This window comes from Notamacropus eugenii, chromosome 1 (genome assembly GCF_028372415.1).
Source record: "Notamacropus eugenii isolate mMacEug1 chromosome 1, mMacEug1.pri_v2, whole genome shotgun sequence".
In the NCBI taxonomy this organism is placed as follows: domain Eukaryota; kingdom Metazoa; phylum Chordata; class Mammalia; order Diprotodontia; family Macropodidae; genus Notamacropus; species Notamacropus eugenii.
The window spans coordinates 736,439,960-736,500,907 of record NC_092872.1 but is presented as its reverse complement, the minus strand read 5'-3'; the positions used below and the strand labels follow the sequence as shown (position 1 = coordinate 736,500,907).

At 40.7% G+C, this 60,948-nt stretch overlaps 1 protein-coding gene and 1 pseudogene across 1 annotated transcript; both read right to left on the bottom strand.

Moving 5' to 3' along the window:
- Window positions 1-4,436: 4,436 nt before the first annotated feature.
- Window positions 4,437-8,089, bottom strand: LOC140528709 (H-2 class I histocompatibility antigen, alpha chain-like; annotated as a pseudogene).
- A 9,256-nt stretch (window positions 8,090-17,345) lies between these two features.
- On the bottom strand, window positions 17,346-22,532 carry LOC140528697 (H-2 class I histocompatibility antigen, alpha chain-like). The gene is made up of 5 exons (XM_072646770.1): window positions 22,448-22,532; window positions 19,872-20,132; window positions 19,178-19,444; window positions 17,866-18,144; window positions 17,346-17,739 (listed from the first exon to the last, which is right to left on the bottom strand). Exons 1-5 carry the CDS (start codon window positions 22,530-22,532, stop codon window positions 17,609-17,611), a joined length of 1,023 nt encoding a protein of 340 aa, XP_072502871.1. The 3' UTR covers window positions 17,346-17,608.
- Between the last annotated feature and the right edge of the window lie 38,416 nt (window positions 22,533-60,948).

Below are 60,948 nucleotides of genomic sequence, written 5' to 3'. Positions count from 1 at the left end.
AGAAGCTATCCCAGGTGTTCTGTTAGTGACTGTTAAGGTGCATAGACAAGTCAGTTCCCTCTTGGCAAACATAGTTTGAAATTCTGACAGCTCATGGTATCAGAGACTGAGATGAGATAGCAACTGTCAGAAGCTTGGAGAACTTTATATGTAAAAAGGCAAAGTTTTCCCAAGATACGAGGAGAAGGGGGAATACAGATGTTTCTCCAGGAGGAAATTCTTGGAAACCAGGAAAAAGAAGAGAAGACTATCTCCAGACATTTGCGCTTGTCTTCCATTTATAGCCCAGTGATCTCTGTGGTCTCTGGAACCTTGCCCATGTCTTTGTCCAGAAAAATAGCTGGAGATTGAGCCAAGGGATTCCCCCATGTCTCACTGTCTGTGGTCTGCCAAATGCCAGCCACAGTCAGGGAAGTAAAGAAAACCACTTATCTGGGGATTTCTGAAGGAGATTCAGGCCACAGGTTGGGAATTAGTGTGAAATCAGGACTCCAAAGAAGGAGGAACAAGTCATCTAGGTAAAGAGAGGAGAAATTTTAAAATTGTCAAGGAGCAAATTAATTTTCTCCCAACTCTTCAGACTTTTAAGACATAGTAATGGCAATCAAATTAAGATCTTTTTGCTGTTTTTGTTTATACCAAGAAATATAATGCCTCTGAATAATGTGATTAAGGAGGATTTTTCCCACCCATTGATGGGCCTGTCCATTGTGGGCAACTTGATTAGGGGAGTTGTTTTGTAGGAGGGTCCCAAGTATATTTTGGTTTTTTCTATTGAGGCACTGGGACAGAGGGTTATGCCCTCTGGCTCTAAAAAGTGTATAAATACTCTGAGGGTAAGGTTTTACTTTGAAGCTTAGTTTTTGTAAGAAGGTTTGAGTGCCAGAGAAGGACTTACTGAATGATGTATGTACTTGGGTAAAGGAGTGATACATGTGGTTGATTAAAGTGATTGTTAATCCCTTGAAAGTTGCTTTTCTTTTATGATTACAGATCTAAGAACCTGTGATAGCAAGTTCCCTGTGTATGTTGGGGTGCTTACTGTTACAGACATGTAGGTCTCAAATAAGTACTTGTCACACTCAATCACTCCCCCATCTAATCCATTGCTAAATCTTCTATTTCTTCCTTCAGAACATCTTTTGTATAGAGCCCCTTTACTCCACTTAAAGCTGTCAACCTAATCACTTCACTCTTGGAGCATTATCATAACCTTCTTTTTAGTTGCCTTGCCTCTAGTGTCTTCTCACACCAATCCATCCCCTACTCAGCTGCCAAAATGAATTTTCTAAAGTGCAGGTCTGACCAATACACACATATGTACATATATTTATGTACATATATGTATATGTACATATATACACACATGCACCTATGTACATATACATACCTACACATATATCATATATACATACATATATATCCATACCCACTTACATATGTATATTCCCTCTAACTACCCTAATACTGATAAAGGTCTCATGAGTTACAAATAACTTCTTTCCATGGAGGAATGTAAACAGTTCAACTTTAATGAGTTCCTTAAGGCTTCTCTTTCCTGTTTACATTTTCATGTCCCTCTTGTTTCTTGTATTTGAAAGTCAAATTTTCTATTCAATTCTGTTCTTTTCAACAAGAATGCTTGGAAGTCCTCTATTTCTCTGAAATTCCGTTTCCCCCCCTGGAGTATTATACTCAGTTTTGCTGGGTAGGTGATTCTTGGTTTTAATCCTATCTCCTTTGACCTCTGGAATATCATATTTGAAGTCCATTGATCACTTAGTGTAGAAGCTGCTAAATCCTGTGTTATCCTGATTGAATTTCCACAATACTTGAATTGTTTCTTTCTGGCTGCTTGTAATATTTTCTCCTTGACCTGTGAACTCTGGAACCTGGCTACAACATTCCTAGGAATTTTCCTTTCAGGATCTCTTTCAGGAGGTGAACAGAGAATTCTTTCCATTTCTTTGCTACCCTCTGGTTCTAGAATATCAGGGCAATTTTCCTTGATAATTTCTTGGAAGATGATGTCTAGGCTCTTTTGTTGATCATGGTTTTCAGGTAGACTAATAATTTTTAAGTTATCTGTCTTGGATCTATTTTCCAGGTCAGTTGTTTTTCTGATGAGGTATTTCACAGTCTTCTATTTTTTCATTCTTTTGATTTTGTTTTGTAATTTCTTGGTTTCTCATAAAGTCATTAACTTTCATTTGCTCCATTCTAATTTTAAAGAACAATTTTCTTCAGTGAGCTTTTGAACCTCCTCTTCCATTTGGCTTGTTCTCCTTTTTATAGCATTTGTCTACTCATTGGCTTTTTAGACCCCTTTTGCCATTTGGGTTAGTCTATTTTTAAAGGTGTTATTTTCTTGAGCATTTTGGGGTCTCCTTTAGCAAGCTTTGACTCACTTATGATTTTCTTGCATCTCTCTCATTTCTCTTCACAATTTTTCCTCCACCTCTCTTACTTGATTTTCAAAATCCTTTTCAAACTCTTCCATTGCCTGAGACCACTGGGTATTTTTTTGGAGGTTTTGTATGTACAGGCCTTGCCTTTGATGTCTTCCTCTGATGGTATGCTTTATTCTTCTTCATCTGAAAGGGTGGAAGAAAATACCTGCTCACCAAGAAAGTAAACTTCTATAGTCTTATTTTCCCTTTTGGGGGCATTTTCCCAGCCAATCACTTGACATTTGAGTCCTTTGTCAAGTGGAGGGTATAGTCTAGGGACCTGTAATTTCTCAGTTCCTCCAAAGTGGCACAGTACTCTGGTCTGTGAGCAACCACAAGCACTCTTTTATGCCCAAGATATGTGAGTAAGCTTCCCTCTCCATTGTAACCACCAGCTGTACCACACCAGTACTCCTCCTCACCTAGGACTGCTACTCAGGACTGAGACCAATATTGGCTGCTACATTCTCCCAGGGTTTTTAGGTAAAGGGCCTCAAAAGTGGATGCTACTGCTGTAGTGGCTGCTGCTGCCCTGGGGACAAAGGAAAAAGTAAAAGAACATCTATGTCCTAAAATATTTATAGTAGCTCTCTTTGTGGTGTCAAAAATCAGAAATAGAGGGATACCTGTCAGTTGTGGAATGGTTAAACAAGCCGTGTTGTATGACAGTGATGTAGCACTACTGTGCTGTAAGAATTGATGAGCTGGTTTATTTTAGAAAAAACATGGAAAAACTTCCATGAAATAATGAAGAGTGAAAAGAGAAGAACCCAGAGAGCGTTGTACATAGTAAAAAAATATTTAAAGAAGAGTTAGGAACAGCTAAGTTATTATGAATATTGTAAATAATCAAATCACCTCAAAAAACTTATGAAGGAAAATGCTATCTGCCTCCACAGAAAGAACTGAGGAATATAAATATATCTAGAATGGTTTTACATGTGTACACAATGTGCAAATATATCTGCATATATACACATATGTTACATACATACGTATATGTATATACAAAACTTATCGGTGTCAAATCATGGCATTCTCTAGTGCGGGGTGGTGAAAGAAGGAGGGAGATAGTTTGGGACTTAAAATGCAACAAAACTACTAATTTAATTTAAAAAGAAATACCTGAATGTTGGGAAAATTAAATGATGCCAATGTCCCAACAGAGAAGGACCTACTCTTGACTAGGTGAAAGGCCTTTCCCATGCAATGTAGATTTCGCAACAATGCACTGAAAACTAGACCAACCTTTGAATTTCTATATCACAAAGTGTTACATAAATTTTTAAAAAATGATGAAGCTCATTTAATTACAGTGGTACAAAATATTTTGTGCTATTAATATGAAAGTTTAAGATATCTATTTTTTCCTCTTTGAATTTTCATGATTATTTTAATAATTATTATAATGATTATCCATAGTAACTATGGCTATTTCCCACCCAGCCTGATGTCTTTGTTTTTCTTGACCCTATTAAAGGGAACATGCTCTGGCTATTTCTTAAGTAGGCCTATTCAATGAATGAGTGCTGCTTCACCCTAAGTGAATACCTGCAAAGACCTTGGCTTAAAGGGACCAAGGTCTCACAGTGCAACCTGGGCCATCTCCAGTCATCTTGACACATATAAACTCACTGGATTCAGATGGCTCTGGAGGAGAAGTGAGGCTGGTGACCTGCATAGCCTTCCTTCACTCCAAACATGGTCAAGTACAAGTCATGTCATCATATTACTGTGAGATAAGTGCTATTTTTATCCCCTTTTTCAGATGAGCAAACTGAAGCTTTGAGAAATTGATTTGTCCAGGTTGTCATTGAGGAGTTTTTTGACCAGGTATGGTTTAGACAACATAGTCTCTGTTTCTCTCTGTGACCCTGAGATTCTGGCCTTCTCTTCTCAAAACATTTTCCTACAACCAGTTATTGAGGTTGCTATAATAGCCCTATCTCTTGTGTCCTTGTGAGATCCACATCCAATACCTTTCTGTCACCTCTCTCTCATTGCATCCTTACCTGAATTCCTCTTTATCCATGCTATGAAGGACCCAGGATGGCTTATAGCAGTAGGATGCCAACCAATACAATGCCCAGTGCCATGGCCCAATATTACTTCCTTGTGGGCTTTTCCTGGACTATAGGGAGGAAGAGTAGAGTGTGACATATTTAATGAAGAAGGGGGAAGGGCATGGAACTACACTCTGCGACCTGGTCTCCTGGGGATGTGATGAGAGTGCCTGAATGAAGCACTAACCTGGATACATAGTAGGAGTCTCCAGCTCAATGTGTTTCACCATGTAGGTATAACCCATCCCTGACTCTTCTGGTGGCAGTTTTAAGGTAACTTGGAGATAGAAGGTGTTATCCATATTAGGCAGGATACCAGTGGAAGTCTCCTTTCCCCATACACCTAACTTCCCCTTCTTCTCCCAACTCAGTAGGATGGACTGAGGATAGAAGCCTGTGGCTGTGCAGGAGAGAATGATGTTGCCTTCTGGGTTGACATGGTGAGAGAAGGTCACGTTAGGGGGCACTGGGAGCAGAGATCAAGAAAGAAAGCCTCATGTCACTATCTCAGTGAATGTTAAATGCTTCCCTTGTCTCTACTTTCATTGATGTTCTCCTTCTCCTTAATGAAGCATCCCCTATCCTTTTGAATCCAACAGACCAGGTCATTGAGAGAAGCACGATACCTTATACCTCTTTGTATCTTCTTGCATACCTTGAATGTGCTACATAAACACTGGTTACACAGGCAACATCTGCTGGTCTTCTTCAACAGAATCTTTCTAAACAATATTCAAACAGTGTGGTCTGCAATGATCAGAACAGAATAAGAACAGAATCTTTTTCAACAAGTTAATTTTTGTATGATCATGATTTCATCAGTGGGGGTCTTTCTATTGATGAAAATTGCAGACCACCTATGTTTACGAGGATAGCCTGCATGTGTTTCTCTCATTGCCTTCCCCAAACCAACAAAATAAAAATTATACACTACCTGATAACCAAATTCCTTGTCATGATATTCTAAATTTGGCTAGATTTCTTGCTAGACAGCATCATTCTTGGGGCCGTACATAAATATTTTCAAGCTTGGAAGGATGCAGCAGAATATTATTCAGCTGTCATAGTGTTTGAGTTCATGCCTTGATGAGGCAGGAAGGAAGAGTTTAACTTAAGCAAAAGAAATGAAGTAAGATACAAGGAAAGAGAAAAAAGAAGGAAGGAAAGAGAAAACAGAAAGGAGGAGGGGGTGATGGGGAAACAAAAAGGACAGAGAGAAGGGAAGGAAAAGTAGAAAGACAGAAGACAGAAGGAAAAGACAAAAAGCAAAAGAAGGAAAGGAAGACAAGTAGGAAAGAAGAATGGCAAGTGAAAAAAGAAAAAAGAAATGACAAAAGAAAGGAAGGAGAAGTACAAAACAGAAAGAACCTCAACTTTTTCACATTCTCTGATTTCCCCATTGTAAGCTGGACCTATGGTCAGAAGTTATGGAACTTACATGTCTCTCTGGCCTCCTGTTAACATACAGAAGGATGGGGGTGTCCTGGACCTCCTGGGAGGAGGTGGAAAGAAGCAAACACTCACCATTATCCCTTAAGCTTGAATGCCCAACCATTTTCCTCATTCATGTAGTGTTTCCTCCGATCAGTCCAGAAGGGACTCTCCAGAACATCTTGGAATTTCATGACTTCAGGCTTAAAGCGCTCCCATTTCCCAACTTCTTCATCTATCCTGTAATATTCCTCTCCATTCCAAATTAAGTGGATATAACTCTGTAGTTTGATATCATTGTCTATTTCACAGTATGCAAGGAGCTGCCCTGTATAGTTTCCTGTGGAGGGACATTAAGGTGGGCTCTTCTGGGATGATGAAGAAAGGGAGATCAGTAACCAGGATCAACTTCAGCCCATCCTTAAACTTAGGAGCTAAACAAGGGCATAAAGCTGCCAGCCTCTGAATTCAGTTTTAATGATTAAGAAAGTTTGGAGTATAGTGAAAGTTCTAGGGATGGAGGCAGAGGTGTCTTAGAAGGATTATAGAAAGAGACGGTGACCCAGAATGTTAAACCAACTGGATGAAGCCTAAGGCTCAAGAAGGGATTCTTTAATGCTCTTTTTCCAGGTAAATAAATAACAATGGGCTGGGACAAGGGCATCCATTTCATTGGATGATCTACTGGGGATGGATCTATTGCACTTGGAAGAGAAAGAGACAAGGTGTGACCAAAAGAGGGAAAGGGGAGATAAATGAGTCTGATTTACTGTTAGGGTTAGTGTCATTCTTTGCTAAGTAGTGCAACATCCTGCTGACATGTCGCTCATGGTACATCAATAAGTTACGAATGTGGGTGATGTAATCGACTCCCACTACTTTGGAGACCCAGGGTATTTTGAAAATAATTTGCTTCTGTATATTGTTATAGGATGCCAGTTCAATATCATCAATGAAGCTAGTTAGAGTTAGTTCCAAGAGAGAGTGGGTTGTGCCCACTGCAATGAACTGACCCACGTGCTTGTAGTGAACTGAATTATTTAAAAAAAAAAAAAAAAGGAAAGAAGAGAACATGGTGTTTCAGGTTACCAGAGGACCAGTGCTTCCTCCAGTTCATTCCTTTGCCCTTCCTATTCCCTCCCCCACCATCAGTAAGGGTAACTATATAAATAACCCCCAAATCTAAATATCCAATTCACTGTCTCTCTCTCTCCTTTCCTCTCTCTCTCTCTCTCTCTCTCTCTCTCTCTCTCTCTCTCTCTCTCTCTCTCTCTCTCTCTCTCTCTTTCTCCCTTGTCCTCTCTCTTAGAGTAGGGACTTAACAAATGTTTTTTGAAAAAAAACACCTTTTCTTTTGGACATCTCCAATTAGTTTGCCTAAACGGAGTTGAAACACAACATGTCAAAAACAGAAGTCATTATCTTTCTCCCAAACTTATTTGTCTTCCTAACTTTTATTTTCTGTCAAGAACACCACTAATATTCCAATGATTCAGGTTTGTAATCTCAGATTCATCCTCCAATTTTCTCTCCCTCCCTCTTCCCCCAATATCTGACCAGTGGCCAAGTGCTACTGATTCCAACCCCACAACTTCTCTCAAATTCAATTCTTTCTCTCCATTTACTCAACCCCCACCCTAGTCCTAACTTTATCCCCTCTCACCTGAACTTTTGCAGTTTCCTTCTAATTGTCTTCCCTTCTTTGGATCATTCCCCTCTCCAATTAGTCCTCCCCAATTTTCCCACAGCTTTTCTCTCCAAAGTTACCTTTCATCTACTCTAGGTATCTACTTTCATCTGGGTATCTTTTAATTTGCTTGCTTTCTCCCCCATTAGACGGTGAGCTGCTTGGAGGCAGGAACCAGGTTTTATTTTATTTATTTTTTGGTAGTCTAGCACTTAGAACATTAGCCAGAGTATGCAAATTGTTCAGTACATGTTTGTTGACTGACTGCCTGGCTTTCCTGAGCCCCTTGAATACAGTGACTGAGTTTCCCCATCAGACCCAAGTCTCCATGGTCTCTCCCCTCTCTACCTAGTCTGTTTCCCCCTAGACTTACCTGCCTGGGTTTCCCTCAGAGCAAATACCCCCAGAATGAGAAGCCATGCTGGAGAAAACCGTCTCCACCTCCTCTGACACTCCATGATCTTCAGAAGCTGGCTACCCAACCACCTTGTCAACCACACTCCAGTTGGAGGTTTTAGACCCCACATCCTGTGTCCCAGGCACTGGCTAAAAAGGAACTGAGGTTTCCTATTATAAACCATGGCTTCCTCCCTCCATCCGCACTCAGGCTGGGGCTGGTTCTGCTGAGGCACTACCCTCCTCTCCTTGTCACCAATTGGGTGTGTTATGAGGTGAGAACTTTCCTTGCCTAGCAGGTATGAAAGAGAAAGTGAAACAGAGTCTGTGAGGAGAGCAGGGCCCCTCAGAGCACTGTCATCCCCAAGTGTTGTCTCAGAGGTCTTGTCATGGTTGTCCTTCGTTGCCAAAGAAGACCATGCCATCAGTGAAATGATGACATGCCATCAGAGAAATGAGGACATGACATGCATTTGATTTTGTTTTTGAGCGAAGGAGGGCTGTGCAGGTCACCACTCTCACTTCTCCTCCAGAGCCCTGCGTCCAGTGATCTGATATTCCTCAGGATGACTGGAGATGGCCGAGGATGCACTAGGAGACTTTGGGCCCTTTAGGCCAAGGTCCTTGCAGGTACTCACTTAGGGTGAGGCAACGCCCATTCATTGAATCGGCCTATTAAAGGAGTAGCCAGGGCATGGCCCCTTTAATGAGATCAAGGAAAGCAAAGACATCAGGAGGGGTGGGAAACAGCAACAGTTACTATTGATAATCACTATAAAACTAGGTGGGTCCAGGAGCCCTTGGCAAGGGCCCCTCTGAGTCCCAGTGTCAGAGTGTAGTAGGTTGATGGCTTTGGCAGAGGACAGGGGACAGGACAGGAGACAGGGTAGGAAAGGGAAGGGGAGGGGAGGGGAGGGGAAGGAAAGGGAAAGGAGGGGAAAGAGGCAGTAACACCCAGGTCAAGTGGGTAAATTTTGGCCATCCAAATTAACCTTTCTTTGGAGAGAAGAAGGCAGGGAATGGAGAGGTAGACAAGAGAGGAGATGGTGACGTACCCAGCTAGCATTCAGCCAGCTGCCTCTGCTCACAGGATCGTGTTCCTCCTTCTTTATACCAAAGAAGACCATGCATCAGAGAAAGGATAACATGACTTGCACTGGCCATTGTTTTGAGTGAAGGAGGGTTGTGCAGGTCAACAGCCTCACTTCTCCTCCAGAGCCATCTGAATGCTGTGACCTGATATTCCTCAGAATGACTGGAGATGGCCCAGGATGCACTGGGAGACCTTGTCCCCTTCAGGATAAGGTCTTTGCAGGTACTCACTTAGGGTGAAGCAATGCCCATTCATTGAATGGGCCTGTTTAAGAAGAAGCCAGGGCATGGCCCCTTTCATGAGGTCAAGGAAAGCAAAGATATCAGTCTGGGTGGGAAACAGCAACAGTTGCTATTGATAATCACTGTAAAGCTAGGGGGGTCTAGTAGCTCTTGGCAGGGGCCCCTTGGTCTCCCAGTTTCAGAATATAGTTATGGTTAATGTCATTCTTTGCTAAGTGGTGCATCATCCAGGGGACATGCTGCTCATGGTACACCAATAGATTACTCATCTGGGTGATGTAATCAACTCCCACCAATTTCGGGACCCAGGGTATCTTGACTAGAACTTGCTGGTGTGTATTGTTATAGGATGCCAGTTCAGTATCATCAATGAAGTTAATTCCATTTAGTTCCACGAGAGAGTTGCTTGTACCCACATACTTGTGGTGAGCTGAATTATTGGAATAAAAGAGAAGAAGAGAACATGGAGTTTCAGATTACCAGAGGAACAGTGTTTCCTCCAATTTATTTCTTTTCCCTTCCTCTCCCCCCGCATCAGTAAGGGTAACTCTACAAATAACCCCAAAATCTAAATATGCAACTCTCTCTCTCCCTCTCTCTCTCTCCTTCCCTTCTTCTTCTTCTTCTTCTTCTTCTTCTTCTTCTTTTCTCTCTCTCTCTCTCTCTGTATAACCTTGAGCAAGTTGCTTAAACTCTTCAGCTTATCCATTAAATTGGCAAAATTTTGACACCTGCCTCTCGGGGTTCTTGTGACGATTCAAATGAAACATCTGTAAAGCACTTACCACAATGCCTGGCACAGAGTAGGAGCTTAATAAATGCTTATTTGAAAAAAAAAGATGCTTTCTTTTGGACATCTCCAATTAGATTGTCTATTGGTAGCTGAAACACAAAATATCAAAGATGGAACTTAATATCTTTACTAATAAACCGACTTGTCTTCCTAACTTTCTATTCTATCGAGAACACTATTAATATTCTAATGACTCAGGTTTGTAATCTAAGATTCATCCTTCAATATCTGACCAGTGTCCAAGTCTTACTGATTCTACTTCCACAACTTCTCTCACATTCAATTCTTTCTCTGCATTTACTCATTCCCCACCCTCATCCTAACTCTTGTCCCTCTCTCCTGCACTTTTGCAGTTTCCTCCTAGTTGGTTTCCCTTTCTCTGATCTCTCCTCTCTCCAACCAGTCTTCCCAATCTTCCCATTTTCTATTCCTAAAGCTCATCACTCCCTTTTTCTAAATAACTCTAGTGGCCCCCTAAGGACTCTAGGATAAAATACAAACCTTTCCAACTAATTGCGTTTAACACCACTCGTTGCCTGGGTCTAGTTTGCCTTGGGAGATTTATCTTATGGAGTCCTCCCCTTAATGTATTCGTCATTTTGGCCAAAGTGGCCCACTTATCCAAAATTCCATTCTGTAGGTCTTTGCTGAGATTGTTTACCCAACCTAGAATGTGAACTCCCATCTCTTCCAGCCTCGAGAATGCCCAGCTTTCTCTAAACTACAGCTCCAGGTCCGCCTCCTACAAGATTTCCCCTAATTTCTGCAGCTGCTAGTGCCCTGCCCTAATCAGAAATTAATTTGCATTGATTTATGCACGTAATGATTATTTATTTTCAATCACACAAGTTCCATTCACACAGTGGGGAATTTATGTGAAATAGCACGAAGAGCATTGACTCTGGAATCAGAAGAACTAGATTTGAATCCCATTTCTAGTACTAAATGTGTGACTTTGGGAAAGTCACATAACTTCTCTGGGCCTCAGTTTCCAAATTTGTAAAATGACAAGTTTGGACTCTCTCACTTTTTGGGTCCCTTCTTGTTCTATGCATCCTTCACTACACATTTTTCACTCACATCGTGCTGACGCTAGTTTGAACCCTCTTATCTCTCACCTACAATGGCCTCCTCACTTATCTCTCCATCTCAAGCCTTTTCTCTCTTCCATCCACCTTCCCCTCAGCTGCTAACATGATTTTTCTAAAGTGTTACCCTATCTCACTGTCCTAGTATTATTATCTTTCTTTTTCAGAGGAGGAAACTGATGCTAAGAAAGATTAAATACCTTTCCCAAGGCAACACCACTGGTGAAAGTCTAAGGAAGAATTGACAGAGAGGTCACCTTGCCTTTGCTGACATTCTTGACAGCACTTCACACTGCCTTTCAAGGCTGATTAGTTGTGTTTCCTCTCCATGTGGCCTGCAGACCACTGGGTTCTATTCCAGGATTAGGGCACTGAATCTTAGCTGGAGCCTCCCACTTTTGTAGACTCACCGTATAGGTGTCAAGCTTCCTCCATGGTGTCTGTGGGGTGTGCCAGCCTGGCTCATCCCAACTCCAAGTCTTCACATCATCAGCATAGAGCATATCACTTATGACATAGTATGTGCTTATCACATACTTTTTGACTGAGGAAACATATATAGTTTAAAATCTCTGGAGTCATTGCTGATGCCTTATGGGCATTCAATGAAAAAGCCCATTACTGATGAGTGGAATAGGTTTAGTGAAGACTTCTCAGATTGTAATTCTTCTCCCGGGGGTGAGGTAAGACCAAGAGGCTCAAAGTTACAATATTTTTAGAGTGAAATAACTCCATATAAGGATATAAAACTGTGTGGTACATTAGGGTCTCAAGGATTGGATGAAACTTACATAATTCTTCGATGTCTTCATTTCAAAAGGGATTGGCTAGATTTCGTGTCTAGAATGGAAGATCATATTCTCAGCTAATGAGGATAATGGTCAGTGGGGAGGGAGAGACTTGCATTAGAGTCTATGTATATCATTGCTTCTCCTTTGTCTTCGGCTTTTCCTGCTCCAGGTGAACTGGTACAGGAACTGCTCCGCTTCTCAAGAATTGAATAAATAAATTTTCTGTCATCACTTTGAGAGGCCTCTGAGTAATTAATTAAGTAGGGATCCGAGCCATCCCACACACTGACTTTCCAAAGTCCCAGGCAAAACTAATTATTTTTCTCCCCAAACCCTCCCCTGTATTCACTCTCATTATTACTGCTGAAGGGACTTCCATTCTCCAAGGCCTCCAAGCTAGCAGCCTCCTCCCTGGCATTCACCACACATCTCCAATATGTTGTTAATACTGACCATTTCTACCTTCTCTATATTTCACATGAATCCTCTTCTCCCTTGTGTACACCCACAACTGTTAAGCTGTCCCTTATCACCTCTCACCAAGATCACTGCAATAGTCTTCTCATTGATCTTTCTGCCTTAAGTCTCACTGCACTGCATTCCATCCTTCACACAAGTTCTACTCACCCAATTCTGAGTAACTAGGAGTGAGGGGTAATGATCCCTTGTCCATGTGTCAATTTTGGGATTCTTCAAGTTTGTCTTTGTATAGGTGGTAATCGAGGCCCTGTACTGAGTCTGGGCAGTCCTATTTACAGCAGAGTAGTGCACTTGTGGAGGGCCTGGTATCTCTGGATATTCCTGGATGATTTCACCTATGAGTCTATATTGTGATCTTTTATTTTTTTAAGTCTCTAGGAAAGCCTTCTGAGCTAGTGCATACTCCATATTACCCGAGTTCTTCATCAGAGGATACCAATTGATCTAGAAGAGAGAGAATAAATGGCCAGGCTAGAGTGAGGGTTTTAACAGAGCCTTTGGAGCTCTTCCCTATATATTATCTGGGGCATGGCTTTGTCAGACAGAGGTCACAGGACCTTTCCATTATGAGATTGGAGTAGACTTTGTGTGCTGAAGTTGCTCTGGGTTAATTCTTTGAACTTTATAGGTAGCATCACAGTTTACCACGTAGTTATTTTAATCTTTTAAAAATTGTAAGTCATTTCTTTCCTTGCAGCTTCTCAAAGACAAAGGCTGAGCAGGTCTTGTCCTCTTGTATCCCTCACAGCAGCTAGCTTGGACCTGGGTGCACAATAAGTGCTCAAGAAATATTGGATTAATGTATGGTCACAACCCTCCTGTGTTGGGGGTGTAAGCTCAGTTCCATGTGGACAGTCTCGGGCGGGTAAAGGTGAGAACTTCTAAACCTTAGAGTTTCTCATGAGGCCCCCCAGGGAACAGCAGGGAATTGAGGTGTGAGACCGAGCTATCTCGTGCATTTCCGCCTCTTCCCGTGAGAAACGTGATGGGAGAGAGCATCCCTGCCCTCGAGATTGGCCCAGATCTGGGCACACCTATTGTTATCTAACAGGCATGGTATTGAGGTGCAAGCAATGCGGCAGGAGAGCTTAAGTAGGGTCAGGAAAGCCCAAAGGCACTCTTAGTGCTGAGGGGCCCTTACAGGACAGAAGGCCCCTCTTCCTTCTCTCCTCTCTTCGCTCTTCCCTCTCCCCTCTCTCCCCACTTCCACTTCTGCTTTCATTCTCTTACTGTAAGATCTTTGCCTCCTTGGGAGATTTCTCTCTCTCCTAAGGAAGAGTTCCCCCTGCACATGTAACCAAGACCCTGAATAAAGCCTAATCCTTGTTCGACTCCGGAAAGTCTTCTCTCATACGTTTATCCGGTTTGGCCAGCCGAAGACCTACGATAGGTAAGGTAAGACTCGGGTAGCCCTCAGGCCTCTAGGCCTGGCACTCCTGGAGAATCAGTGACATACTCCAAGAGTTAGATGCCATGCAGTTGGTTTCTATACTTCCCTAGAGGGAAATTTTCTCACCTCAAGTCACAAGCCCAGTATGACTTTGGGAAGAGTGGTGAATGCTTTATGCAAAGTGGGGGAAGAAAGAGAGATGGTTGGTGAGAGGGTGAGGAAGTACATCAGACCAAGGTTTCCTTCTATTACTATGCCTCTCCTCCCCCCACCCCCACCCCAGAACACATAGAAAAGTCCCTATGATCGCTGAAGAAAAGACTGTTCCTTCAATTTTTTTGTCAAGGGTCTCAATCTCAGAATCCATTCTCTGGACATTTGAGGTCATTTCTATTTCTAACTTCTTGGCCTTTGTATTCCCTGGAAGCCTGGTCACCTTCCCCCAGTGACGAAGTGGCCCCAGAGCTGGCCACAATATTTGAGACTCAACCAGTCCCCACTGTCATCATTGTTGGTGAACAAAGTCTTACATCAAGGAGGTGTCTGGGAGAGAATCTGTCCACAGAGTAAGGCTCAGTATGGGATTAAGGAACTTCAAGGAGGAAGAAGAGTTAGTTCATAAAATCCATGGAACAAACTTACCAGTTCCCCTACCTTCCTCCCACTTAGTTAAATGATATAGAATCTCTGTACAGCTGTGTTTCCAGTACCCAGTGCATGATATGTTGACCCAGCTCTAGAGCTGCACTTTCCTATCACTCATTTAGGTTGTCAGATGAAAAGAGCACCTGCTTTGGCATCAGAGGGCCTAGGTTCAAATTCCACTTCTTGTACTTACTGCCTGAGTAGACTTAGGGAAGTCATTTCAATTTTATGTGTCTCATTTTCCTTATTTGTAAAACCAGGGGGTTCACTTCAATTCAGTTAGCATTTATTAATTGTACTATGTGTCAGGCACTGTGTTAAGAGTTGGGGATACACAGAGAGGTAAAAGACAGTTCTTACCCTCAAAGAACTTAAAATCAAATGGGGAGACAACATGCAAACAAGTATATGCAAACCAGCTTTATATAGGATAAAAAGGAAACAAAAACACTGGAATTAGGAGGGCTTGCAAAAGGCTTTCCATAGAAGGTGGAATTTTAGTTGAGACTTAAAGGAAGGCAAGGAGGTCAGTAGAGTGGAAGAAAGAGTGCGTTTCAGAGTCAAAATGACCTCAAGAACCCCTTTAAGCTCTAGATCTTGAGTCCTCAGATCCATTCCTTAGTGAGCAGCTAAAACAAAGAATAAGAATAGCTTGATTAGCCACCTGGGCATCAGGACCCAGGATCCCAAGCAGGGGTGTGTTAGCTAATGTTTAACAATTGGCTCTCAAAAATTAAACACAAAATGTGAGCAGGACACACTTCTAAGTTTAATCTGAATTATTATAATTTTCTTCTTCGCTATAATGAGTCTAGGCAATCAACAAAGAATAAATCAAGCCCTGACTTCTAGTAATCTTTGAGGCGTAAATGTCACACTGAAAATTTAACAGTCAGCTGGTTTAAGCTGGTCCTTGGGAGGTGAAGGAGAGGACTATGGGGGTCACTAGTTTTCCAAAGGCTTTTTGAGTGTTCATAGTATGTTATAGGTCACAATCTATAGTCTCACCTTAACACTTCCTCTTGTAGAAAAGAAATTGTCAGCCAGATATTTTCAAGCAGCTATTTGGTTTGCATGAGCAGAAACAGAGACTCTTTCATCTCACAGGATGTTTGCTTCTCTCAGTGATATGAAAAGGCCATGCCACATTCTTACTCACTTGGGTAAGCAACAAAAAAATGAAGCACCTCAGGTTCCAACCCCACTCCTCCCAACCCCAGTGCCCTAGCTCTCTGCTTCTACAGCAGCAAAGCACAGGGAAGCTATTCACTTCAGGACAGAGAAAACTGGAATCCCATGTCCAGTGCTGCTGGCATTCCAGCCTCTGTCCAATTCACAATCACTCTGGCTTCTTCAAAAAGAGAAATGGGCCATGCCATGTTTACAAACACCAGGCCTGTTTTGGAAGATGCCTCAAGGAACCTTCTTCCTAATGATTGGCTATAGGGACAGAAGGGGAAGAAAAACAAGAACCTTGGAGGAGGCTTATATTATCTTGCTGAGGGCAGTGACGAGGATTTAGTCCCTTTCCACCATCTAGGCTGAAGTCTCTCTTCATCAGAGGCAGCCTCTCCCCTGAAAAATGTATCCTCCAACTCAATTCCCTCTTCCTGTCATTTGACCTAGCTCCTTCTTATATGTCCTATTCCCTACTGCTGATTATCTAGGTTCAACTGAAAAAACAATGTCTTTGGGGCCTGATTCTTTGCATTTCCTATGCTTCTGACCTCCTTTTACCAGACACCAGCTAATTTCCCTATGGGCAGCAATAGGATAGATCTTTCTAGGACTTCAACTATCAGCACAATTCTACTGAACACTACAAAGGCATAGAGTTCCTCCCTGTCTTCCCCCCTTTTTGGTCTACACTCGTGCTGTCCAGGGCATTGGAAAATCTCAGTGAGGAACTCCCTCTGCTAGTAAAGATTTGAACCCTTTGCAATTTAGTCTTAGAGAGTTGCCCGGGGCTCTGAGAATGACTTCTTCAGGGTCAGACAATCAATATATGTCATAGATGAGACTTGAATTCAGGTCTTCCTAACTTCAAGACAGGGTCTCTATTCACTGTAACATGCTACCTCTTACTTTGACCATAACAATTACCCAATAAACATTTGTTGTAGCAAATTGACTGTTTTGTGAGCATCTAGCAAGGGCGGTTTGATCACTAAGAGCTACCATGGTTTGTCATGTCTAGGATGAAGCTATGAGTTCATCATGTTTGGGGATGTCTCAAAGTCAGGAGGGATAGCTAAAACAGTGACCAAATCTCATCCCAAAAGAACATTAAAGGGCACAGCAATAGGCGGAATGTAATAAGATGACACTTCATAGAAGTTTTATAGGTTGTGTCACTCCAATAGAAAGCTCAATGAGAGTAGAGACTATTTTTTCTTTTTTCTTTGTATTAGGAGGGTCTAACAATACACAATTGGCCCTTGAAAAATGCTTATTAGATTGGATTGGACCAGATGAAATATAAGTAGTTGACTTTAAAATAGCAGTAAGTGAAAGACATATTAATACACACATAGATACATCAACCATGTTTTCGGTGGGAAAAGAAAGACTTAGGGATTTTAGAAGACTGAAAGGTTAATATAAGTCAACAATGTCACTTGGCCTTTGTAAAACAGAAGTAAAAGCCAAAGTAGTTTCCAATTGTATTAATAATGAATGATCAATAATAATAACCATATTTAAAAATAATTATTGACATTTACATATCACATCAAGTTTGGCTAGCACTTTACATGCAGCATATTTCTATGAGGTAAGTACTATTATTATTCCCCTTTTATAGATGAGCAAGTTGAAGCTTGAAGAAGTTGACTGGCCCAGGATGTTGTTGAGGAGTTTTTTGACCAGGTATGGTTTAGACTGCATAGCTTCTGTGTTCCACTTTCACCCTAAGATTTAGGAATTTTCTTCTCAAAAGATTTTCCTATAACCAGTTATTCAAGTTGTAACAGAAGCATCTATAATAGCAATATCTGTAATAGCAATATCTCCTGTCTCCTTTGGAGTTTCCCATCCGATACCTTTCTGTCATCTCTCTCTCATACATACATATCTGACTTATTCTTCTTCTTCCATACTATGAAGGCCCCAGCACAGCTTAGTAGTAGGATGACAGCCAACATAATGCCCAGTGCCAGGACCCAAGTCTCCACTGTGGGCTTTTCGGGGACTATGGAGGTAAAGGGTAGAATGTAAGTAGGTGTAAATTCAATGAAAGTAGGGGAAAGGAATAGAACAACACTGTGAGGCTTGACCTTCTGGGGATGTGATTAGAATGCCTGACTGAAGCACTGACCTGGATATACAGCAGGGGTCTTCAGCTGACTATGTTCCACCACACAGGTATAACCCATCCCTGAGTCCTCTGGTGGGAGCTCTAAGGTAAGATGGAGGTAGAAGGTGGCATCCACATTGGGCAGAGTGCCACTGGAAGTCTCCTTTCCCCATACACCCAGCTTCCCATTCTTCTCCCAACGCAGCAGGATGGAATGAGGGTAGAAGCCTGTGGCTGTGCAGGAGAGAATGATGCTGCCTTCTGGGTTGACATGGCGAGATACAGTCACCTCAGGGGGCACTGGGAGCAGAGATCAAGAAATAAGGCCTCACATTACAATCTTAGTGAATGTTTGATGCTCCCCTTGTCTCCACCTTTATTGGTGTTCCCAATATCCTTAAAGAAGTATCCTTTGTGCTGTTGGACCCAATAGTCCAAGCCATTGAGAGTAGCATGATAGCTTATACTCATTTGCATCTCCTTGGACACCTAGGAGAGTTAAAGGTAAACCCTCATTACAGAATCAACATCTGTTGGTGTTGATGACTCTTATCACCAGCTGTTTTCTAAACCATCTTCAAGCAGTTTGGTCTACTATGATAGATTAAGAATTGAATCTTTTTCAGTAGGTCAATTTTCTATATTTGATTCATGATTTCATGAGTGGAGGTCCTTCTAATGATGAATTCTGCAGACCCACTATGTTTATAGTAGTATCTTTCATGTGTCTCTGTCACTGCACCCCACTTCCAACAAAATAAAAGTTAAACATTATCTGGTGGCCAGTCTCTTGGTGATGTCTAAATTTGGTTCAATTGCTAACTAGGGAGCAGAAAGTTCTTCATTCTTGGGGATGTACATAAAGTTTTTGCAACGTGGTAACTTGGAAGAGTATGTATTCAGCTGTCATAGCCTTTGAACTCCTAGGGTCATCCCTATGTCTTGATGCAGAAGGCAGGAGTTTAACTTAAGCAGAAGAAATAAAGAAAGAATGAAGGAAAGAAAGAAAAAAAGAAGGAAAGAAGAAAAAGTAGAAAGAGCAAAAAGAAGGGACAAAAAGAGAAAAGGAAAGGACCATTCACAGGAAAGAAAGAAGGATGGAAAGTGAAAAAGAAGAGGTAAAGAAAGAAGGAAATGAGAAAAGAAAGGAAGAAAACAGTAAGAAAAAAAGAACCTCAACTTTTCTCATATTTCTCTGATTTTCCCATTGTAAGTTGGAGCAATATTCAGAATCCAGGGATTCTGTCTGTTTTTCAAGAGCTCCAGTTACTGCACAGAATCCTGGCGGTGACCTGGACCTCCTGGGAGGAAATGGGAAGAAGCAAACACTCACCATTATCCCTTACATTTTTGTACCCAACGATTTTCTTCATTAAGTCAACACAATATAGGTTCATGTAGCGTTTCCTTAGATCGGTCCAGAAGGGACTGTGGAGAACATGGTGGTATATCTGGCCTTCAGGCTTTAAGGTCTCCCAGTGTCCAACTTCTTCATCTATCCTGTAAATTTCCTCTCCATCCCAGATTAAATGGATGTGGCTCTTTACCTTGATGCCATTGTCTATTTCACAGTCTGCAAGGAGCTGTCCTGTGTGGTTTCCTGTGAAGGGACATTGCAGTTGGCTCTTCTTGAACTGGTGAAGAGAGAGATCAGTAACCAGGATCAACTGCAATCCATCCCCAAACTGAGGGCCTAAACAAGGGAATCGAGTCTCCAGCCTCTGAGTTCTGGTTTATTGATTTGGAAAGTTCGGAAAGTAATGAAAATATTTGGGCTGAAGGCAGAGGTGTCTTAGAAGGGTTATGGAAAATTGTGGTGACCCAGGATGTTGAACCAACTAGGTGAGGCCAAAGTCTCAGAGAGGAATTCTTTAAATCTCTTTCTATAGGTGAATAAATACTACTGGACTTGGATCAAGGACACACATTTCAGTGGTATGACTGGGGACAGATCTACTGAACTTGGCAGAGAAATAGACAAGGTATGATGAACAGAGGGATAGGGGAGATGAGTGGATCTGACTTACTGTTAGGGTTAGTTTCATTCTTTGCAAAGTAGTGCATCGCCCACCAGAAATGTTGCTCATGATCCACCAATAAATTACGCCTCTGGGTAATGTATTTGACTCCCAGTGCTTCAGAGATCCAGGATATCTTGATCATAATTTGCCGGTGTACTTTGTTATAGGATCCTATTTCAATATCATCCACGAAGCTAATTGCATTTAGTTCCAAGAGAGAATGGACTGTGCTCACTGCAGTGAACTGACCCACGTGCCTGTGATGTGCTAAATTAAAGGAAGGAAGGGAAGAAGAGAACACTGTGCTTCATATTCATGGTTACCAGAGGAACAGTGTTTCCTTTCATTCATTTCTTTGCCCTTCTTCTGCAACCCCCATCATGGTCCTCTTTGAAAATGAAGAGGAAACAACAATAACACAGCAACAACCACCAGTACGGACAATTATGCAAATGATTCCAAAGAAATCTAAATATCCACCTTTTAGTCTCTCTCTCTCCAAGCATCACCATTAGGTAGTGCAATAGAGTGTTGTGCTTGTAGTCAGGAAGACCTGAGTTCAAATCCAGCTTCAGCCACTTATGCTGTGTCACCCTAGGCAACGTACTTTGTTTCAGTTTCCTTATCCATAAAATTGACATAATAATGACACCTACCTCTCAGGGTTTGTGGGATGATCAAATGAAACATATAGTAGGAGTTTAATAAATGCTTATTCTCTTTTAGACGTCTCCAATTAAATTGCCTATAGGTGTCTGAAACTCAACATGTCTAAAACAAAACTCATTATCTTTCCCACTAAGCCTACTCCTCTTTACAATTTTCTGTTTCTGTCAAGAACATGACTAATAATTCATTGACTCAGGTTTGTAGTGTTGTATTGATCTTCCAATCTTCCCTCTCCCCCTCTTCGTCAATATCTGACCAGTGGCTAAGTTCTGCTGATTTCACCTTCACATCTTCATTCAAATTCATTTCTTTCTCTCCATTTACACATTCCCCCATCCTCATTCTAACCCTCACCTTCTCTTACCTGGACTTTGGCAATTTCCTCCTAATTGGTTTCCCTTCTTCAGATCTCTTCCCTGTCCAACCAGTCCTCCACAATCTTCCCATTTTCTATTCCTAAAGCTCACCACTCCCTTTCTCTAAATAACTCTAATAACCCCCTAAGGCCTCTAGGATAAAATACAAACTTTTCCAGCTAATGGCATTTAGCATCACTCATTGCCTTTGGAGAATTATTTTATAATTCTTCACTTAATGTATTCATCATTTCAGCCAAATTGACCCACTTATCATTCTTCACACCCAACATTCCATCCTACAGGTCTTTGCTGGGACTGTCTGCCCAGCCTGGACTGTTACCCTTTATCACTTCCAGAGAATGCCCAGTTTTCTCTAAACTACAACTCCAGGTACACTTCTCACAAGATTTCCCCTAATTCCTGTAGCTGCTAGTACCCTGCCCTAGTTAGAAATTAATTTGTATTGACATATACGAAATGATTACTTATGTCCAATCATATGCAAGTTCCTTAGGAGAAGGGAATGCTTACTATGACACCTGGCACATAGTTTTGAATTTATGTAAAGTGATGGAAAGAGCTTTGACTTTGGGATCAGAAAAATTAGACTTGAATCCCATTTTTAATACTAATTTTGGGGCTTGGAAAAATCACATAACCTCTCTAGTCCTGAGTTTCCAAATTTTAAGAAGACAAGGTTGGTCTGTATGACTTATCAGGTCCCCCATTGTTCTCTAAATGCCATCCTCTTCCCTCACACAGCCTTGACCCTAGTTTGGGCCCTCTTACCTCTCGCCTATAATATCCTCCTCATCCTCACCTCAAGCCTCTTTCCTCTTCCTTCCATTCTCTCCTCAGCTGACAATATGATTTTTCTACAGCATTGCTCTGTCTCACTCTCCCAATAATAAACTCCAACATCTCTGCCTTACCTCCAAGATAAAGCTCTTTGCTCAGCATTTAAAACCTTTTGGAGCATGGATGCTTTTAATCTTTCTAGTTGTCTTACCCTTAACTCCTCTTCTAGTTGTCTTACAATTAACGCCACTCATTCAACTACCCAATAGCAGCTTGCTACACCTGCACTCTGCCCTACCCCCAATACCCACCTTTTTCCTGACTGTTCCCCATGCCAAGGAACATTCTCCATCTTTACCTCCACCTCCTTACTTTCTGGAATTCCTTGAAGTTTCAGACAAGATGCTATCTTCAGGAAGCCTTTGCTGGTGCCCACAATTGCCAGAGCTTTTCCCTCCAAAGTCACCCTGCATTTACTCTGGATGAATCTTGCAGTTATATTTTTATTTATATGTTGTCTCCCTCATTAGAGTGTAAGCTCCTCGAAGGCAAGGATTAGGTTTTGTTTTGTTTGTTTTTTGTTATCTCTAGCACTTAGAACATTAGCTGGAATAAATACATTGTTCAGTAAATGCTTGTTGACTGACTACCTGAGTTACCTGAAACACCTTGAGTACAATGACTGAGTTTCCCCATCATACCTGAGTCTCCATGGTTTCTCCCCTCTCTACCTGTTCTCTTTTCCCCTAGACTTACCTGCCTGGGTCTCTCTCAAAGCAAATACCTCCAAAATGAGAAGCCATGATGAAGAGAACGGTCTCCACCTCCTCTGACACTCCATGATCTTCTGAAGGTGGCTACGTGGTTTCCTTGTCAACCACACCACAGCTGGGGGAGGTTTGAGATCCCAAGTTCTGTGTCCCAGGCAGTGCCTAAGTGAGAACTGAGGTCTCCTCTGTATATATCATGGCTCCTTACTTCTATCCCCACCCAGATGGGTGTTGACTCTGCTGAGGCCCTGCCCTCCTCTCATCATCACCTAAGATGTCTTGTGAGACTGAAACTTTCCCTACCTTGCTGGTATGAGAAAGGAAGTAAAATAGCCTACAGTGAGGGCATGGTGTCTCAGAGCACAGTCATCATCAGGTATTGTCTGGGAGGCTCAAACATGGGCTCGTTCAACGGCAACCACCCAGCTGTCTTTCCTTATTTTTATTGAACCTTGAAATTGCTAGATCTGAAAGGACAACCAGGGAAACTTCACTATGGAGAAGAGAAAAAGGGAAGAGATCTCCTTCCTACTTTTCTGACACTGCCCTCAGGAAGCCCTTGGTCTAATGGGAAGATAGAACCCCTGCCTTCAGGGAGCCTCTTGATAACTTGTAGTAGTCTTCTCACTAACCATTCTGCCTCAAGTCTCTCTGCACTACATTCCATCTTTCACAAAAGTTCTACTGACCCACTTCTGAGTAACTAGGAGTGAGAAGAGATGACCACTTTTCAGTGTATTATATTTGGAATTTTTCTTCAAGTTTGGATTGGACTAGGTGGTAATCAAGGCTCCTTTGAAATATGAAAGTCTATTCACATAGGCAAAAGAGGAAAGAGTTTGGAGAGTACTATTTACAGCAGAGCAGTGGATATTACTGGATGGTTTCCCCTATGGGTCTATATTGTGATCCTTTATTTTTTGGAAAGCCATAGGAAAGTCTCCTGAGCCATTACATGTTCCATGTTGCCTGAGTTCTTCATCAGAGGACACTGATTGGCCTAGAAAAGAGAGAATGACTCTAGTAAGGCTAGTTAGACTGAATGTTTTAACGGAGACTTTGGAGCTCTTCCCTATACATTATCTGGAGCATGTCTTTGTCAGACAGAGTTTGCTTAACTTTTCCATTCAGAGATCAGAGTAAGTAGACACTTTCTGTGCTGAAGAAATTGCCCTGGGTTAATTCTTTGAATTTTATAGCTAGTATCACAGTTTACTATGGAGTTATTTTTAACCATTTAAAAACTGTGAGTCATTTCTTTCCTTATAGCTTGCCAAAGGCAAAGTCCAGGTCTTCTCCTCCTCTTGCATACAGTAGCTAGCTTGAACCTGGGTTCTCAATGGGCACTCAAGAAATATTGGATTGATGTACGATCACAATGTTAAAAGAGAATCGCTGACGTACACAAAGAGTTAGAGCCCGTGGTATTTGTTTCTATACTTCCCTAGAGGGAAGTTTTCTCACCTCAAATCACAAGCCCTGTATGACTGGGGAGAGTGATGGATGCTTCATGCGAAATTGGAGAAGAAGAAGAGATGGTTGGTGAGAGGGGAAGTAAATACTCAGGCTAAGGTTTCCTTCTACTTCTATGCTTTCCCCTGCTACAACACATAGAAAAGTCCCTATGACCATCAAAGAAAAGACTTTGTTTCTTCAATATTTTTCTCAAAGCCTCAATCTCAGAAGCCATTCTCCTGACATTTGAGGTCATTTCCACTTCCCACTTTTGGCCTTTCTAGTCCCTGGAATCCTGTTCACTTCCCCCAATGGAAAGGTGTCCCCCGAGCTGGTCACAGTGCTTGAGACTCAACCAGTGCCCATCACCATCATCATCAGTGAACAAAGTCCTACGTCAAGGAGGTGTCTGGGACAGAATCTGACCACAGAGTAAGGTTCAGTGTGGGATTAAGAAACGTCAAGGAGGAGGAAGAGAAAGTTCATAAAATCCATGGAGCAAATCTTCTCAGTTTTCCCACCTTTCTCACAGGCCTTTAGGTGGCATGGAGTCTCTGTATAGCTTGTTTCCAGTATCCAGTGCACGATCTATCAGCCCAGATCTAGAGATGCAGTTTCCCATAATGTTTGGTTCAAGTACCACCTTCTACATTAGATCTCTCTTGGTTTTACTTCTCTCCCACATATTCTCCCCTGCCAAAGAACCACACTTTTAAGACAGCATGATTCAATAACAATAATGATAATAATAGCTATCATTTATATAGAGCCTACTGTGTGCCAGGCACCATACTAAGTACTTGACAAACATCTCATTTGATCTTCAGAACCTGAGAGGAAGGAGCTGCTCTTATCTCCACCTTACAGTTGAGGAAATTGAGGCAGAGAGAGGTTAAGTGATTTTCCTAGGGTCACATAGTTAGTAAGTACCTGAAACCAGATTTAAGTGGAGGTATTCCTGACTGTTGATCTAGTTCTCTACTAACTGGGATGCCCAGTTCAAGTCAAAGATTTTTTTGTTGTTGTTCACTTGTGTCTGTTTTTTTGTGAACTCATTTAGTGTTTTCTTTCTTAAAAAAAATATTTATTTTTGGTTTTCAACATTCATTTCCACAAGATTTTGAGTTCCAAATTTTCTCCCCATTTCTCCCCTCCCTCCACTCCAAGATACCATGCATTCTGATCATGCCTTCCCCAATCTGCCCTCCCTTCTATCACAGCCTTCCCTTCCCTTATCCCCATCTCCTGTATTTTCTTGTAGGGCAAGATAGATTTCTCTATCCCATTACTTGTATTTCTTATTTCCCAGTTGTATGAAAAAACAATTCTCAACATTTGTTCCTAAAACTTTGAGTTCCAATTTCTCTCCTTTCCTCCCTCCACACCCATCCCCACTGAGAAGGCAAGCAATTTAATATAAGTTATACATGTGTAGTTATGCAAAAGACTTCCATAAAAGTCATGTTGTGAAAGACTAACTACATTTCCCTCCATCCTATCCTGCCCCCTATTTTTTCTATTCTCTCTTTTGACCTTAAAGTGTTTACTTCAAATTGCTCCCTCCTCCCATTTGCCTTCCCCTCTATCATCCTCCCATACCCCACTTATCACCTTCTCCCCTACTTTCCTGTAGTATAAGATAGATTTTCATACTAAACTGAGTGTGCATATTATTCCCTCCGTAAGCCAAATGTGATGAGAGTAAGCTTCACTTTTCACCTCTCACCTACCCCCTTCTCCCTTCCATTGAAAAAACTTTTTCTTGTCTCTTTTATGAGAGATAATTTGCCCCATTCCATTTCTCCCTTTCTTCTCTCAATAAATTCCTCTTACCCTTCAAATGAATTTTTTTAGGTATCATCCCTTCCTATTCAACTCATCCTATGCCCTCTGTCTATACATACACACACACACACATACACACACACACATATATACATTTACATGTGTGTGTTTGTGTGTGTGCACATATAATTCCTCCAACTACCCAAATACTAAGAAAAATTTCAAGAGTTACAAATATCATCTTTCCATGGATGAACATAAACAGTTCAACTTTAGTTAAGTCCCTTATGATTTCATTTTCTTGTTTACATTTTCATGCTTCTCTTAATTCTTGTGTTTGAAAATCATATTTTCTATTCAGCTCTGGTCTTTTCATCAAGAATGCTTGAAAGTCCTCTATTTCATTGAACAGCCATTTTCCCCCCTGAAGTATTATATTCAATTTTGCTAGCTAGGTGATTCTTGGTTTTAATTCTAGCTCCTTTGACTTCTGGAATACCATATTCCAAGCCTTTCGATCCCTGAATGTAGAAGCTGCTAGATCTTGTGTTTTCCTGATTGTATTGTTTCTTTCTGGCTGCTTGCAATATTTTCTCCTTGACCTGGGAACTCTGGAATTTGGCTACAATATTCCTAGGAGTCTTGCTTTTCAAATCTCTTTCAGGAGGTGATCAGTGAATTCTTTCAATATTTATTTTACCCTCTGGTTCTGGAACAGGGCAGTTTTCACTGATAATTTTATGAAACATGATGTCTAGGCACTTTTTTCATCATGGCTTTCAGGTTGTCCCAAAATTTTTAAATTGTTGCCCCTGGATTTATTTTCCAGGTCAAATGTTTTCCTACTGAGATATTTCACATTGTTGGCTATTTCTTCATTCCTTTGGTTATGTTTTATAATTGCTTGATTTTTCATTAGTCATTAGCTTCCATCTGCTCCATTCTAATCTTTAAGGAATTATTTTCTTCAGTGAGTTTTTGGATCTCCTTTTCCATTTAGCCAATTCAGCTTTTTATGGCATTCTTTTCCTTATTGGCTTTTTGGATCTCTTTTGCAATTTGGTTAGTCTATTTTTAAAGTGTTATTTTCTTCAGCATTTTTTGGTTCTCCTTTCCCAAATAGTTGACTTGTTTTCCGTGATTTTCTTGCTCACTCATTTCTTTTCCCAATTTTTGCTCTACTTCTCTTACTTGATTTTCAAAATTCTTTTTGAGCTCTTCCTTGGCCTGAGACCAATTCTTATTTTTCTGGGAGGCTCTTGAGGAAAGAGTTTTGACTTTGGTTTCTTCTGTTTGCATGCTTTGTTCTTCCTTGTCACCAAAGTAAGATTTTATAGTCTGATTCTTTTTGCAGATTTTACTCATTTCCCCAGTCATTTACTTGACTTTTGAGCTCTTGGTCAAGGTAGTTCTCTGCTTCCAGTGGGGGTGGTGGATGTATTGTCAGTTTTTCGATCCCTCCGCAATCTGTGGGCCTAAAGCTGTGGGTTCCTCCTCTCCCTCCCCCTCTGCCACACTGGAGCTGGGACTGGACCACTCCACTCTCCTACACTGGTCCCACAGGATTTTCCCACTGACCTTCCAATTTATCTTCAGCATTTGGGGGTCATGAGGTCTGAAAACTGTCACAAGTGTGAGAGATTCAATCTCTTCAAAGCTTGATTAGGTCCCCCCTGTACACTCGTGGTCCACGTTACACTGAGTTTTGCTCCCAGCGTGGCAAGATAGACACTTTTTGGTGACCTTTCAGGCTGTCTTGGCCTTGAGATTTGCTTCACTCCATCATTCTGTGGGTTCTGCAGCTCCAGAATTTGTTTAGAGCCATTTTTACAGGTATTTGGCTGGGCTTGGTGGGAGTAGTCTAGAAATCTGTGCTGTTACTCCACCATCTTGGCTTCCCATTTAGTATTTTCTTGTCAAAGATACTAGAATGATTTGCCATTTTCTTCTCCAGCTCATTTTACAGATAAGGAAATTGAGGCAAATAAAGTGAAGTGGCTTGCCCAGAGTCTCACACCTAGGAAGTGTCTGAAACCAGATTTTAGTTCTGGTCTTCTTGACTCTAGGCCCAGCTGTCTAACTACTTTGCTGTTTGGTTGCCCTTAAGCCAGAGAATCTGAATTCAAATCTCCCATCTTTACGACCTTGGCAAGTTATTCACATTCCCTGCACCTCATTTTTCTCATCTGTAGAATGAGGGGGTTGGAAGATGGTGGAGTAGAAGCAGGGACCTTAAAAAAACCTATAAAAGCCCCTTTACAAACCTATGGCTTTAAACACATTCTAGAGAAGCAGATGTCACAAAATGACAGACTGAAGTAAATTTCTAGTCCAACACAATCTGGAAGGTTGATAGGAAGGGTCTATTGCATTGAGCTGGAAGGAGAGAACACTTTGTTGTGGGCCATGGTAGCACATTGGAATTGCAGCAGGCCTTAGGGGACTAAATCTCTGATGGCTGAAGCAGTTTCCAGACTTCTCAACCCATTAACATCAAAGGCAGCTTTGAAGCTCAGTGGGAAATGTCTCTCACCTGATTGAGAGGCGAGTATCATCTGACCCCAGCCTCAGTCCCAGACCAGGCCCAGGTTCCATCCCAGCCCCGGGGTGACAACAGTCACTGTAGAAGCTGTGACTGCTTCTGAAGCCTTCCACTTAACAAAGAGCTCAAAGTCAAGTAATTGGCTGCTAAAAAGAACAAATGGGGGAATAAAAAACAGACTATAGAGTCTTACTTTCTTGGTAAAAAAATCATTTTCTCACATTGTTGGTGTCAATGAAGCTTAGGTATGTAACTAGAAGAAGGTAACAAAGTCAAAGCTCCTCCATCCAAAGCCTCCAAGAAAAATATAAATTGGTCTCAGGCCATGAAACAGTTCAAAAGGGATTTTGAAAATCAAGTAAAAGAAGTAGAGGAAAAATTGGGAAGATAAATAAGAGTGATGCAAGAAAATCGTGAAAAATGAGTCAACTGCTTGCTAAAGGAGGCCCCAAAAATTTTGAAGAAAATAACACTTTTAAAATTAAACTAAACCAAATGACAAAAGAGTTCCAAAAAGACGATGAGGAGAAGAATGCCTAAAAAGCAGAATGGGCCATGGCAAAAGAGGTTCAAAAGTTCACTGAAGAAAATAATTCTTTAAAAATTAGAATGGAGCAAATGGAAGCTAATGACTTTATGAGAAATCAAGAAATTATAAAACAAACCCAAAAGAATGAAAAGAAAGAAGACAATGAGAATCATCTCAATGGAAGACCAACTGACCTGGAAAATGAATCCAGAAGAGATAATTTAAAAATTATTGTACTACGTGAAAGCCAAGATAAAAAAAGAGCCTAGACATAATCTTTTAAGAAATTATCAATGAAAACTGCTTTGATATTCTAGACCCAGAGGGTAAAATAGAAATGGAAAGAATCCCCCAATCTTCTCCTGAAAGAGATTGCAAAAAGAAGACTCCTTGTAATATTGTAGCCAAATTCCAGAGCTCCCAGGTCAAGGAGAAAATATTACAAGCAGTCAGAAAGAAACAATTCATGCATTGTGGAAACACAATCAGAATAACACAAGATTTAGAGATTCTACATTAAGAGATGGGAGGGCTTGGAATATGATGTTCTGAAGGGCAAAGGAGGTAAGATTGAAACCAAGAATCATCTACCCAGCAAAACTGAGTATAACACTTCAGGGGGAAAATGGAATTTCAATGAAATAGATGACTTCCAAGCATTCTTGTTGAGAAGACCAAAGCTGAATTTGGCTTTCAAATATAAGAATCAAGAGAAGTATGAAACAGTAAACAGAAAAGAGAAATCACAAGGGTCTTATTAAAATTGAACTGTTTACGTAATATGTGGAAAGGTGATATTTGTAACTCACGAGACCTTTCTCAGTAGTAGGGTATTTGGAGGGAACACATATACATGTAAATGTGTATGAGTTTATGTAAGTATGTGCATATGTATATATGTATGTATGTATATATGTATGCAGATATGTGTATGTATGTGTATATACACACATATATGTAAAGAGAGAGCAAGCAAGAGAGAGAGAGGGAGGGCACAGGGTGAGTTGCTTATGAAGGGATAATATCAAAAACATAAAATTAAGTGTTGAGAGGAATGTACTGAGAGAAAGAGAAAGAGAGAGGTAGAATGTAATAAATCATCTTACATAAAAGAGGCAAGAAAGAGCTTTTACAATGGAGCCGAAGAGGAGGAAGGTGAGAAGGAATAAGTGAGCCTTACTTTCATTGGATTTGACTTCAGAAGGGAATAACATACACACTCAATTGGGTATGAAAGTACATCTTACCCTACAGGAAATCAAAGGGTTAGGGGATAAGAAAGGGGGGATAATACAAGGCATGGCAAATTGGGGGAAGGGGTGATTGGAAACAAACACTTTTGTGGAGAGACAGGTTAAAGAAGAGAATAGACTAACTGGAAGGTTGGACAGGATAGAGGAAAATTATTTTTTCACCACATGACTATTATGAAAGTGTTTTGCATGACTACACATGTACAACCTATACTGAATTGCTTGCCTAATCAATGAGGGTGGGTGTGGAGAGGTGAAAGGAGAGTATATGGAACTCAGAGCTTTTAAAATGAATGTTAAAAATTATTTTTACATGCAACTAGGAAATAAGATATACAGGCAATGAGGTATAGAAATATATTTTGCCCTGTGTGTTCATCCTTCGTTGCCGAAGAAGACCATGCCATCAGAGAAATAATGACATGACTTGCATTGACTTTGTTTTGAGTGGGGGATGGTTATGCAGGTCACCAGCCTCATTTCTCCTCCAGAGTCATCTGAATCCAGTGACCAGATATTCATCAGGATGCCTGAAGATGACCCAGGATGAGGTAATTGGGGTTAAGTGACTTGCCCAAGGTCACACAGCTCGTGAGTGTCAAGTGTCTGAAGTGAGATTTGAACTCAGGTCCTTCTGATTCCTGCACTGGTGCTCTATACACTGCACCACCTAGATGACCTTACTAAAATGCTTGGCAAACCACAAGGCCCTATGTAAATACAAGTGGGTAGCTAGGTGGTGCAGTAGATAGAAGGTTAGACCTGGACTCAGGAAAACTTGAATTCAAATTAAGCCTCAGATGTTTATTAGCTGTGTGACCCTGAATGAGTTACCTATCCTTGTTTACCTCAGTTTCCCCATCTGTAAAATGAGCTGGAGAAGGAAATGGCAAACCACCTCAGTATGCTTGCCAAGAAAATTCCAAATAAGGTCACAAAGACATGACTAAATAACAAAAACAAATCATCATCATCATCATCATCATCATCATTATTGTTATTATTCATTCTTTCCTGAAAGAGTATTGCTTTCAGACAGAAGAGCTCCACTCAAGTACCTTTGAACATGTTACAGGAAAATAGAAGAGAAGTGGGTAAGTTGGGGGAGTGATAGAAAGAAGAGCAGATTGGAGGAAAGGGTAATCAGAATACATGCTGTCTTAGGGTGGGGAGAAGGTGAAAAGGGGAGAAAATTTGAAATTCAAAATTTTGTGGAAGTGAATGTTAAAAACTGAAAATAAATAAATTTAATTAGGAAAAAAAACCAAGGCGGGCTATGGAATTGAGAGTCACTGAGTGACTAAGAGTCACTTTCCATTAAAAAAAACTCAACTGTCTGATTCTAAACATATTCATGTTATTTCCACAAGGGGAATATAAACTCTTTGAAATCAGGGACTGTTTCATTTTTTGTCTTTGTATATAGCAGTAATTTGCAAAAGTTTAATACATACAATATATTCATTAACCACCTTTGTTGACCCTAGTAAGGGGATAAATCCTAAATTGCCATTCTATACCTACCAGCATGGACAGCTATACAATGCTTCAAAATGAACTGGCTTTTCCAGTTTGTTTTATCAACAAACATTTAAGGAGCACCTACTACATACAAGTCAGCCTTCTAGATGTATATGTATACATCTTTGATCACTCTATGCATGTATATTCATATATGTATATTATATTTATACTTATATGTATATATTACACACACACACAAACACAAACACACACACACACACACACTGACTCACCAACTAATCACAGGAGGATAGGAGTTGTCCCTCCATTGGTTTAGCTGAATGGAAATCAAGCTCATTAGTCTGTCACATGAAGACTTTTTTATTCTCCTCTTTTGGAAGCTGGGGTAATATTTCCCCGTTTTCAGTCTCACAGAACCTGATGTTTGAAGATCACTGCAAATGTTTCCTAGTACAGTCTGTCCTGTCTTTCTGTACTAGAAAATGGCATCCATATGACCCATGTGATTTGCATTCATCACTCGCTTCCTCTATCTTTGCCATGCTCTTTCAAGGAAACCAGTTCTTCAATTTGGGATGGAGAATCACATACACAAACCCAGGGCTGCTGACCCACTTTACTTTTGTCTGAGAGAAAGAGAATTTCTCCTAGCCTCCAGAGTTATTGTGCACAGCTGCTGCTTACCACCCCTCCAGATCAACTGCCCTGATTTGCTTCATGTGGCAACAGCATTGCTAGCATGGAATGATGTCATAGGATGCAGCCATAGAAAGGCAGGTAAGAGTCTGAGATTGCCAGGAAGCATCTGACTGAAACCCAAGAGTCAGTTCCTTTAGGCTGAATGGTTCAACCAGTTTGCATACATACACACACAAAATAAATGATATAAATATATACACTATATAAAATTCATATATACATACACGTATGTAAACCTATAGGATCATATAAATATGTAACCCACATACGAATATGTATATCTATCTCTATATATTTATCTACCAGACTATATATCTATTCATCTCTACAGCTATCTACCTGCTTATCTTCCTATCTATCTATCTATCTATCTATCTATCTATCTATCTATCTATCTAGCATCTAGCAAGACTAAAGTGGAGGGAGTATTGGTGCATGACTTTTTGTTTGCAGATGATTGTGCACTCAATGCAGTATCTGAAGCTGAGATGCAACAAAGCCTGGATCAATCCTCTGCTGCTTGTGCTAACTTTGACCTAACAATGAACATCAAGAAAACAGACTCTTCACCAGCTAGCACCACACCATCCATACGTACAATCATCAGTTATAGCAAATGGAGAAATATTAAATGCTGTGGATAAGTTCATTTGGCTTGACTTTATAGGGATGTACACATAGACAATGAGACTGACATATGCATTGCCAGAGCTAGCTCAGTGTTTGGGAGCCTCCTAAGGAGAGTGTGAGAAAGAAGAGGTATTAGATTGGCCACCAAACTGAAGGACTCCAGAGCCTTTGTGCTGACCTCATTGTTGTATGCCTATGAAAACTGGACAGTATAGAGGCACCATGCCAGGAAATTGAATTGTTTCCATTTGAACCGTCTTAGGAAGATTCTGAGGATCACCTGGCAGGATAAGGTACCAAACACTGAGGTCCTTTCTCGAACTAAACTGCCAAGCATTCAAACTCTACTGCAGAAAGCATAACTCTGATGGGCTGGCCACATTGTTTGAATGTCAAACATACATTTGCCTAAAAGACTGTTTAAGAAGAACTCACATAACACAAGTGCTTACATGGAGGTTAGAAGAAATGACACAAGGGTACTCTGAAGCTTTCTGTGAAGAACTTTGGAATTGCTTTCATGACTGGTAAAAGACTGTCCAGCATGATGTGCCCACATCAAGGAAGGTGCTGTGATCTGTGAGTGAAGCCCAACTGCAGTGTCTCAAAAAAAAAGTGAGTTGTACAAATTTAGAGTCATCTTCAATTCAAGTATTCATGTGAACTATTTGCCCAACCTGTGGTAGAGTCTTCTGGGCTTGTATCACAGTCAGATACAATGTAACTTGACTCCAGCATAGTGATGTTATTTTGGTCCTTTGTAAGAAGGAAGGATGACTATCTATCTATCTATCTATCTATCTATCTATCTATCTATCTATCTATCTATCTTTTATCTATCATCTATTATCTACACATCCATCCAGTTATCTATCAATCTATTACCTATCTATTACCCATCTGTTTATCTACCTATTTACCTTAGACAAGGTCAGGGAGGACCAGTACCTTTGGTGTGATGGCTCCTGAACCCTTTTTGGTGCTCTTTCCATCTTTGGTGTCCATCTCTTCCACCCAACTTTCACCTGTGGTTCCGAGAAGCTGCAGCATGCTCCGCGGCCACACCCTGGTAAACTTTTTGTCAGATGGACTAAACCAGGTTGAGCGTAATCAAGCGGTCTCAAACCCATTGATGAGTTGGGGGGGGAGGTCTTCTAGCATGTGAAAACCTCCTCTGGTAGAATGGGTGGATGAGAACAATTTGTTCCAATGGTCATGAAGGCAGCTAAACCAAGCTATGTGGAATGCATAGAGCTTGGTTAGACACTGAAGACACCAAGGTCATCCACAGCATCCTGAGCCATCACCAACCATCTTGATTGTCCTGCCACTGGACTATGATGACTCTGGAGGAGAGAGTGAAGCTGAGGACTTCCTGCAACTCTGTCTCACTTAAATCCAATTTATGCAGGACTCGAAAAGAAAAAAAGACCTCAGCCTGAGTGACAGCCCTGCTTTCCACCTAAAGTCCCTGGGAGAACTGAGCAGGTAATCTGAATCTCAACCCTGAGAAAGGTCCTGAGGTGTGGCGGAGGTGGAAGCAATTGTGGATAGGGAATTCTACTACTCACAGATTCTGGGCAGAAAAGTTTTTGGTTGCTCCCAGACCAGTTCACAGTCCAGGAGGGGAGCAAACTCCTCCCTGTTGATTGTGCCACCTTGGAGGAACTGAGAACTTGCAGGTCCCCAGAGTATACCCACCTCTTGACAAAAGACTCAAAAGTCAAATAAATGGCTGGAAAATGCCCAAAAAAGGGAAAAAATAATACTATAGAAAGTTACTTTCTTGGTGGTACTGTCTTCCATCCTTTCTGATGAGGAAGAACAATGCTTGTAGAGGGCCAGCATTGACACAGTCCGGATTGTGAGGTTTTACTGTCCAGGTTTTACGTGAGATTTATATTCCTGATATGCAAGGAGGAGAACATCCTGACTCTGCCTGTGTACCCCAAGGTTTTCTTGCCGGAGGAACTAGATTGGGAAGTATAAAAAGTAAACTAAAAATGTTCTCATGGGAATAACCCTGCTTGCTTGCCTGTAAAAAATCTATACAAACCCTTACCCTCAGATTAATAAACGAGAGTTGTTCTTTATGCTTCTCTCCTGACCCATATCTTTTCTTTGTCAGTGCTCCACTGAACCACTTGGGAACACTGGCTGTCCCCTGAAAATGTTTATCATCAGAGACCTCCAAAATAAATATGCAATGGTCTCAGGCCATGGAAGAGCTCAAAAAAGATTTTGAAAATCAAGTAAGAGAGGTGGAGGAAAAATTGGCAAGAGAAATGAGAGTGATGCAAGAAAAGCATGAAAAGCAGGTCAACACCTTGCTAAAGGAAACCCAAAAAAGTGCTGAAGAAAATAACACCTTTAAAAATAGGCTAACTCAATTGGCAAAAGAGGTCCAAAAAGCCAATGAGAAGTATGCTTTAAAAAGCAGAATTAGCCAAATGGAAAAGGAGGATCAAAAGCTCACTGAAGAAAACATTGCTTCAAAAATGAGAATAGAGCAGATGGAAGCTAATGACTTTATGAGAAACCAGGACATTACAAAATAAAACCAAAAGAATGAAAAAATGGAAGATAATGTGAAATATCTCATTGGAAAAACAACTGACCTGGAAAATAGATCCAGGAGAGACAATTTTAAAATTGTGGGACAACCTGAAAGCCATGATCCAAAAAAGAGCCTAGATATCATCTTTCATGAAATTATGAAGGAAAACTTCCCTGATATTCTAGAACCAGAGGGTAAAATAAATATTGAAAGAATCCACTGAGCACCTCCTGCAAGAGACCTGAAAAGAAAAATTCCTAGGAATTTTGTGGCCAAATTTCAGAGTTTCCAGGTCAAGGAGAAAATATTTCAAGCAGCTAGGAAGAAACAATTCTAGTATTGTGGAAATACAATCAGGATGACAAAGGGTCTGATAGCTTCTACATTAAAAGATCAAAGGGCTTGGAATAGGAAATTCCATAAGTCAAAGGAACTGGGATTAAAAACAAGAATCACTTAACCAGCAAAACTGAGTATAATACTTCACGGGAGAAAAATGGCCATTCAATTATATGGAGGGCTTTCAAGCATTCATGAGAAAAGGGGGAGATGGGGAGAAAATTTGAAATTCAAAATTTTGTGGACATGAATATTGAAAACGGAAAAAATATACATTTTTTAAAAAGAGATAGAATGAAGGAAGGAGAACATTCCAGCATGAGGATCACTCTGCAAAGGCACTCAGAGAGGAGCTGGAAAACTAAGTTTGAAGAGCACCTTGTAGTCCAGATTCTCTGTGACATAGTGTATGGGAGACACTAATATGAAATGTCTGGACAGGTAGGATGAAGCCAGATTGTGAGGGACTTTAAAAGAACAGTTTGAATTTCATCCTAGAGGCAATGGGGAGGACACAGGAAAAAAAAATCAGGTAGGGAAAGATTACACTTGACTTGTACTTTCTGAAGATTATTTTGTCTGCTGTGTGGAAGATTGGTTGAATAGAGAAGAGATGAAAAACAGGGAAGCAATTTAAAAACCTATTACCATTGTCAAAGTGAAACATGATGGGAGCCTGGTCTAGTGTGATAGCCACTTGAACAGAGAGTAGGAATGGATGGGAGAGAGTGAGTCACTAAGGAAGAGACAGCTAGGTGGCACAATGGACAGAGAATTGGCCTTGATTCAGGAAGACTCAAATTCAAATTCAGTCTCAGACATTATTTAGCAGCGTGATCCTAGGCCAGCCATTTAATTTTTGGCTGCTTCAGTTTTCTCATTTTTTAAATTTATTTATTTAACTATTAACATTCATTTTCACAAAATTTTGGGTTCCAAATTTTCTCCCCATTTGTCGCCTCCCCCCACCTCAAAACACCAGCATTCTAATTGCCCCTATCACCAATCTGCCCCCTCTTCTATCATCCCTCCCTTCTCTTGTTCCCATCTTCTCTCTTGTCCTGTAGGGCCAGATAACTTTCTATACCTCATTACCTGTATTTCTTATTTCCTAGTAGCAAGAACAGTACTCGACAGTTGTTCCTAAAACTTTGAGTTCCAACTTCTCTTCACCCCTCCCTCCCCACCCATTCCCTTTGGGAAGGCAAACAATTGCATATTGGCCATATCTCTGCAGTTTTGCAAATGCCTTCCATAATGGTCATGTTGTGTAAGACTATATTTCCCTCAATCCTATCCTGCCCCCCATTGCTTCTATTCTCTCTTTTGATCCTGTCCCTCCCCAAGAGTGTTGACTTCAAATTGTTCCCTTCTCCCATTGCCCTCCCCTCCAACTTCCTCCCACCCTACTTATCTCTTTCTCCCCCACTTTCCTGTATTGTAAGATAGGTTTTCATACGAAAATGAGTGTGTATTTTATTCCTTCCTTTAGTCAAATGTGATGAGAGTAAACTTCATGTTTTTTTCTCACCTCCCCTCTTTTTCCCTCCACTAAAAAGTCTTTTGCTTGCCTCTTTTATGAGATAATTTGCCCCATTCCATTTCTCCCTTTCTCTTCCCGACATATTTCTCTCTCACCCCTTAATTTCACTTTTTAAAGATATGATCCCATCCTCTTCAATTCACTCTGTGCTCTCCATGTGTGTATGTGTGTGTGTGTGTGTTTGTGTAATCTCACCAACTACCCAGATACTGAAAAGTTTCAAGAGCTACAAATATTGTCTTTCCATGTAGGAATGTAAACTGTTCAGCTTTAGTAAGTCCCTTATGACTTCTCTTTGCTGTTCACCTTTTCATGCTTCTCTTCATTCTTGTGTTTGAAAGTCAAATTTTCTTTTCAGCTCTGGTCTTTTCATCAAGAATGCTTAAAAGCCCAATATTTCATTGAGAGACCATTTTTTCCCCTGAAGTATTATACTCCGTTTTGCTGGATAGGTGATTCTTGGTTTTAGTCCTAGTTCCTTTGACTTCTAGAATATCATATTCCATTCCCTTCGATCCCTTAATATAGAAGCTGCTAGATCTTGTGTTATCCTGATTGTATTTCCACAATACTTGAATTGTTTCTTTCTAGCTGCTTGCAATATTTTCTCCTTGACCTGGGAACTCTGGAATTTGGCCACAATGTTCCTAGGAGTTTCTCTTTTTGGGTCTCTTTCAGGCGGAAATCGATGGATTCCTTGAATACTTATTTTGCCCTCTGGTTCTAGAATATCAGAGCAGTTTTCCTTGATAATTTCATGAAGGATGATGTCTAGGCTCTTTTTTTTGATCATGGCTTTCAGGTAGTCCCATAATTTTTAAATTGTCTCTCTTGGATCTACTTTCCAGGTCAGTTCTTTTTCCAATGAGATATTTCACATTATCTTCCATTTTTTCATTCTTTTGGTTTTGTTTTGTGATTTCTTGGTTTCTCACAAAGTCATTAGCCTCCATCTGTTCCATTCTAATTTTTAAAGAACTCTTTTCTTCAGTGAGCTTTTGAACCTCTTTTTCTATTTGGCTAATTCTGCTTTTGAAAGCATTCTTCTCCTCATTGGCTTTTTAAACCTCTTTTGCCAATTGAGTTACCCTATTTTTCAAGGTGTTATTTTCTTCAGCACTTTTTTGGGTTTCCTTTAGCAAGGTGTTGACCTGCTTTTCATGCTTTTCTTGCATCTCTTTCATTTCTCTTCCCAGTTTTTCCTCCACCTCTCGAACTTGATTTTCAAAATCCTTTTTGAGCTCTTCCAGGGCCTGAGCCCATTGAATATTTATTTTGGATTTTTGGGATACAGAAGCCTTGGCTTTTATGTCTTTCCCTGATGGTAAGCATTGTTCTTCCTCATTTGAAAGGATGGGAGGAGATATCTGTTCATCAAGAAAGTAACCTTCTATTGTCTTATTTTTTTCCCCCTTTTCTGGGGATTTTCCCAGCCAGTGACTTGACTTCTGAGTTTCCTCTTCACACCCAGCTCACCTCCAGATCCGCCCAGCTAGTGCTTGGGGGCTGAGATTCAAATGCTGCTTCCCAGCCTCAGAGCTTTCAGCAGGTCTCCCTGAAAAAGAAATCTCCTCCACTCCGCTGTTCTGTGGCTTCCGCTGCTCCAGAATTTTTTGGGAGTTCTTCTTTACAGGTATTTTATGGGCTGTGGGTTAGGAGCTAGCATATGTGTATCTTTCTACTCCACCATCTTGGCTCCTCCCCCCAATTTTCTCATTTTTAAAATGGGGATAACAGCAACACCTACTTCTCAGGGTTTCTATGTAGACAAAAGGAGATATTTGTAAAATCATATAGTGAACCTATAAATTACTATGATTATGATTATAAGTTGGCTGCTCATTAATATGGGAAAGCATGAGAAAAAGAATGACTGAAGAATGTAAATGAGTCCAAGATCAGAAACTCTGTAGACTGGATGTATGGTGAGATTCTCAGTAGCAATAGCAAGGTTTGGGAGGGGGATAGGTTTAGAAAGGAAGATAAGTTCTAAGTCATGCATAGATCATAGGCTCATATATTGAGAGCTGGAAAGGAGGGAAGTCATACCTTCATTTCACTCTTCAGAAAACTGACACTCAGATAATCTCCATTACTTTCTCCGTAAATGGCACAGCCAATAAATTGTTGATCTGGCATTTGAACTCAGTCTATGTGCCTTAAAATCTAATTCTATTTCCACAGCAACAGGCTTTCTACATTTTAAATTTTGAGTTGCAGATGTCCATATTAATTAAAGTATTAACTGGATAAAGTCATAGATTGTATCTATCAAATTTGCAGGTGACACTTAATGGGCAACAGAATCAGATTCCACAAGAATCTTAAATTACTAGGTTGTATCCATTTAAATCTTGAACTTGTGTACCAGAAAAATCAACAAAAAATATAAGATAGGACAGATAGTGTTAGGTAGTAGTTTTTTTCAAAGAATGTTAAATTTTACATGAATTTCAACCTCAATATAAGATACCAGTATGACACAACAGCCAAAAACAAATGTTTATGTGATCTTGAGGACATCAGTTTCAAGAATCAGAAGGTGACAACACCAGTGTGTGAGCAGATAGGGGGCATAGTAGATACACAGTGCCAGGCCTGGACTCAGGAATACTCATTTTCATGAATTCAAATCTGGCCTCAGACACTTCCTAACTGTGTGGTGCTAGGTAGGTCATTTAAACTTATTTGCCTTAGTTTCCTCATCTGTAAAATGAGCTGGAGGAAGAAATAGCAAACCACTTCTGCATATTTGACAAGAAAACCCCAGCAAGGGTCATAGAGAATCAGCCCAAAATATTTTTCAGTCATGACTGAAAAACAACTGAAAAATATTATTTGGAGGTGGGTATGCAGCTAGGTAGTGCAATGGATAGAGTGTTGGATCTAAAGTCAGAAGGATATGAGTTCAAATGCAGCCTCAGAAACTTCCTACTTGTGTGACCCTGGGAAAGTCATTTAACCCTTTTTGCTTTGGTCTCCACATCTGTGAAATCAGTTGGAGAAGGAAATGGCAAACAATTCCAGTTATCTTTGCCAAGAAAACTGAAATTCAGTCTCAAAGAATTGGATGTGACTGAAATAACTGAACAACAATGACGTATGCCATTTTGTTGTGCTGTACTCAGAACCCATTAGAAGTATTGTGTCCATTTCAGGGCACCATAGCCATTTGAAACTCATTTGTGTATTTAAATTATATTTCTTCTTATTCTCAATGAAGTCTTTCCCTAGTGCCTTGGTGATCCATGCTTCATTGAATACAAGTTGTCTGCCCTGTTTATCATAGGAGGACACTTGCACATCAAGGACATCATTTATGGTGAAGTTGAAGAGAGAATGTCTTGTACCCGCTAAAATGAATTGACCCTTATAGCTGTGGTGGCCTGCATGACAAGAAGAGGGAAAAATGAGAAAGTTTTACCATGTGGATCCCCAAATCCTACCATATCCTTCCACCCATCTCACTTTCCCTCTCTATATAAGTAGAATAACTATGATAGTTACCCCTGGGAACAGTCAAGAGGGAGAAGTTTACCTGGCAGGACTTGGTACATAGCATTGGACTGGTGCCCATCAAGACCAGGTCATCCATTACCAGATTAGGTCACAGGTTGTTCCTTGATGTAATGAATACTTTTCTAAACCTAATCTTCTGTTTTATCAAGGAGTAGATTGGACTGTGCAAACATTGGTGTTAGCGCAGACAGAATGGCAACCCAGCTTTGACATGAGAGTGTTGAAGGAGCAAGCATAGATAATGCCCTATTAGAGAACAGCAGCATTTTCACACATTCTGATGTCATAGGCAGTCATTGAGTTTAAGGATGAGAAGCAAGGTTCATGCCCAAGAGAGTGACCCATTGTCTTTCCACAGTTTTGGACTGATGCTGTCTGGGGAGACAAAGGCAAAGAACTCTCAAAGCATTCAGTTAACATACCTTGTAGTGTTTTGGGTCCTTCAAGGCTTTTCTCCACATGAGTCAGATCTTGTGCTTGGTTAGTTTTGTTTTCCTCTGAAAAAGGAAAGAAGGAAATGTCTTTTCACTGACTCTTCCATACATTTCATGAGGCCGTAACTGTTTCTCTAAATATCTAGAGGTTCAGATATATGTTACAAACAAAGGGAAATACTGAGAGGATTCTCTTTTCATGCTCACAAAAGTAGTGCTTGGCATATACTAAGTAATAAATGTTTTTTGACTTATTGACTTGTGAGTCCAACAATGAAGGCAATAAATTATGAGGGATTTGGAGTGAGAGAACTCAGCCTAGAGTTTTGGTTCTGTTATTTACTATCTCTATGGCCCTGGGCAAGTCACTCACTTCTCTGGACTTTTGCTTCTTCACTTTAAAAAATATCAGTTGGTCATAGAAGTGCCAAACTAGCTACAATAGGCCACAAGTACCCTGTGAAACTCCAGAATTTAATCTAAAGCAGATTTAAATGTAATTGAGAAATGTTTAACACCATAAATGAAAATTCAACACAACATACATAATATTAATTTGTGGTTTTCTAAGACAACATATGACCCTTGGGGATCCATTGCTGTTGAGTTTGATACACCTGGATCACTAATATTCTTCCTACTCTAAGTCTTATGACCCCATGATTCAGTATTTGCTAGGATCAGTACAGATCCCTGTAAAACCCTACAGGGTGTGTGCAAAGCTGCTTTTACTGATTCTTTGGGAGCCCTGAGAAGGAGGAATGCCTGATTACTTTAAGTCATATCATAGCCCTGAAGAGGTTGTTCAGTAATGCTGCAAAGAAATCATCAAATGGTCCTACTGATGCTTTTATCCCTCATAGGTAAGAATGCTATTACATCTTATTTTGATCACTAAAGAGTCGGGGCTTTCTTAAGTAGAAATTCTAGAACACTGGAAGGAATATACTATGTCACCTCTAATTTCATGGAAGATAATGAGAGTAACATCAGGTATTGTCAGGGAAGTATCTAGATTTTGGAAAGGTTCTTTTGAATGAGCTAAGAAAGAATATAGGTAGGATTCCATGGAATAAGACTACTGGGAAAATAGTTTAAGGTGGTTGGCATGCCTTGATGGCGAAATGGTTAAACATCTTGTGATACACGAATGAAATGGAATGTTAGGAAATCATGAATATGAGGAATTCAGAGATGCCTGGGAAGGCATATGAATTGGTACAAAGTGAAGTATGGAGAAGCAAAAAAGTAATATAGAAAATGACTACAACAGTGTAAAGAGAAAAAAAATTTTAAATGAAATTGAACATCATGTGGTGGTGGTTGTCCTTTGTTCTTGAAGTGGAACAAAATGACATCACCATGATAAAGTGAAGTTTCAGTGTGTCCAAATGTGGCTTATCAGACCAGTACAAACTCGGATTGCTCTACCACAGATTGGGCACAGATAGTCCGCATGAACATTTGAGGTGGATACTCTAAATTTGCACATCCTGCATTTCTTTTGAGCTGTTTCAATTCTGCTTTGCTCATGGAGCACAGCACCTTCTCTGATATGGATTGCCATCCTGAGCAATCAAATGCCAATGTCTCACATGTCACACGACCAATTCCAAAGTTCTTGAGAGAAACACTGAGAATGTCCTTGTTTCTCTTCTTCTGATCACCATGGATCACGTGCCCTGTGTGTATTCTCCACAAGATAGTTTTTCTGGCAAACATACGTTTTGCATTCAAACAACATGGCCAGCCCATAGGAGTTGTGCTCTCTGAAGCATAGTTTGAATACTTGGCAGTTCAACTTGAACAATGACTTCAGTGTCTGGTACCCTATCCTGACAGGTGATCCTCAAAATCTTCCTAAGACAGTTCAAATGGAAGCGATTCAGTTTCCTGGCATGGTGCTGGTAAACCCTTTATGTTTCACAAGCATAGAGCAATGAGGTCAGCACAACAACTCTGTAGACCTTCAGTTTGATAGTCAGTCTAATACCTCTTCTCTTCCAAACTTTTCTTCAGAGCCTCCCAAACACTGAGTTAGCTCTGGCAATGTGTGCATCAACCTCATTGTCAGTGTGTGCATCCCTGGAAAGCACACTACCAAAGTAAGTGAACTTATCACCAATATTCAAACTTTCTGCATTTGTTGTTACTGATGGTTCCACCTATGGTTGGTGTGGTGGTGGCTGATGGAGCACCTGTGTTTTCTTGGTGTTAATTATTAGACCAATATTAGCACAGGCAGCAGAAAACTGATCCTTACTTTGTGGCATCTCAGCTTCAGAGGCTGCATTGAGTGCACAATCATCTGCAAACAGAAAATCATGCACCACCACTCCCTCCACTTTGGTCTTGGCTTGTAGTCTTTTCAAATTGAAGAACTTACCATCAGTATGGTATTTGACCTTGATGCCTTGTTCATGCTTTCTTTGAAAGCATTTGTCAACATGATTGAAAACATCATGCTAAAAAGCATGGGAGCAAGCACATAACTCTCTTTCATTCCATTGGTGACTGGGAGGCAAGAGAACATTGTCCATTATGCAGAACCTTGGCAAACATGCCATCATGAAATTGATGTACCATGTTGGTGAACTTCTCTGGGCAACCAAATTTTGACATAATTTTCTATAAGCCCTCAAGACTAACAGGGTCAAAGGTCTTGGTCAGATCTACAAATGTTATGTACAGACCTTTGTTCTGCTCCTGGCATTTCTCCTGGAGTTGTCAGGAAGCAAACACCATATTGACTGTTCCTCGGCCCTTTCTGAAGCCACACTGCCTTTCAAGTACATGGCCATCTCCCAGGTGAAGGATCAGCCTATTGAGGAGGACTCTGTCAAAACATTTTGGGGGAGGGAGTCAAGATGGTGGAGTAGAAAGACACATATACTCTAGTGCTTCCCCCACAGCCCACAAAATACTTGTAAAAAATGATTCTCAATAAAGTCTAGAGCAGCAGAAGCCATACAACAACAGAGTGAAAGAGGTTTCCAGCCAAAGGTAACCTGGAAGGCTGACAGGAAAGGTCTATCACATGGGACACTGAGTGGATCAGAGCCCAGCACCTGGCCATGCAGCACAGGGAGTAACAGGACCAGAACAGGCCTCCAGGGCAGAATACCCAACAGAGAGGGTCCCAGATACCTCAGCCCAAAAGCAACAAAGAAAGCTTCAAAGGTCAGTGTAGGAGGGCTTTCCAAGCTGGGCAAGAGGAGAAGGGGTTCTTCCATCAATAGCCCCAGGTGATGGCAGAAGCATCAGCAGCAAACTACAAGCAGCTACAGTGGCTAGGAAGCAACCTAGGTCCATTGTCTAGGCAGCTCAGCTTAATCCTCTGGGGGCAGGGAGCAGCTGATCTAAACCTCAGCACAGAGTGATGGCCCTGCCCCCACCTAAAGCCCAGGGGAACCAAGCATCAGAGTCACATCTCTTGACAAAGGATTCAGAAGTCAAGTAACTGGCTGGGAAAATGGCCCAAAAAGGGAAAAAAATAAGACCATAGAAGGGTACTTTCTAGGTGAACAGGTGTCTCCTCCCATCCTTTCAGATGAGGAAGAACAAGGTTTACTGTCACAGGAAGTTAAGACCCCTGCCTCCAGGGCCTCCAAAGTGAACCTAAACTAGTCTCAGGTAATGGAAGAGCTTGAAAAAAGAGTTAGCAGTTTGCTAAAGGAGAACCAAAAAAAATGCTGAGGAAAATAACACCTTTAGAAAGAGGCTGACTCAAGTGGAAAAGAGGTCCAAAAAGCCAATAAGGAGAAGGAGGCATTAAAAAGCAAAATTAGCCAAATGGAAGAGAAGGTCCAAAAACTCACTGAACAAAATAGTTCTTTGAAAGAGATAATTGAGTTTGGGGAAACGAATGACTATGACATAAACCAAGCAGTTAAACAACAAAACCAAAAATTTGAAAAAATAGAAGATAATGTGAAACATCTCATTGGAAAAAAAACTGACCTGGAAAATAGATCCAGGAGACACAATTTAAAAATTATGGGACTACCTGAAAGCCATGATCCAAAAAAGAACCTAGACGTTATCTTCCATGAAATTATCAAGGAAAACTGTCCTGATATTCTAGAACCAGAGGGCAAAATAAATATTGAAAGAATCCAGTGATCACTTCATGAAAGAGAAACTCCTAGGAATATTGAGGCCAAATTTCAGAGTTCCCAGATCAAGGAGAAAATGTTGCAGGCAGCTTGAAAGAAACAATTCTAGTATTGTGGAAATACAATCAGGATAACACAGTATCTGGCAGCTTCAACATTAAGGGATTGAAGGACTTGGAATAGGATATTCGAAGGAACTGGGATTAAAACCAAGAATCACCTACCCAGCTAAACTGAGTATAATACTTCAAGGGAATAAAGAGTCATTCAATGACATAGAGGGATTTTAAGCATTCATGATGAAACGATCAGAACTGAAGAGAAAATTTGACTTTCAAACACAACAATCAAGAGAAACATGAAAAGGTAAACAGGAAAGAAAAATCATAAAAGACTTTCTAAAGTTGAACTGTTTACAGTCCTACATGGAAAGATAATATTTATAACTCGAGACTTTTTTCAGTATTTGGATAGGTGGACGGATTGTACATACACACACACACACACACACACACACACACACACATAGACAGAGAGTACAGTCTGTGTTGAATCAGAAGAAGTGATATCCATAAAAAAAAAATAAAATAAAAATTAAGGGGTGAGGGAGGAAAACACTGGGTGGAGAAAGGAAGAAATGGAATGGAGCAGGCTATAACTAATAAAAGAGATAAAGAAAAATCTTTTTCAATGGCAGAGAAAAGGGAGAAGGGGAGAGGGGAAAAGTGAAGCTACTCTCTCCAAATATGCCTTAAGGAGGGAATAATATGTTCATGAAATTTGGTATGAAAATCTATCTTATACTACAGGAAAGTAGGGGAGGAGGCTACAAGTGAGGTGAGGGGAATGATAGAAGGGAGGGAAAATTGGAGAAGGGAGTAACTAGAAATAAACACTTTTGGGAAGGGACAAGGTCAAATGAGGGAATAAAAAATAAAGGGGGATAGAATAGGATAGAGGACAATATAGTTAGTATTACACAACATGATTATTATGGAGGTCTTTTGCAAAACGACACATATTTAGTCTGTATTGAATTGCTTGCCTTAGTGGGAATGAGTAGGGAGGAAAGGAGGGAGAGAAGTTGGAATTCAAAATATTAGAAACGAATGTTGAAAATTATTATTGCATATAACCTAGAAATAGGAAATGCGTGTAATGGGGTATAGAAAATTATCTTGCCCTACAAGAAAAGAGAGAAGATGGAGATTAGGGAAGGGTGGGGTATGATTGAAGGGAGGGCTCATTGAGGGAAAGGGTAATCAGAATGCAAGGGATTAGGGGGTGGGGGAGAGTAGAGATGGGGAGAAAAATTGGACCTGTTACTAAATGATATAAAAGCAATTAGTATTAAAACAATTGACTGAATTAATTACTGAGACTAAATCAGAGACATCTTTTGTTTGGGGGAAAGAATTTTAGTCCAAGTTTCCTAGAGGCAGGTAACTGGGTAATATTTGACATTGATGGAAAAGTTAAGGTTTTAACGGTAAATTTAATTTTATGATTGTTATTTAAGCAGGAACTAGAACAGGTATAGAAAGGCATGTAAGCCACTTAAGGCTTGTCTCAAAAGATGTTCCTTAGCCTATGTGAAATTATAGTCATATCTGAAACCTGGATATTGGAACTTGCTATTTTAAGAGGCTATGGGACTATTAAGTGACTGTTCTTCTGAGTCTAAGTCCAGGTATGGATAGCAAGAGAGGTGGTCTGAGCCTCCAATCCATGATACCAGTAAGCCTGTGAGATGCTGGTATGAACTGCAAAAAGTGATCTCATGGGAAGGGTGGGAGAGCGGCTGTTCAGCCTGAGCTGAGGTAGGATTCTCCTGACTCAATTTCCCCACTGACACCTGGCAGACTTTAAGCCTCACTGAATGCAACTTGACAATCTACTCCTGCCTGGAACTGACATGAAGTTGGGGAGATATTGTTTCCCTGCAATGTCTCTACTCTTAGTGGCAATTTCCTGTAGTCAAAAGGTTTGTAAGCTTAATGTCAGATCTATTAAATTATAGATTGCTGGTAGGGGAACATCCAAGGTTAAGTCTGAAATTAAGCTATTAGACTTAGGACTTTAGACCAACAGCAATAAGTTAGGGCCCTTTAATTCTTAGTAATAGTGTGGAGACAATTAGTCAAGGGCTTATTATGTTAGCATACACAGTTATTATTTGTGTCTCAGTTGGTTAATGTTAAAAAAAAAGTCATTTGTGATGTATATTGTAAATTCTTTAAAAGAAGTATCACCTGACCAAAAGTTGGAGTTGTTTTATGTGATATGAACTGTGTTAAAAATGAAAAATAAAAAAAAGAAGTTTGTCAGCAATGACTAAGCGAGAGATCCCCCTGTGATTGTTTCAGGAAAATCTATTCCCTTTACCTTTATACAGATGGACAATGGAGGCATCCTTGAACTCCTGGAGAATAACCTCCTCTTGCCATATAACCAGCTTTTGTATGAGCGATGATCCCCCTATCTTGTAAATCTCAGCTGGAACAGAAGCAGCACGAGGGTCTTTGTCACATGAAAGGAGCCTGATGGCCCTCAAAACCTCTTCTTTAGTTGAAAGTTCAGCTAAGCAGGAATTGATTTCAACCTGAAGTAAACGGTCAATGGCCTCAGCATTGACTGATGATGGTCTGTTGAGAACACTGTGGAAGCATTCGGCCTATCTCTTACCACTAACCAATGTGACTTCATCAGTACTGAGTAGTTGTGATGAACCATAGATTTTTGGTCCATAAATAGCTTTCAGGCAATCATAAAAGTGCTTTGGATTGTTATTATCAGCATAAAACTGAATTTCATCTGCCTTCTTACTGAGCCAGAAATCTGATGAAATATAATGGAGGAAAATGCACACCTATGAATTGGGGGTTTGTGGTTGTCTTATATTGGGATAAGTGAGAGTAGGATAGTGTTCCTCTGGCGTACAGTGTTATTGCTGAGTTAATGTTGAGTATTGATATTTGAAGATTCTGTAGTTGGCCTCTATTCCCTAAGAGCCCACACAGTTACAGTGCTAGGTAAGAAAGGGCAGGCTCCAGATTAATTATATGATGCCACAAGCATTCAAAGGCGTCAGCCACTTTCCAGGGCTATTTAGTAGATCAGACTGTTGCCCACCATTTCTCTTTATCTGGTACCTGAATGTTTGAGGCTGGGCTGAGTCTTATAGCCAGCAGGGAGGAGTCCAGTCACAGTGATAATGATGGACCTCAGAGCCGAGCCTGGCAGACACAGAAAACTCAGGATTGTGTCTATTTCCGATGAATCCCTCTCTGTCTCTTACACACTTCCTCTTATGAATCTAGTTCTTTGCCAGCCATCTCCACAATTCACAAACCAATGTCAACGTACTTCATTCCTCACTAACTCTAAAGATGCATACAGTCTTAATCTCTGAAGAAATTCCCACTTACTTCTCCCTCGCTCAAGAGAAACACTTCCCTTCTGGCCTGTCTTAATTAATTGTTTGAGGTGCCTTAGGGTCAAAAGTGATGAAAAGGAGTGATAATAAATTGGGGAAGGGGGAAGGGAATCAGCATTTATGGAGCACCTACTATGTATCAGGCACCATGCTAAACACTTTTTACTAATATTATCTCATTTGATCCTCACAAGAACTCTGTGAAGTAGATTCTATTACTGTCCCCATTTGACAGTTAAGAAAACAGAGGCAAACCAAGGTTAAAGGACTTGGCTAGGGTCATGCAACTAATAAGTGTCTGAAGTCATATTTGCACTCAGGTCTTCTTGACTCTAGACCCAGTAATCTATAAACTGCACCACCAGTTGCTTCTGCACAAAGGGCACAAAATTTTAAAAATAATGATACTAGCAGGTAGAGGTTTGAGGTTCCAGTCAGCAACTCTTGGCATTTCTACCCTCTAGACTGCCCCTAAAGGTGGTCAATCTGTCTCACCTTAGTTTTTCTCCTTTTTTCTTTAAAGCCTCTCCCAAATCTGAACTTGTCCCTTCCTCCCTGTACATTCCAGGAAGTTCACTTTTTTTCTGATAGATTTTTCTAATTAACTGCCCTTGGGTTAGGTCACTTAAGAAACACCCAAAGCTTTGTTTGGAAAGTTTGGATTTTATTTGTATTTGTCCACTTGTACGTCTGTGTCTTTTCTCTTTATCTTATGTCTTCTCTCTGATAAGCACCGTGTGCAGGGGCTCTCTTCCTTCTTAGACCCCAATCTCTGTTTCTCACTCTTCCTTCCTGCATGCCCTTAGACTTACCTGCCTGGAGCTCACTCAATGCAAACACACCTAGCACAAGAAGCCAGTATGTGAGTATTTTTGTCCACCTCCTTCTTTTATTCTCCATTTCTATTTTTCTTAGACAGCTTCTTTGTGTCTGCTGGAGCTAAGGGAAGCAGTGCCCAGGTATGAAATGAGGAACTTTTAAATGCATTGCTTCCCTATTCCTCATCCACGCCCAGCTGGGTATTGTTACTTCCAAGATGCTGCCCACCTGTCAATGCAAACCAGGACATCTCTAACCAGGCAGACTCTATCTCAGTGTGGTAGGTATAAGAGCTGATGGGAAATAGAGCCTGTGGTTAGGGCAGGAAACTTCAGAGCTTAATCCCCATCAGGTGTTGTTCCCCAGAAGGGGGACTGGCACAGTGTCATCCACATTTGTAAATGTCAATTAATTCGAATGAAAAAGACAAAATGTAGCTTGGGGGTTTCCACACTCCACTGAGGAAAATACATTCAATTCCATAGGGAACTCTTGGTTTAATGTATGAATGAAAACAGTTTATTAAGGCCTTACCATGTGCCAAGCACCATTCCATTCACTGTAGATACAAATAGAAATATAAGACAAAATAGTAACATTCCAATGGGAGAGATAATACACAGAAGTTTCATCTGGAAGTCATATGGAAAAACCCTAAGGATTCCATGGTAAAGCAAATGGTAATGCCTCCTCTTTACTATCATTTGCATTGATAAAATCATAACTAAATCTGATGTCAAAACACCAGAGAGTGTCAAGTGCTTTGATGATTAGACTTTTGTTTTCTGGGTATTCTGCATCTGGAATTGCTGAGGAGCAGGGGGTGGGAATTAGAAACTTCAGAAGTGGTTGCCTGGTCACCTTTCCACAGCAGGAGATGTCTATGAGGGCCAGCCCATTAGCAGAGTTGGTGATCTTGGGAACATAGTTGTTCTCAGGGTTCTTGGCCTTTCATGGCCATCAGTGGAGGAGCTGCCTTTTCTCCCTTAAAGAGGACCTTTAGTTTCAAAGTAAAGATATGTTTAGATGTATATTCATGTTCAATCACTCATGTAACCATGGATGGTGGCTCGTTGGTGCAAGTCTTCTAAACACTGAAGCTACAGAAGCCAGGCCCTGAGTCATCAGGGAGAAAGGAGGCAAATTAGTCACATTTATGAAGCCAGAGTCCCCTGGCTACGTTCAATTCAGTTCAGTCTAATTCCACAAACTGTAAACATCTACTCTGTACAGGGCACAGTAGGCACATAGATGCAGACACAATGATAACTGGAGGAATCTTTCTTGTCAGTGGACATTACCTCCATAATATCTGACCCTTTCACTAAATGGGTTATTTTCAAGGGGTTGGCATTAAGTCTCATGGGTAATGTTTACATACTGACAGCTAACTGTCTGAGGACCAGGCTGTCTGTTGGAGCTATATAATGTCTCATCCCAGTGTGTGAATCTCGGGGAATGCTGGGACCTTCTGTTGCTGGTCCAAGGGAGGCTTGTCTCATCTTTGTCCCTGGGTTCTGGCTTCCATCTCCATGCCAGTGACCACCCTAACTATATATCCATCTGTACATCCTGCAGCTCAGCCCCTGGATCCCTGTCTATGGATGTCTCTACCTGTAAGCCCCAGATGCTCTGCTCATGTTAATCAATCAGCAACAAAACAATAAATACTTATTACACGTTATCATGGACCAAACACTGTACTAAGCACCAAAGATATCGAGGAACACAGAACAGTTTCTGCCCTCATGGAGGTTACCTTCTAATGGGGGAACAGCCTGTGCAGACCAAGACACATGAGGTCAAAACAGAGTCAGTGCAATATTGTGGTTGCTTGTCCTTGGTTCTCAGAGAGGACTATGACATCACCAATTGGATTTAAGTGAGGTAGAGTGTCACAAAGTCCTCATTATGGTGGATGCTGTTAGCTGAGGGACCAGGAAAAAGTCCTAAAAGTTTTTTAAGGAACCCAGAAGTTGAGAGGGATGGAAGATGGAATGTCACATGCGAATATCAATGATGAGGCCATCATGGCTGGATCATAGCCTATCTGGAATGTAGTATAATATAAGACTTTTGGAAAGGCAGATTGGGGCACAGATTGTGATAAATTTTTAGTGTAAAAATATTTACATGTTTTGGCGAGCAATAGGAAGCCACTGGAGTTTATTGAACAGAGCGATGACATGATCAGAACTTTAGGGAAACACTTGGTCAGCAGGATATAGGAGGGTCAGAGTAGGGAGTGATTTTAGGCAGTGAAATCAATTAGGAGGCTATTGAAAAACTTCAGGGGAGAGGTGATGAGGGTCTGAATAAGAGAGAGGGCTATATAATGGAGACATGAATTGGATCAAAAGATGTTGCAGAGAAGGAAACTTTAAGATTTAACAAGTGGTCAGATATGTGTTTTATGTAAGAGAAAGGAATCAGTGATGGCCCAGGTTGACCTTGGGTGACAGGAAGGATGGTGGTGCTCTCAATAGTAATAGTAAAATTCAGAAAGGGTAGGGTTTTAGGGAAAAGGTAATCAGTTCAGTTTTGGACATGAGTTTGAGATGAAAACAGGAAGTCCAATAGGAAATTGAAGATGAGGAACAGATGCACAGGAGAGAAAGTGGATGGAAAAATAGATTGAGAATCATTTGTGTAGTGATGCTAACTGAACACACAGGAGTTAGTGTTAAAAGATGATAAAACAGAGCTCTAAAAGTTATCCCCAGTTATTGTGTGTGACATGGATCAAAATACAGGAAAACACAAGTAACCGCAGTATAAAAAGTAGGAGAAGAACTAGCAGAGAGCAGAGTCACAGAAATCTAGAGAGAAGAGACTCAAGGAGAGTAGGCTGACTCAGTGTCAAAGTCAGCAGAGTAGAACAGAAAGATGAATGAATTTAATGGCAGAAGACTTATGTTCAAATCCCTGGGGATTTACATGTTTCCCTGGATGTTTACTCTCTCTGTGACATCAGACAAACCACTGGACCTCTCTGGACCTCAGTTCCATAGTTTTCCAAATAGGGGGATTGGACTAGATGACCACTGGGACTCTTTTTTCCAGGTCTAGTCCTCTGAACCTTTTGTTGTTGCTAAGGCATTTCAATCATAGCCAGTTCTCTGTGACCCCATTTAGGCTTTTCTTGGCAAAGACATTGGAGTCATTTGCCACTTCCTTCTCTAGCTCAATTTACAGATGAGGCACTAAAGCAAACAGGATTAAGTGACTAGGCAGCTAGTAAGTGTCTGAGGCCAGATTTGAACCCAGGAAAGTGAGTAATTCTGACACTCTTCCCATTGTACTACCTAGTTACCCCTCTCTGATCCTATAATCCTATGAATTCATCATCTTTATAAGAAATATATAAACATATAATCTTATAAAAATAAATGTTGAAAACTATCTTTACATATAAGTGGAAAAAAATAAAATACTGTTTCCAAAAACAAATTCCGAGCAAGAGATCATACAACCTCCGTTCAAAGACTTTAGGTAATGGGAAGCTCACTGTTTTATGAAGCAGCCCATTCATCTTTATGTCAGCTTTGATTGTTATGATGTTTTCCTAATATAGTTGCAGCCCTAACTCCAGTCTTCGCCTTAGTCCTACCTCTCACTGGCCTATCCCTCTAAGAGATGAGGTAGGGCACAGAAATTCACAGCATCACCATTAAATGTGGGATATATAGAAGCCCAGTGGGGTGACCCCTGCCCAGTCCTAGGATTATAGGCATCCAGTGTATTGAATTGGAAAGTCAATATTGTCCTCATAAGTGAATGAGAGGGTGGTCTTTTACAACTCTGCAAGCAGAGAGTGAAACAACATCAAGAAAGAGTGATAAAAAATAAGGGAGGACTCTTGTTCTAATGAGGTACTGGCTTACAGTTGTACTAGGATTTCTAGGAATTTCCCCAAAATTTATCACAGTGCTTACTATATGGTAAATGCATATTAAAAGCTCCTTGTTTATTTCTTTAACTCTCCAGCATCTAGCTTAGTGTCTCATAATTATTATATGCTTTACAAAGGCATGTTAAATTCAACAGCACATTCTGCATTCCCAGATGATTCAGGGGACATCAACCCAAGAGTAAATCCATTTAACTTTGATATAAAATTAATGCAAATGACAAGGAAGGGAATTAACAAACAGAGATTATCTCTTCCCCAATCAAAAATGGGTTCAGTCTCTGAAGCCTTCCCAAACGACTGATAGAATGGGAAAAATTGGGGGAAACTTACCAAGGGTGGGTAATCATTCCATTAGAACATAGACAGATTTAAGGAAAAAACTATTCATCTATGTCCAGTGCCCTCTTAGCACATTACCTGTGTATTATCTCTGCAGCTCTTCTCCCCATCAGATTAGTCACCTAAAGTCATTATCGGCTAAATTACCCATACAAGACTAGATAGTCATTGAGAGCAATGACTGAATCTCCTTCATTACAACTGGAGTTCCATATTCTAAGTTGTCTTTTCTTTAGCCATGCTCATGTGACTCATTCTCTTTCAGAACAAATACCTTTAGAATTAATTGCCACAATAAGAATGATCCTATAGCTTGTTGTCTCCTCCAGCTAACCATTCTCTTCTGCTGGAGAGTGTTTGGTTTCTTGAACTTCAGTCCAGTTTTTGTAGGCACCAGTGCCCAAGTCTCACTCCTCTGACAGTGAATGAGGGGGAAATGGGGCTCCTGTGTGCCCCAGGGAGCCCAACTCCTTATTCCTCTCCAACTGGCCTTGGATCTAAGGTTTTGCCTACTTATCATCACGACTGGGACATCTGGTGTTAGAAAGAATCTGCCACATGCTGACTGATATGAGAGTAGAAGTGAAATGTAGCCTGTGGTAAGGAGAGGAAACCATAGAGCATAATAACCGCGAGGTGTTTGGGGAGCGATGCAGAGCAAGGACTGGCACAATACCATGAACATGGGTACTTTTTGTAAATGTGGGATGAATTGAGTTGATTTATTTTTATTTATTTTTTTTTTATTTTATATATTTTTTCTTATTTGTTTTTACTATTTTTCATTGTTGTTATTCAGTCATTTTTCTCAGTCACGTCCAACTTGAGGTTTTCTTGGCAGAGACACTGGAGTGATTTGCCATTTCTTTATCCAGCTCATTTTACATATGAGGAAACTGAGGCAAACAATTAAGTGACTTGCCCAGGTTCACATAGCTCGTTAGTGTCTAAGGCTGGATTGGAACTCAGAAAGAAGTCTTCTTGCCTTCAGGTACATCACTCTATCCATTTTGCCACCTAGCTGCCCATAGGTGATTTAAGGAAGCACTAATTCTGACTGGGTAGGTCCACTATCACGGAACTCTCAGTTTGGTGGGAGAGTAAAAGTCTGAGTCTTCAGGGAGCCCACTCAGGGAGACAGTCCTTGTGCTAAGGAATCTTACGACCTGATGGTGAAATCATAGGTCTGTGACTTTTCCTCAAGAATGACAATCAATCTCCCTGCTCTTCATTTACACTGGCTTTCCTCCATGCCTGCAAATGCTCTCCTTCATCTCTGACTTCAAATTCCTCCAAGACTGGAAACTGATTTCACCTTCTACAGAAAGCTTCTCTCAGCCCTGCACCACCCCGACACCGATCTCCGCGTGATTATCTGACATTTAGATTGTAAGTATTTCGTACATAATAGTTATCTGCAAGGCGTATCTCCCATTAGAATGCGAGTTCTTGAGGAAGGGATAGTTTTGGGCTTCTTCTCTGTCCCCAGAATTTAGCAGAGTTCATGAAGCTCTTAATAATTGGCTGTTATGATGAGATGAGATGAGATGAGATGAGACGAGATGAGATGAGATGAGATGAGATGAGATGAGATGAGATGACATGACATGACATGAGATGAGATGACATGAGATGAGATGAGATGAGATGAGATGACATAAGAATGAAAGTCTGTTGCTATGACAGGAGAATTAAGTGCTTGATGGGTGCACATAATCACTGCCCTAAGGAAATAAAAAGGGTAAGGCATCCAATAGAGAAAAATGAGAGCATAAGTCTTAGACTTTCTCTAGAAAGGGAAACACTAAGTGAATGACATACTTAGATTTCACAAAATTGCTTGGCAAAGTAGGCCCATTTATTCTGGTGGATAATATAGAATGGTGTCAACTAAATTAGAGGAAAGTTAGGTGTCATTTGTACTAGTAGAATGACTGGACTCAAAGAATAGTCATTGTGGGAAGTAAGAAGGTTCTGTTGTCCACATTCCAAGGTGATAAGGGTTATGATCTAGCATGGACAGGTTAGAGGTCAGAAACTAATGTGCAGGCCCAAGGAGCTGTGTGAAGAAGGGCCTGTCAGAGAGTAGAACATGGAGTCACATGGCCAGGGAACTGTGTCTCAGGAGATTCAGAAAAGAGTTCAGAAAACAGCATAAGAAGCCCCATCTTCCTGCACATGTTGTAGTCTTCCTGTAACCTTACTGGGGAGGCTACTCGTCCATTCAGGGGGAATGGACATAAAGATTAATAAAGGCCTTCCTGACTTCACAACAGATATTATTCTTTATTTAAGGTGAGCATGTTTCTCACTATTGGGAGCTTGTTAAATGGGCTCATTTCTAGCTGTCATTAATCCCTTTCATCTCTTTCATATGTAGACAGTGGAGCTGTGGAAAGAATGGAAAGAAGAACAATTATGAGAGAAACACTGAAAAAGCAGCTCCAAAGAGAACAGCAATTTGTTCTCGAGAAAAATGATGAAGTGTTGTATTTTCCAATATCTAATCTGCATACGATTCATGTGGTAAATTTTTAACAACAAACTCTTTGAAAACGTGTGACTCAATTTTAAATTCAATCTGTATTATTAACATGTTCTCCATCATTTAAGAAGTCTAGAGTAATCATCAAACAATACCCTGATTTTTGGTCTTTGCCGATTCCCTTTGCAGAATTTCCGCTGAAAATTTACTAGTTAGCTCCTGTGAGCTCCAGGGCACCTTTGCATAAAGCTGACAAAGACTTTGTAGTTAATATAAGAAAACTCTGATCCCAGAATTCTTTTGTGACTATGGGACATACATATTTCAAATGATGACATAATTGGCAGGATTTTGGCTTTTCGGTTTATCACCACGAGAAAGAGGAGAGTCAGCTCCAGAAAGAGATCCTGCTTTTGACATTGACATCTGTTGCTTGAAAAAGCAAGCTGGAGTAAGATAGGTTTTGCATGGTCACTTGGGAGAGTGACTTGGGAGAGAAAAACCTCTCCACTACATAGTTCATTATACCCACTCTCTCCCATGGACACTGTGCATTGGTAATACAAAACAACTCCAGTTTATACACGAAATGTTCAGTTATTAGTATTCTTGTTTTCCCCCACATTGTGAGTCTTCTGGTAGATGACAAATTGCATTTTGCTTCTGGAAGGTTTTATACAGTCACCAATTTTATATCATTTTTTTGTGTCAGGTCTATGAGCTGATATTTTGGGCAGAAATTACATTTCAGTTTTCAGGGAGAGTCTTGCTCTGTTCGCTTGACCAAATGATGAATGAAGAATTTCCTTTGAACTCCTTCCCTAAGAGCATGACTCCATCTTATCTCTATCTTCCTTTTAGTTTTTCTTGAATAATAGAAGAATTTCTACATCTTCAACCCTATTGCATTAAGGTCTTTACAAAGCACCTTACACATATTGTCTTTCTGTATCCTTATTATCCCTATTTGGGGGGGGGGGTCAGGAAAGACTAGCACCTCTGATGTGATGACTTGCTGTACTTTTTCAGGGTTGCAGCCCTACCTTTTGTGTCCATTGTCCCTCACCTCTCACTTGCAGCTCCAAGAAGCTGTAGCTAGACCCTGTTGAAACCATTTCAGACAAACCAAACCAGCTTGAGGGAAGTCTACAGGCTTAAAACCTATTCGTGCTCTAAGGGGATGAATAACTCCTTCTAGCAGAAAGATGAATGAATTTAATGTCAGAGGACTTGTGTTCAAATCCTTGAAATTTGGATGTTTTTTCCCTCTGTGACCTCAGACAAGCCACTTAACCTCTCTGGGCCTCAGTTCCATAGTTTCTCAAATAAGATGATTCTTCCTGATGCCACCTCGATGCCTCTCTCTGATCCTACAATATTATGAATTTACCATCTTTATGACAAAACCTATTCCTTCTCCTAACTTCTCTAGTCTTACTGCTAGAGTCACCAACCTGCCAGAATCATAAATCAGGACGAGGCTTGGAATCCTTCCTTTCCACCACCTCAGTTATTCAATCAGTCACCAAGGCCTGTGAATTAGACCTCCATGATATTATTCATGTTTGACCACTTTTCCATCTGAATTCAAAATGTCCTTCTTCAACTCTGCATCTTGTCTCACTTACTCTATTTTAACAACTTCTTAATAGGCTTCCCTACCTGTTTCACATCATCCATCTTTCCATAGGCATGGTGATATAATCTTCCTCATATCCCATACTATGTAAGTCTTTCTTTTACAAAAGCTGTGGAGAGCTACCCATTAAAATTTCTAACTTAAGCACTAAAAGATTTTTGCAGTGTGGCTTCAATCTACATTTCCAGGCTTTTTGCTTCCTTTTATGTACATCCTAGGAATAATTATCATTTTCTCCATATCGTGTTCTCATCCTGCCCTCTCCTGTTTCTATATCTTGCCTAATGCTGCCCTCATTTTATGGAACGAACTGCTTTCTTCCTCTGATTTCCATCAGTTGAATGTCTTCCTCTCTTTACTAGTTGAAAAGTTGAATTCACAAGCCCTCTGAGCTGCCTTTCCCTAGCACTGACTGAGTAAAAATGATTTCTCCCTCATCAAATTTCTCATAGCTCTTTCCCCAGACATTTTGCACTTTCTCACTTTCCTTCATAGTGGAGTCGTTTTTATGCACACTCCAGTGAGTGTCAAGTGATGAGCAAGTGACTCTGAGGCAACCTTAGGGTCTTCTAAAAATTCCCTTAATCAATTCTTTCTCCTTGGAGTGCCTCTTTGTATCCCTTACTCACAGCCTGAAGTCTAGCTCTCGTCCCACAGCCACCTACTAGACGCATGGTTTTGCTCACTTCCCCAATAGTGGTCAACAATGGAATTCCCAATTCAACATGAGAAGGGCAGAGCTCCAGATGCCACAGAAACCTAGAAGTTAGGATTGGAAGGGAAGACTGCCTGCCTAAATAGGAGGTTATGAGGTAAAAGATGACAGGAAGATCACTAAGGAATGAAATCATTTCTTAGTGGATCAGGGGATGACTAGGGGTATGAAGGCTTCTCCTATAAACTCTCTTCCTCTCAACCACCTTCTCTTCTACTCCTCCAGGATTCATCATGCATGAACACATCACCCTCCCCAGTGTCAACATAGGTTTGTGGTTTCATGTAATGGTATTTCTTTCTGGAAAGGTCTGGGCACATTTAGCTCCACTTACACAAGATTTCTAACCCCTTACCCTCAATATGTGAACAATCATTCCTGAAGCCCATAACCATGCAGTTAATCAATTATTTCCTGATCACATGCTGTATTGCTAGATTTGTGTTAATATACTTGGGCCCTTATTAGTTCAGAATGAATATAATTAGCATTTGTTTCTATTTTGGCAATTAACACTGAGCTTCTTCCCCTCCTGGATAGATTTTTTGTTTGTTTGTAAATGAAATAAGAAAATTGTGAAGACTTTTCATAATAAAATATGGGGAATATTGTATTTTCTAAATAAAATTTCTTTTCCATAAGGCCTCTCTTTCTGGATACCTGATTTCCAGGAATCCAGCTTTGTGGGCAGTTGAGCCCATCCCTTCCCTTCTCTCTGTGAAAGTGCTGTGGACTGTAGTCGAAACTTGGAAGTTATTCAAATGTCTCCTTTGTTTTTTATACTGTGGCCACATCAACACTACAAGCTCTCCTTTTCCCTGTCCTCTCCTTTTTACTTTAGTTATAGAATAGCCACATCAGCAGTTAGTTAGATATTAGATAAGGAAGTGTGTTGGGATAGGTGACTATTTCCCAGGGTTTGTCTAGTTTTTTGTACTTAGACTGTAAGCCCGCCTCCCAGTCAATGGAGAGTTGGAATAGTGGGGAGGTGGGATTCTCTGTGTTAGGATATATAATGGTGTTTTATCCTCTGTGAGTTGCCTCCTTCCATCAGCCCCATTCTGGTGGAGGGATGCCCCTTTCTTGTGAGAATTGAATAAATCACTTTCTGTTCTTACCTCGAGAAGCCTCTTAATTTATTTAAAATTTTGGGTAAGGGTCTTTTAACCCACACATTTGGATTAGGTAAAGAGGCCACTCTTTCTTGTTGGGAGGGAACCCAATGGTGAAATTGGGCAGTCAATTTTCACTAGTTAAACCTCCCATCTCTCTTTTGCTCCTGCTTACCAGACCTTCCCATGTTCTCCCAGAAGTGTGGGAGACAGTTGTACCAGCTGTTTGGGATCAGGGAGTTCCTGGGTGAGCTACTCATGCCATCTCAGTCATGAAACCTTAATGTATTCCCCACACAGGCACCAATATCCAATTAAGCCTGAGGTCCAGAAGGGACTGCAACCACTGATCAAGAAATTACTTAAGTATAAAATCCTTGTCCCTTGTCAGTCCCCATGCAATACCCCTATCCTCCCTGTGAGAATCTAAATTAGGAGTATCACATGGTTCAAGATCACAGGGCTGTTAATGAGTCTGTTATTCCTATCCAACTCATAGTCCCTAATCCATATACTATATTCACTCAGATCCCTGAGGGTACCCAGTGATTTTTCACCCCGGATGTCAAAGACACCTTTTTCTGTATACTCCTTCATACAAACTCACAATTTATTTTTCCTTTGAACGGACACTCCCTGGGAAATAAAATCCATGACAAATAACATGGACAGTTTTGCCCCAAGGTTTTTAGAATAATGTCGTCTATTTGTCCAGGCCTTGGGAAAATATTTAAGTGATCTTGAATTATCAGAGTGTTTGAATTAGATATGTAGATGATGTTCTCATATTTAGCCCCACTCAGGAGGTTTCTCTGACTGCTACCACAGGAGATCTTAAGCACCCAAGGCTACATGATCTCTCTGAACAAAGTCCAAATAGCATGTCAAACTGTCAAGTATCTGGGGCATGAACTAATGCCCATCTCTCTCTCCTTAACATCAGAGAGGTAAAGGACAATCCTGTCTATCCCTGTTTTAGCCACTAAAAAACAGCTCCACATTTTCTAGGCATAGATGGATTTTGTAGACTCTGGATCTCTAATTTTGGTCTGCTTGCTAAGCCCTTTTATGACTCTACTCAAGGCTCTGACTCACTCCCTCTAGAGTGGGGCCCCTGACCAGGATAACCCTTTTAAGACTGAAA

What these genes read in the sequence shown, in the direction of transcription:
- LOC140528697 (XM_072646770.1), bottom strand. Translation starts at nt 22,532, where the DNA reads ATGGAGTGTCAGAGGAGGTGGAGACCGTTCTCTTCATCATGGCTTCTC. An exon ending in CAAAAATGTAAGGGATAATG is followed by an intron (nt 18,145 to 19,177) that starts GTGAGTGTTTGC and finishes CTCTGCTCCCAG; the next exon opens with TGCCCCCTGAGGTGACTGTA. An exon ending in GACCCCTGCTGTATATCCAG is followed by an intron (nt 17,740 to 17,865) that starts GTCAGTGCTTCA and finishes TTACCTCCATAG; the next exon opens with TCCCCGAAAAGCCCACAGTG.